General features: G+C 36.9%; 1 protein-coding gene across 1 annotated transcript; it reads left to right on the top strand.

The window, feature by feature from the left end:
• The first annotated feature begins 13,506 nt into the window (after window positions 1-13,506).
• LOC149280155 (E3 ubiquitin-protein ligase MID1-like) lies at window positions 13,507-65,187 on the top strand. The gene is made up of 9 exons (XM_089500777.1): window positions 13,507-14,169; window positions 29,170-29,265; window positions 44,276-44,383; window positions 49,782-49,930; window positions 52,518-52,645; window positions 52,882-53,025; window positions 58,082-58,243; window positions 63,423-63,630; window positions 64,839-65,187. The coding sequence occupies exons 1-9, from the start codon at window positions 13,507-13,509 to the stop codon at window positions 65,185-65,187; spliced, it is 2,007 nt and encodes a 668-aa protein (XP_089356903.1).
• The last annotated feature ends 6,902 nt before the right edge of the window (window positions 65,188-72,089 follow it).

Below are 72,089 nucleotides of genomic sequence, written 5' to 3'. Positions count from 1 at the left end.
AATTAGATAGAAGGTCCCTCTGGAGATTAACTCCGGGACCCTGCTTTTTTGGGAAACAATAGAATAAGAGAAGGATAAGGATAAGTAGGTATGACGACAAATGAAACACATGCTGATATTGTCAGTCATTGAAAACGATGAATGTTTGGAAGCAGAACATTTTATATATTATATTTTTATATTATTTTTGAAGTTATACAAGTAATAAGTTATCTGCGGTACAACTTAACAGGCCATGCTATACAAGGTGCATTATTATTATTCTTTAGATCGCTTTTGCACTAAAATTCTTACTTACTCTTTTTCTGTGCGCTCGGTTATTCTGCAAAATTCTTAGTGTAAAGAAGCTGTAAGGTGTAGAAATCGCAGATGAAGAGATAAAATGAAGACTGAAGATCATGCATACAATTCGAAACGGCTGTATTTACATATCTCACCTAACTGACCTCTGTCTAAAGTCTCTGATGAAGCAAAGCCATATAATTAGATAAAGGTGTAGATTCTTAACACACGGGAAGCAAACACACAGAAGATAAGAACTCTTCTGTCCCTCTTGTCTGCCCCATTTCCTGCCGTAAAGACTCAATAATTAATCGGTCCTCCGGCTCATCTTCCATTCAAAGATAGCCATATGCCTATCTCATGCATGTTTAAATTCTCCATTTCTGCTGGGAGATTATCCCACGTATGTACAACCCTTACATTACAGCTAAGCTTCTGACCCTCTAGTTTAAGGCAACATGGTTAGTGAGCAAAGACAAGAAATGAACATAATATATTAACCAAACATAACAAAGCCTTTTAACAGTTACTTTTTAGTTTTTGTAATTTCACCCATAGTAGTGATTCAACAAGTATTAATGCCAAGAATATTATTTTATGTATTACCTAACCATTAAGTATTAGTAGATTATGAAAGGAGTCATTTTTTGATCTCTGCGACTTTTATTTTAACTTTTTTTATTTTTTTTTACAGCATTTCACTTTCAGTGAAAACATTGTTGGCAGAAATCACCATTTTTAGTGCCAGCGTTATGGCTTTTCTTTGTCTTATAACCCCTGTGCCCTGAGGAATAAGGAAGTTCCCCGAAATCATGTGCAGTTTTTGGATAGTCACCAATACAAACAAATGAGTCACCAGAAATATATCCTGTTTGCAGCGATTTCTTTATTTACAGAGCTAAAAAATAAAAATCTGTGATGTGACCAGTAAGGATGTTCATAAACTGAAAGTATTCCTCCCACCCTGCTGGTTGTAACACTTTTGGAACACGATGTAACATTAGAAACACCATTCATAGGACTGATCAGCTCCGCTGTTAGGTTGGCTTAAGGTTCTTTAGTTATGTAAAATGTTAATCATTTTTGCCGGGAATGCTTTTTTTGCGTCACGTGACCCAAAAGCAGGCAATGATTGGTTGTTGCCACAGAAACCGAAAAAAGCTCCTTTAATGTTTCTCTGCAGTTTTTATGTGACCTTCAGGTCTCCTAAAGCTTATTTATTAGCTTAATAGAGAGAGAACAATGTTTTGTTTAAGTGGAACAGTAGCTTCAAACATTTGATTTCACATGGAGGCTTGCTTTCCCTGGTCTTTACTATGTTCTTTCGGTTCCTTGAACCTAAACTTGAGCTTACAACAAATTACATAATCAGTCCCCCCTTTAGCCTTCGTTATGACCTAATATATCAGGACAAGGAAGGCGAGCGAGACTTGGGTTCTGAATGACAATCAAGCGGAATATAATATCGTCAACAACTGATTGTAGCGTTTTGCATGATTATGTCGGAAACATAGCAACTGTTACAATGAGGGAGACAAACATGACTGTCTAATGACGTTGGCCAGGCGGTTGGCAGCGTGTTAAATATCAGATGTTTAGAAGCTGTGAAATGTGTTTCCGCTGAAGAATTTAAAATGCTGAAATGATGACAGAATCTGTCTTCTGTGGCCTCCCACCTGATAGTTTCTGTTGACTGATACACAGCTTCTTTATGCTCTTTAACCATGTGCGGTTTTAATGAATATGGCAATTTTTTTTAACAAAGCAGTCTTTCATATTTTTATTATCTTATTATTATTATTATTATTATTATTAGTCTTCTAATTTAATACGATAAGGCCTTCTAGTCCAACAGTGCCAGCTTTGGTCTTTAGTAAACATTACTAATTTGGAGTCATTTCCCAGTGACAGCTGATTCATTTCCCATAGACCGATGTAACCTGAGGTCCCAAAGGCCCAGCGTATTTTTGCTGAAATTAGTACAGACATAAGAACAACACTGTGCAAAGTAGACAAGGGTGGTCCATCAGCCTCAGTCATAGATGGTCAGGATTACATGCACACACCATAGATGTCTGGATGGGTACTTATTGCATCTATATACATATCATTCCTTATATGATCAGAGATTTGCTTTGTAGTCAAGTGCCAAAGGTTTAGGGACATCTGTATCTCTGTTTATCATCGACTTATGTTCCTTGGATTGCCCTGTTGGTATTGCACATTCCCAATATATTCTTCCTGGCTGGGTTCGGGATGGAACCTTGGTGCGATGTGTCCAATGCCAATGGGTCATTAAGGCTAATATTCTGTCAACCTAAAACGGGCAGGTTACATGACATGAAGGATAGACCTCTGAGGTCTTGACTGGTTAGATGGCCGCATCTTGTTTTATTCACATTGGTCTATGTAAGGTCCATAAGACCACATCATTTTCTAGTCAACTCCTAGATGTACTTGTAATCTGTTTCTAGCCAAATGATCCATTTCCAGTGTAATTCATTTTTTTCTGCTTGTGTAGCTAAGCAGAAATACTAGTTTGTAAAACTCTGAAATAATGATCTCGGCAACAAAGGGCTTTGCTTAATAGGCAGATCTGTGCTTTTAACCTTGGGTCACAGTGCAAAATTTGCAAATCACTACGTAAGATGCTTGGTGCTTCTGGGGTTTTTTTTCTTCTTTGACACACCTTGATTTAAAATCTGTACCATGTGTGTAAAACTTCCTTTGGCATTGATGCAGATTTCCCATGAATTTAGCTGTTTTGTTATGTCTGAATGCCATTTGTGTGCCTATCGCCTTTCTAGTTTGTTTCTATAGGAATGTTACATTCCGGAGACCAAAGCAACTTGCTGTGCTAGTGAGGCTTAACCACTTCTGGTTGCTTGCCAAGATATTTCATGCTTGCTTGAACATGCCTGGAATGCCTATGTGCGTCCCTATGAATATTTACCTGCTATTAACATATGTTATTCTGGCCCCAAGATATATTCAAATCATGGTGCGTGCGCATGAATATTTATATTTTTTTTATCACTGGTGTTATATAAACAGCAATGTGAGAAAGTTGTAAAAGCTGGTGACAAAGTCGGTGGTGGACCATGTAAGGTTAAATCTACAGAGGTATTAATGAGACGGAGAAGTGAAGCATCCAAGGAGAACCAAGATTGTGGGATTTAAACAATGTGTCAATGACTGCTAAAAAAAAATAAAAATCATTATTGTTATTGGTCTGGATTATATGCCGGCAACACATCCATCGCAAGTAATTGAATAGCAATCCTTGCATATATTGCAATGGAGTTACATTTACTTGCTAGTTGGTGGAGTTCACATCTTCATCCGCCTTGGACAACGTGATACTTGAAGTGAAGTGACAGCATAGATTGCATCACGCACAAATCTTTCTGTAAGACGCTCATCACTACTGGACTGTGTTTAGAATTGCAGTAATACGATTCTAGCAAAAAATGGCAATTCTTTCATTGCTTCCTGTGCTTTGTTCCCATTAATGGAAGGAAACCTGATTAATAGTTTATTTTACGTACTGGTTTCATAGAAATCTAGTATCCCTATGTTTGCTTTTGTGCTGCTCGTTCCCAATCTGGGGGTTGTGGGAAATCCAAAGTGCTGTTGATAGATTACCAGTCACAGGGGTTAGTTTAAGTAACCATTAGCAAATCTATTATTGGGAAAGGCTGCAGTTGGTTTTTAGCATTAGATAATAATACACCACTGCCCTTAACCCTTCTTATGGAACTCATTATGTTGGCCCATTTAAAAGCATAGAGAAGTCAGAGTTAAAATGGACAATTTTTCGCAAACACACCCAAGAAAATTTAACGTGCAGCATTCTTGGATGGTGTAACTATAGACAAAGGACTGTGACTAGATGCTCACATTATAAAGGGACAGTCAGCTTGGCGGCCCCTTTGGTGGGAAAGCAGGGTGTATTCTGGGCCTGCTTGTTGTATTTGACCAAACCTGCCATAGTGAAGGCAAAGTATGTGGCGCAGATCTCCCAGCTTTGATAAAATATGACAATCAACACTGCCCTGTTGGCCCCTTACCACCATCTTGGTGCAGAGAAAATAATGGTATATAAGGTACACACTTTGGTCATGACTCAAAAAGAAAACTAGTTGCTCCACCTTTATAGTTATGGCAGTTGCACTCTCGGTAACGTGCCTTATTTGCAGTCATACTTTTAACTTCTCTTGCACTCTGATTTACCCAGGGTTGTGTCAGCCCACACATGCATTATAACACTCTTGTGGTGCACTATAGACAACTTATTACAGATATAGCACCGCATCCCTGCTAAATGTGGCATGAAGAGGTTGTTACATGGAAGGCCATTCTGGCAGGAGGACGGGCCATCCAATAGATTCCCAGACATGAGGACCCCGTCACATGAAAACAAAGATAAACATATGGGAAGGGGTCCATGATAGTGGTGTGTTTGGCTGAGAGTGGTCTGTATGTTTGTGTGTTTGTTTTGTGTGTTTGTGCATCGTATTGGCTGTAAATAGTTATAAATCACGAGGGTTAAAGGTGGAAGTTGTGGATTTTAATGACTTGTGGACTGAGCAAGTGAGTTTTCCACTCTGACCCTTATATACAAACATATTCTCACATTATTTCTTTACCAACAACAAGCTGGAGAGCATGAACATATGAAACAAATCCTACTGCACAACTTATTTCCCAGAAGGGAAAAATGACATTGTTTACCAAAGCTTTGCTTTTTCAAATGACGTCTGTGTTGGGGAAACCGGTTTATGCCCTTCTGGGACATACTTTGTTTAAGTGGTCTAGAATGTTTCTCTCAAAGTATATCAGGATTCTAGCTTACCTGGCAGATCCTCAGACCATATAGCACTGGTTTAAGTAATGGCCTTCGACTTTCTTCAGACATTTTAAGTAGATAGACCTAAAATCTGTGCTTTCCGCATGAAAAACCTACATTACACATTTCACTGGTTTTATTTTGCTGTGCAGAGAAGAATGTCCCAAAGATTGTTAAAAGGTCTGTTAATATTTCAATGATTGAAGCATAAGCCTCCATTTTCCTTAACCCCACTTGACCAAATTGTTTACACATTAGTGTACCTTCTGCTTGTTCAAGCAATTGGAACTGTAATTGTAACGGGTTCACCAAGAGAGCTGTAGTAACTCCCAGAGATCACCCAGATGTATCCTCCTGTTGTCCCCGGAATCACTTCCAGCACCAGCCAGCATGCGCACCTTGGAACCCTGCTATGTGTACCCAATAAGTAGACACAACTACCTTGAACGGAGCACAGCAGGAATGAACAGTTTATTGATGTAAAACATAGACTCATATATCCAGAAAACCACATTAACATAAATTAACAGATACATGCATTCAACCCAACCTTTAATCCCCAGGCAGCAATCCTAATGATGGGATTAATTAAACAATGGAGTTCCTGACTGTGCTATCTTTGTTTGACAGCCAGGCTGGAGCCATCTTTGAGTACCTTGCGGCCCTGTTAATGTTGGGCTAATGGAGCAAAAAAATGTTTTTTTTTGTTCAAAAAGATTAAAAACATCCATATGGTGAACTTTTCCTAACTGCTATTAGATTTGACTGTAGTGGATGTTCTTGGATTGTCTAGTTTGGAATTAAGTTACCAAATTTAAAATGTAGAAAATTTCTTTAGTCATGGTAGAATGTAAAAACGTGCAATTTTTAAATGGGCAGTTTCTCAACTCAAGTGCCATGTTCGATCTTCTCAAAATGCAGGATATCTCCTATATGCGTAATTTGGGTTGGACAAACCATTAAGTGGCCAGGTTGTGGTGTACCACCTTTATGTAGTATGGCCAAAGCGTGACATTATGATCCATTTACTCATGATATCAGGAACATAATGTTCCTCGATTAATGGATATATTCTATAAAGTTTTGGAAATCTAATTTACATTTGTAATAGCCCATGGAATGTTCCTGCCGACTGGACCATTCCATCAGTTGCTATGGTTACAAAACACATTTGGGATCACTTTTTTTATGCTTAATCCCTAGTCTTTGATTGTATCTGCAAAATTAATCGACAATCTATAGAGTCAAAACTTGTTCAGAAGTAAAAATACGAATGAGAGGCTAATACAACTATTCTTCTTCGTTGCTGCTTGGTTGCCCAACCCATTGCATAGTTTTTTTCCAATTTAACTAATAAAATTCTTGATAAAAACCTAATATATGTACTCAATAGAGAATTTGAACATTATGATTATTATATGTACTTATTTTACTTTTTTAATATATGCTACTATATAAACAGCCCAAGGCTGTGAACGATGACTAATGCATTAGAAATCCTTGTGTATTATGGCTGAAGATACAGTACCTACTTTGCAAAAATGTTGGCAGTGCCAACCATTTCTCCAAACGTGTTCCTGCTTCATGAAAGGAGCATTGTCCGGTAACATTTCAACCAGACGTTGATGCCTGATATTCAGTAACTGCGGTAGGATTTCGCTCATTGTAAAGCATTGTATGGCTCTGGCATCTTCTTTCAATGAACCTTCCTATGTTAGTGTAACTCAATAGGAGACTTGGGACTGCGGAGTAACAAGCAGTGTAAAACCCTTTTAAGTAAAAGTCTCTTAAAGGCAAAGTATTAAAAATGAATATAAAACATCATATGTCAATAACTATTGCACTGTAGTATAAATACATTTTCATTTAAGAGTTTGGCCCCTGTTGGATACGAAACCCCAATGTCAATACCATCCCAAATATCTCTCTTGATGGTCCTGATGACCATCCTTGAACATTCTCTTTCTAGAATCTCTAATTGAAACCAGAATAACTTTCATCTGACCTTTAGAAAATTGAGGGGCGTCATAGGTCTGCTACGTACTGTTTTAAGGGATGTTTAATATTATAAAAATATTCTGTTGCAACGTGATCTTATCGCCATACCAACCAATGAAATGCTTTTGCTGATTGGACAGTTCCATTGATTGCTATGGTAATGAGACTCTTTTTATAATATATAAACCCCAATATATGCCAAAGTTCCATGATTTGTCCCTGTAGAATCTACAGGTACTTTAGAAATACATGACATTAATACTAATATACTGTTAATAATACTAATAAGGGAAAGTGAAGTTTTGACAATTTTTCTTCTTCATAGACTGTATAAGAAAAGCCAGATCCAATGTTTAGTGCAAATATATACACTAAATGTACATGTTGTATTTAAATTCTGAGCGCACTGCACAGCTGTATGCTTTTTAGATCACAAATAAGCAGACGTATTCACAGCTGGATGATTTCGGGTTCTAACATAAACAGCCCTGCCATTTTATTGGTACATGTTTGTTTTATGTTTTATACGTGTGAGAAACATGGATACGTATTACGAAGAGTGTAAAGCAGTCTGCCATTCCCAGGTCAGTTTCCTGTTACAGTCATGGGAACTGGCGATTTCTCATTCAGCCCTTGGATTAATTACAGAGAAATCCCAGTTTATCCTGCTTTGCGGTATCATACCCCCACTTCGCTACGACATGAGCAGGTTATGGACCCTGTATGCACTATTTTATCGTTTACTTATTCTGTAGCGGCTGCGCTGTCGGAGAGAAAGTGAGCTTCTATCTTTAGCCAGCGTGACGGAGAAGGCAGTAAGGAGAACTTTTCATTCTTAAACTCAAGCGGAGGTAATTGGGTGGTGCTGGCTTTCCTGGTATTGTAACATACATTTTCCTGTTGTGAACCAATGTCGGTCGCTTCACATTAACTAAACTAACTTGGATAATGATTCCTGGTATCCCCGTAGCGAATACCATCTGGACCCCTTGACCTGTCAACACTTGGATGGTTCTTCGTTGGTATATTTTGTTGATTTCCCCCCCTTCTTCCTTTGCACGATGATTCAACTAAAAGAAAAGAGACGGAATCCATCGGTGGGTATTCATTCTGATAATGTACACATCAAAGTGATTTGCACCCGCGGCTCATGTAACATGTTTGTCTTGTGTATTCAAAGCATCATTGATCTAGTGCTTGGATTTAATTACAGCAGACATTGTTTTAGATTTCAAGGATAGTTTCGTGTCTATTCAGAGAGCACTTCAGAGGGTTAAAGAGGCGAATAGAACAGGTGGAAAGTTTTCTATGAATATGAAAGAAGTACAGCAGGCTTTAAATAGATCCTTGTGCCAAATGGACGTTTGTAGTGTACATGAAACGCAACATTTGAGCTTTAGGATTAATTCCTCAAGAGTCTTTGAAAACATATATATTTACAATGTTTACAATATATTGATTTGTCTGTCTAAATGAATTGTGTCATACTCCAAGTACCATATAAAGCACTGTATTTATTGTTGGCATAATAATAATTTTAATAGTGGCAAGTATAACAGAGTTTACTTTAGTTATTTTTTCACTTTTATTATTATTGGCTTTTTCTATATTTATTTATTTTTTTTTTTAAATGATCATTAGTTTAGCTCATATTACTTCTGTAATGACAATCATTTGTGGGGGTTTTTAAATAACTGAATATTTTTATTTATAAATAGTTTATTTTTTTTATGGGGTGTAGCTGTGTCTGTAATTTTTTCTTTTTTTAAATAATACACAAATTAGTTGTAAGGCAGACCTTATGACAACTTCTGGCAAATGTTAACAGGTATAAGAAATAAAGGAAAATAACTTTTATATATGCATGTATATATGTGCGTGTGTATATAAAATAAATCACACAGATAATGAACATTGTCCCCTTTGAGAAAAGGGTAGAATGTTTTTTTTTTTTGTTTGGTTTTTCTGCCCAATACAGATATAATCTGTTTCTAATTGGAAGGCAACATTACAAAAGATTAAATAGTTTACTTACAAGCAACTACTTTAAGTAAATTGTACGGCTTTGGGAAATTAGATATACCGGATTTCTAAAATAAATGTCTAATTCAGGAAAAAGCATGGTACTATGTGACAATGGTGACCAGGGATTGCATCATTCATGGTGCCTAGGGTTTCACCTGCAGGAGTCACAAACCGACCGATTAGTGTGTCCAGCAACCGGCTCCATAAAGTGCTTGCTTTTCACTGACATTTGCTGTCGGAAAGCGGGCTTAGTGTGGTCACGTCATGGAATGTCACATGAAGCTGGGGTAGTAGCACAGAAGCTCTTGGTCCTTGGATTTTGTGGCTGGCTTCTGAATTTGTCGAGCCCTGACCTAAGTTGAATCTCTCTTTGTAACAACACGAATACAGTCCAATTAATGGTGTGTTTTATTTACCAATTTCTTCTTGAATAGATTTTTAATGTTGTGTGTTGCCTCGTTATTTGTTAGACACAAAAGAAACTGCCCCTTTTAATGGGGCTTAGGTGGTACGGGGCTTTTGTTAGCAAAATCTTTCTTTGTTAGTCATAAGTTCGTCTGTTTTCAGTTTTACCCTCCGAGTGACTGCTGGGGTGTGAAGCACACAGAAATAAAACAAGGGAGGACAATTAGCAAGTCGGGCCAAGCAAAATACTAGATAATGAGACCAGTAGTGCAGATTCTAGACCCATTCTTCTTTCTTATCAAGCAGACAGGCTGTTTCTCTAAAGATTTTAATGGTAACCAAGAATTGTTTTTGGCGTCCATTCCTTTAAATATATTTCATGTTGGGAAATAAATGATGCTTAATTAAGATTAAAATGTGTCTTGTGTAGTTTCCCATGAAATTTGTGTTTACAGTTATCATTTATTTATGAAGGCCAAAGATATTTTCACTTTATATTGATGTCTCTATAAAAATTGCAACAAAAAAACCCCCTCTGCTTTACCGACTCTATTCCAAGATATTATTATTCTTTTATTTTAATAGGGATAATAATTTACACAGAACTTCTTACAGTACATTCAAGGGTAATGACGAAACTAGAATAGACAGACTAAGACAAACTGATACATTAGGTAAAAAGGCCCTGGTCCCAAATTTACAATCTAGAGATTAAACTTCCGCTTTGTATAAAAGAAACCGAGTTTGATGACAATATAATATATAATATTACCAAAACAATATAGTTTGCCGTCATGAAAACAAAGTAAAACAAATACAGGTTTATAAGTATACCATGAAACTCTCTGGCTCTGACCCAGAAGCACCCGGTATCACAGCTGATTCCCCAGGTCTAGATCTTTGTATGTGTTTGGCGTAGAGGTTGGGTTCTTCCCACTCCTCATCAAGTAATGTCAACTACAAGTGTCCCAGCCCTCTGAGAGAAAGCTGCATCCTCAGCATTGAGATGAGATAGAAGTCAAGCACAGATTATACCTGTGTATAAATTCTTCTTCCCTCTAACCTCCTACTTTCTGTTGGCACCAAGGTTTAATGACCAAATGGTCATTGATTTAATGGCCAGTGGGCACCATAGACATCTTGAATGTATCACTATACAGGACACATAGAACTTAGATGTTGTGCTTCAAAACTACCCTAAAATATGTAACTAAATTCACTAAATCAAATAGGGTTTTTTTTAGTTAATTTATGTGGTTGTTCTTAAAATATAATACAGCATAAGATTACAAAGAAAGAAGCAACATTTTAGAGAGAGGTCACAATCCTCTACTGATTTCTCTTTCTTTTTGTTGCATTAGTATAAAGAAATGCCTTCTGGAGATCAAATAAGATATTTTTAGCTCTGCAGTTTCTGTGGGATTAATCCTTTTTTTTTCTGTTTAAATGCTACATATTTGATCCCCCAGGGAAGCAACATGGATGTCATCCAACCTTAACTTCCATGGACTTTTGGCAAACCATAATATCATCAGTGTATAGCACCGTTATATTATTAAATATATTATTTTAGATTTTGTTCATGATGGATGATGTCTTCAGGCATTTGAAAATATTTTATTTAAATATATTGTTAATAAGTAATAGGCTAAATTCTAAACTAGTTGTCATGGGTCTGTAATATTCTATATTTAATAGTCCTTTAAGATGGATGGACTAGTTAAGATAGGCTTCACAAATCAAGCAGTGCTTTAGGTGTCTAATTATTGAAACTGACTGTCAGACGGTGACCAGAATGTAGACCAAGTGTAAAGTCATTGACAAGTTACCTGCTGAGATAGAATTAAGTGCTGTTTTCTTAATAACCGAGAGGGAAATAAATTGGTTCACTTATTATTGTCATGGTCTACAATGGTGTCTAAGTATAGAAACCTTCTCTCAAATTAGCACCCAAAGCGAGCAAATGACATGTAAGGGACTTTCTGTATCACCTATGTACACAATCTCTACTGGACAGTTGATATAATGAAAAGAGCTGGGATATAAGGGCCTCAGATTGAAATACTTCATAGAACCTTGAATTATTGCAAATTAAACATATATAGACTTTCCTGCTGTAATTTATTATTATGGAGCTTCAGAAACAGACCATCAGTTCCGAGTATCCTTGCCTGAAAAAACTAGCGTTCATTATAAAGTACTGCTGAAGACCAAATAGATGTATACAGTCCAAAGAGATCGGCGCAATCACATCAAACGGGATGCAGACTCTGCAAACAATAGTTTTCAGTACGGCTACTTAAAAACACCTTTCCAAGATAACATTAGATATGTAGTCGCATTATATGGGCATATTTTATTCTGAGCCCACCACTATGCCAAAGTACTCCAATATAGGTGAATCGCTTTTGCTTCCCTTTTAGATTTGTACGTATGTATATATCTATTATGTATGCGTGTGTATGTATATAATATATACAACATAACCGACTTACAATTGCACATTGCACATGAACTACTTGCTACTCTAGATTTAATAGATTTAACACTATATAAATTTCTTTAATTTGCATGTCCCTTTACATTGTGGATTTCCTGTTGCACCAGGATAAATCATCTAAAATTGTTCTAATGACTTATTTCTACTCTTCTTGGTAAATCCTTAGCCAAACTTATGTCAACTGATTACACAGTAAATATGTTGGGATTTACAGCAGAACATTATTTGTTCAATTTTGTGTTCCCTGAAGGTTTGCATCGGCATTGAAAATTGGTTTTTTTTATATTTTATTTTTTTTAAAGTTCCCATCACTACACATACTGCTCTAATTGAATTGCAGTGAAGTCACTGCTTGGATGAGATTTCTTTCCCAAGCCACAGCTAATGAGAGGGAACATTAATGAACTATAGTTTAGAAGGTTCTTGCATTCTTTTTTTTTTTTCTTGCTCATTGAGGTGCAGAGAAGACAAGAGTTATACAAATTGAATAAAGTTTACAGTGCGTAATGTTGCAGCTGTGCTGTCTGTATCTGTCCTTGCCTGTGACTAACAAAGCCCGTGAATATGGCACTCGAAGGGGAACATCCCAACGAGTGAAGCATAGCGCTTGCTTCTGCTCCACTTGCTTGTCTGCTCAAGGTACAGATGAGCCCATGATGAGGCAGGGAGAGCTGCGCGGGTCGACTCCACAAAGCAATTCCACACTCGTAAATAGAAAAAAATAGAGGAGAAGGACGCTTGGCTCCTGTTATTCTCTGGTGAGGGTTGAGAAAACCTTTTTGTAGCATAAGGGACCCTATTTTTTTTATTTATAGTATTCTTGGATTGAAAGCTATCTGGGTGCTCTTGAGTAACCCTCCCTTGTGATTTTCGTGACATGATGAGATTGTTATAGGAGAAGGATCACTTGTCTACTAATGATCACTCTTTGTATTCCAGAGGGGTGAGTACTTTTATTGAATTTTAACAACTCTCTATTGGCATTCATGGAGTTAAGAATGCCAGAGGAACCTTAGCATTTGTACATTTGTATGTACAAGCGTGTTATACATACTTCGTTTTCTTTGCTATATGTATTTTGTGACTATTCTACTACTGCTGAAATTGAACCAAATATCATCTGAATAAAAATAGGACAAGCGGGACCTAATTGCGATTTCAGTCCCCTGGGAGCTCTGTTCTTTTCCAGATTAGCCTTGCACAAATGACTTTGTAAGAACCATACAATAACCAATTAAATTCTTCAAGGATATATGCACGCCGCCATTTCATGTGTTTTTCTTCAGCATGAAAAGTTCATGTTAAAGTCCTGCAAACAAGAAAGTTGACAACCCCCCATGGTTGACCCTGCTTGCTCTCTTGTCTAATCATATTTTATATCGTGTTTCCAGATAGCTGATCAGCTTCCCTGGATTTCGCTGACGACACAGGAAAGCTTTGCCTGAAGATGGAAACACTGGAGTCGGAACTGACCTGCCCTATCTGTCTGGAGTTGTTTGAAGACCCACTGCTACTACCTTGTGCTCACAGCCTCTGTTTCAACTGCGCGCATCGCATCCTAGTCTCCCACTGTGCCAACAACGAATCCGTAGAATCTATTAACGCCTTCCAGTGCCCCACCTGCCGTTATGTCATCACACTCAGCAAGCGTGGCTTAGAAGGACTCAAGCGGAACGTGACTTTGCAGAACATCATCGACAGATTTCAGAAAGCATCCGTGAGCGTGCCCAATTCCCCGAGTGAAAAGCGGAGAGAGAGGGCTTACGACACCAATAACAGCATGACATCCAGCGAGAAAGTCCCTTGCCAGTTCTGTGACCAGGACCAGGCACGGGAGGCCGTAAAAACCTGTGTCACCTGCGAAGTGTCCTATTGTGATGACTGTTTGAAGGCAACGCACCCAAACAAGAAACCATTTACTGGTCATCGTTTAATTGAGCCCATCCCAGACTCGCACATTCGAGGGTTAATGTGTCTGGAGCATGAGGATGAGAAAGTGAACATGTATTGTGTGACAGATGACCAACTAATATGTGCCTTGTGTAAATTGGTTGGACGACACCGAGATCATCAGGTGGCAGCCCTTGCAGACAGATACGACAAACTGAAGGTAAGATAACATCACGGTACTCATAGTGTTCTTAATGTAAAATGTTCATAATGTGCGGGATCTACTTTGCTGTCTCTTAATTCACACACCTCAATTTTTTGCCATAGCTCATGCGCTCTCTCCAGGTCCCCCACTTGCCTGGCTTTTTTTATTTTCTTCTTCTTCTTCTTCTTCTTCTTCTTCTTCTTCAAAGATTGAGATTCTTTCCTCAAATTATTTAGGATTATGTTTTACAAAAACAGTGTCAAATGATAACCTTCCTACTCTACAAGCCCATGTTTCTCTCTGTTCAGCTTTCCTTAAGAGTCACAATATATGCAGTGAATTAATTTCTCGAAGTATGACTGTTCAGGGTAAACCCGTCCTTTGAATTAGCTTTCTGTCATGACAGCAGTGCTCCTTTATGATAAAGCATCTTCACAAAAAACCATCAAAACTTTCACTTTGCAAATATGAAATAGCTTGTATAGACCATTAGACTTGCACCCTTTTCCGGTTTCTATGGTCAAATAACTCAATTACAATTATGACACTTGAGATTATGTGATTGGTTCAAGGTTCCATTGATGGTTTTTGCACAAAAATGTGTGTTTTCAGGTATCTCTATTTCTATATCAGTCCAGGGATTAGAAATATCGTAACCATTTATTTTCTGTGGGAGTTAGTAGCTTTGCCTGTCCGTCATGACCAGTGGTATTCCAACTGCAGAACTTCGGCAAGTTGATAAATCCGTAATAAGTGGTTACCCTGTGGAGGTGCCCCATAGTGTTGGGTCATGTGTGCAGAATACAAAAATTAAATCGGAAGCAATGGTATTTCCTGTTATGCTGAACTTCATTTACTGTGTCACTTCTTATAGATATACCAACCGGATTCCACTAACAAGTACCAGACCCATCTGGTACTTGGTAAGGAACATCAAACAAGTCTTTTTGTTAGGGTGTAGGCACAGCGGTACTTTACTGTTTATTTAAATAATAATGATATATAGACATATATATATATATATATATATATAATGTATTCTTAATCTGTGTATAAAAATGTAATTATATCAAGGATTATGTACACAGATAAAAAACATATATATTCTTAATATAACATAAATGTCTGTTTAGCCATACATGTGTAGAATTTAACCTTTTGGGGATATTTTGATTTCTATTTACTCATGGCCTTACTAATATAAATGTCATCTTTTGGATGAATTTTTCTATCCTTAAAATACATATTTTTTCCCTCTTACTATTCTTCTACATCGAATTGCAATCTTTAGTCCCCCTGGGTTGCTGTCAAAAGAAATTCCTTTATTCCGTTTTTTTATTTAATCTGTCTGGTCTTCTATTTTTTAGGGTGTCAGACTCTCTTAATTACCTACACTCTATCAAAGTAACACTGGTAATTATTTTAATTATAGGCTATACTTCAGTACACAGGGAGCAAATGAGTCCTATATATTCTTTATGTGCAGGAGAAAAGCTTTTCATGTTGAAAAATGTGTTAACTGATCATAACAAGAGGGGAAAATAAAATGAAAAAGTACAAATAATCTACTGTCTAATCCGGCAAAGGCTATTTATACATTTATAATCTAATGTTAACAACAAATGTCTCTAAATTCTAAAAACTGATTTATTAACATTGGCATCTGTAGGCAGGGGCAAGTGGAGACACCCCAAGGGCAATTTGGCATCGTGGGATAGCCGAGGGAAGCAAAGGGAATTATGCGGTATCAAAAAAGCAATAAAAAGTGGGGGCCGATATAATATCAGCTTTGTTTTTACATTGTGTGACCCATAGGAACCTAGCTTATTATATGCTATGGGTACGTAGCAATTCTTACATCGATGATCTTTTTGGACATTTTTACAATAAAAACTTCAACATCCTGTAATAACCAGAATGATTTGGATTACTCAATACATGTTGCCCTAAATAGCAAAAAATGCCACGACTCTCCGCCACCCTTTCATGAGATCCTCTAGATTATAAAGTTGCGAGCAGGGCCCTCTTCGCCTAATGTCTTAGTCTGTCAGTTCTATTTCCGTCATACCCTTTGAATTTATGTACTGTAAGAAGCATTTTGTTGAATGTTAGTTCTTAAAAATGAAAGATAATAATGAGAACTTTAATAACCAGTAAAAGCCTGGGCACCTATTGCTCCAGCAAAGCATGGTATCCGTTTTCATTATATTAATCCGCATAAAATATCTATATATCCCAATGCTCTCTTCCAGGGCCTTTGGGGGGGGGGGGGGGGGGGAAATGTCTCTGAAAAGTTTTTTCATCTTTTAACTGCATAATCCAATAAGAAATGCGAATTACGAAATGCGAAATTATACTAAAGCTCTTTGCCATTAACTGTGATTTGCATAAACCAAGTTTGGTCAGTTGTGGTGCATTCAACCATCAAAGATTTAAATAAATGCTCAAAAGAGATATATTGTTACAATGTCCTTCTAATAGGTTCAGATACACTAATATGGGGCTATAAAGGAAATTTTTTGTGTGTTTATTGTGTGGACTATAAAACCAACACAAAAGTCATGGGGAAATGATGGCCAGATGATTCTGAGCCGTGTCCTTTTGTACCTTCCGTGGTCATTAACTAGAGCTTGAATTATTATTATTTATTGATCTATATAGCACCATCATATTCCACAGTGCTGTACAATGTGGCATCTTTCAACTTGCCTTTAATTGTAAATGTGCAAGGCCCTGCAAAATACACCTGGTTTCATCCATCATACAGGGTCATCTCAGCCCTTGAACCTAAAGCTATTTTTTTTTTTTTTTTGTGCAATTCCAAATGCAGCCACCAGGGTGTGTAGAGTGGCAAGCACTTTCAGAAGCATTTGCATCCTGACTGCACCCTTTCCATGCTTTCTCTACAGATTTTCTGTGCAATCAGTTTCTTTCTAAATGTGTTTTCGAAAGGGGCAACAAGTGCACAGTTGTTCCCCAAATATATTTTGTTGCTTAAAATCAGGAACTTGCACTTTAATGCTTATAGAGAAGAAATGTTTATTTTTGTATGCACTTTACAGATAAATTTCATATCTGCATCTGATTCCTAAATTTAATTTCGGAAATAATTTTGCTCTATGTGATTTTTATTTCGTATTAACTTCACTCTATCATGTATGTCATATTACTGTGTAACAATTATTTGAACTATAAAATATTTTAAATTTTACTTATTTTTAAATCACGTAGAATAAACTATGCACATATTTTTGACCCAGACACCACCTCTCTACATGTCTAAATTCCACATTTCAGTCTTGGACAGACAGCTGGGTGCCTTGTGCCCCAGGGAACAGCTATATTTCTGTGAAACTGAATTGACTTTACATGTGTGGCTTAATCGTGCGCTACTTCCGCTCCCTGGCAGGCTTGTCGAGTGGATATTCATGTAAGTTCTCACTGGGTATTTGTCAGATGGATGGCACAGATGCCCAGAGAGGTGGAAGACATACAGCTTTAACTTGAAGCAGGAGAAAAACAAACAAAGGCTACTTCCCAAAGGACACGCTTTAAAAAAAAAATAAAAAAATAAAAATAAAAAAATTCTAGTTCGCATTTGTTTGTCCTGGCCTATACTAAATATGTTATCAATATGCTTTTCATGTGTTTATTTCATATTTCAACTTAACCAGTTATTATAAAGTAATGAGAACATACAAGTATGTGCTTTTGTATTTAATGAGACATTTGCGATGTTTAGTGTGTGTATGTCTCATGTGCAATAGGAAAATCTAGGTACTTGATTTATTGTCTGACTTATATTCTGATCGTGGGGAAGCTGACATTTCACAAAAAAATAAAATCTTGGATCTTTCTGCTTCAGGTGGTGTATAAAATTACTTGCCCCAAGCAGGTGGCCCACAGGTCACTCTTCCATTTTACTCCACTGGGTCATTACTAACTGTTATTTTTTTTTTATTATTCCTAATTAATATATATATATATATATATATATATATATATATATATATATCTATAACAAGTAGAATATTGTTGGAAAGTCACAGATACCCATGTTAAGAGTCATGTTATTGCTACGTGGACATAATCTCAAAATTTAGGACACTTTCGATAATAGACTTTACACGACTTTTGAGTGACGCAAGCCAACTGAAGCACTGGGACGAGTGAATCTTAAAATATATAAAACTCCAGTAATCCCTAAAACGGGGTGACTTTCCGTATGCCACAAATTTAACAATTTTGATGAAATGTTTGCTTTACGTCACTTGGCGCTGTCAGTTTAATGCGCAGAAAATATTTTTCATGACTAGTAAAAATAACCGCTTAGGTGTGCGGTCAATGGAGTTTGTACCAAGTAATTACAATAAAGAATATATCTATGTAAGAAATAAGCGGTAAATCCTAATGGTGGTGAGCAGTGATTGTCACTTCCTGTTCCAGAGACTTGCATAATCACTGCTCTCTATTAAGTTATTATTTGTCTTTTACTAAAACTGAGCAAATTCAAGAAGGTGAACATATTTTCTTATGCTTGTTTTGTTTTGAGATCCTTTGGTCATATTGTACCTAAAAGCAATTTATTAGTAGCTCTAGAACATTGATTTAATAAAGCTAAAAGTGGGGCCAGCTGCACTTTAATGTGCTGTTCAAATACTCTGTAAAATGTAACATTTATGCAACTACATTCGGTATTAAAATTATAATTAATTGTACCGCGGAATGCACAGATTTGGAGAAGAAATAATCATGTGCAACATTTGCCTCATTTATAATGTTTGCTGGGAACACTTTATTGTCCTGAAACACAAAAGCAGGCACTAGATAGGCTATTGCCATAGAAACAGAAAAGTTGTTTTTATAAAAACTTAATGCCAAGTATGCTTGCTAGAGAGTGTAATTAGTGTGGGACAGCACCTTTTAAATTTGAGATTTTTAGATAATCGCTTGTTTTGGTTTTTTTAACCACGCAAAGGATTCATTTCCTCTAGGATGTCAGGAATAATCTTCCATTGACATTCCAACGCTTCTGGATGTCTTGTCTGTGGGTAAGGCACAGGATTTCCTTGGGAAGAGTAAGGGGAATGATTATTGTATTTTCACAGAATGATTATACAGTTTGTTTCGAAAGTATAAGCAATTTTTCAACGTCCAATTTTGGAGGTTTTTTAAATTCTATTATTTATTATAATTATTTCAGGATATTTTTTGCCTAAATGCCAAAATTTTACTTGGTTCTAAACCAAACAAAATGTTGTAAATAAGGAGCAAAAGGTCATCTCTTGAGAATTGAGGAAACATGTTTTTTTACAGTAAGACATATGAAGATATAGAATTTACTGCCTAGACACTGCGTGCTGTCACATTCAATAGGTATCAACAAGCAAAGGATGCATGACTTCTAGCAAACGGCATACCCATGATTAGAAAACCCAGGTACACGGTTTAATCCAGGGAGACGTTTGCATCTCATAGTGGAAAAAACGAATGTGTTGCCTTTCTCCATCAATGTTATGTTTTTTTGATCTTGGTTTGCCCTGATTTTTTCTGGATAAACACGAGAATTCACGGAAGTATGAACACATATAGTAGTAACACATATATTGTCTTACAATTATTTACAAGAAAACATACATACAAAAAGGTATGAGACTAGAGCTGTGAGGCATCCACCCATCTTGGACATACAATTCTGTCTTTTATGGGCTTCGTTGAGGATGTGTGGTTGGTATGGCATAGTAAGCAAGAAGGCCCACATCTGGACAGATCTTTAGTCTTGGGGAGTCCTCAAGACATTTTTAAGGGGAGAAAACATCTTCAAAAAAGTTATGAGGCAAGCTCAGCTGAGAACAGACAACCCATAAATAACCTGCCCTTCCTGCTTACATTCTTGGCTGAGCTAGTCTTACACCATTTCTGTTTGTGCTTAGAAAAAAAAAAATCAAATTTTATATTCTGATACAGTCTGGTACCTGAAACCAGATTATTACCTAACATTGTAATAGTCTTCCCACTCCTGTGATGGAGGAGAACAAATAATTCCCAGTGGATGGAGGCCGTTGGCATACCTGGGAACATCGCAAGACAGGCTACATAGAGCTCTCCATCTTCTTGTGAGTGGAGGGTGGGCATGACTTAATACTCTTGCCTGCTTAGAGAAGGGGCGCTGGGTCAAACCTGAAGAGTTCCCTGGTATGGTTATCAGAATGAATTCTGTTATGCCAATGTTTGACTTCTATGTACGGGCAAACATAATTTGCCAATGGATGACTAGCAGCGTGTAGAATTGATAGATGAAGCCCAGTTCAATGTCAGGCTAACCTAATCTTGATTTATGGGACTATCATCCTTTCCTGTCTTTATATAGTGAGTTGGGAGTTTCACATTGTCGTGTATCAGAATGCGCATGTGAGCTGAATCCACAGCTTATGAAGTACCAGCTGCCAATCTAAAAATATATAATAAATACAACCAATTAAGCCTGTACTCACAGGTCACTTAAATCCAATGTCAGCTTTGTTGATAAACTATCTTTTAAAAGAACACTTGACATCTCTTAGATGTCTTTGCGGACGCAGCTGATAGCGTACCAGCCCTGTAATCGCCACTATATACTCGCATATTTTGAAAAGGCCATGTCGCTTGATCTGCACCTGTTAATCATAGAGATGCTATTTGATCTGACAAATACAAATTAGTTATAGGCATAGCTCTCCAATGATGATCACTGAACATGAATTATAAAAGAGGCTTTTTTGGCCTGCAGCAGGAATATGTGACTGCGTACACATTGCAGCAGCAGAACGAGGTCTTGAGATTGCCTGCCAGATGATAAGATACTGGCTCGCTTAAGGTCCCTGGTGGATTATGCTTTCCATCAGAACTTCCAGAACTGTTTTTACAATTATTATCCCATAGAATGTTGGTTTTAATTTATTAATTTCCTTGGTATTATTATCATGATGAGGTTTATCTTGCGGCTACAGATTTTTTGAGCTTTTTATTTTTTTTTTCCTGGTATTTTGTCCTCCATCTTAATGTTATTTCTGTGCCAAAACATCATTGGATAGACAAAATGTAACAAAAGATGGGTTATTAATAAAATGATATGTTTACACTTTTGTATATCTTATCTCACATTGATTTCTAAATTTTATTCCAAAAGCATTTTATTGTAGTGTTTGCTTTTTTTCTGTCTTTACACCTACATAGTTTTCATTAAAGTATACTTGCTAAGTAGAAAAAAAAGAGATGCATCAACCAATAGAGCATAGCATCTGTATGTTCTAGAAGCATCTTCTAAAAGTAGCCACCAATGGTAATTATGTAAATTTGGAACTTAACCAATATTTATTTATTTTTTGTTGTTTTTTTAAGAACACACCCAATAACATCCTTTAACCCCTTCAATCCCAGGAGTTTTTGGTACCTCAAAGCCCGGAGCAATTTTGCCATTTTTGCCAGCAAAAATTCTCTTTTCCTGTGAATAGTGTACCCATGTAAACAATATATTTTTTCAAGGAGAGATAGAGCTTTTTTTTATACCATAGTTGGATGATTAGCTGAAAATTTAGAATGAGAAATTTAGTAAAAACTATCGAAAATTAGAAAAAAAACTAATGGGCGTTTTTGGGACGTCCTGGTACATCCATAGGGGATTGAAGGGGTTAAAATGTAAATATACACTACCATTCAAAAGTGTGGGGAAACTCAGCTTCACTTCATAGAACACAGGGACATTCCTAGCTGTGGTAACATAATTTCAAAATGGTTTTCTATTTCTGATGATCAATTAGCATTTTAAATTTTGAATTAGCGAACATGACGTGTCATTGGAACACAGGAGTAATGGTTGCTGATAAAGGGCCTATGAAGATATCCCATTAAAAATCGGCTATTTTCAGCTACAATAGTCATTTACAACATTAACAACGTCTACACTGTATTTCTGATTAGGACTGCATTAACTAATCAATAACAATGATTTTCCTTATCAATTATTAACAATTTTCATTATCGATTAGTTGAATGATCTAGGGCTGCAACTAACGATTATTTTAATAATCGATTAGTTGGCCGATTATTTTTTAGATTAATCGGATAAAAAAAATGTAAAAAATTTTCAATTTAAAATAATGTAATAAAAAACGTACAATTTACACTTTCATCTCTTTATCACAATGGCCTCTCTCTATTCACCTTCTTATTTTACTGACATAATAATAAAAGCTACAAGAACCCAAACACAGTGTTTCTCAAACTAGGTTTTAATACAAAGTTATTAGTAAATATTAATTCATATGTTAACTATTTTTCATATTTAATAAAAACTATGAGAAAAATGCCTTGTTTAAATTTTTTTTTATTTACCAAACTGCCCCCGGTTATGCACATCTGACCCCCAGCTTGCCACTCTGCCCCCATATATGCCTTATACCTCTTATATGCCAGTGATATGCAACTGAGCCCCCTGATATACCTTTTACCCCCAGATATGTTTTATGCCCCCCTGATATGCCTTATACCCCCTATATGCCCTGAAATTCATAATACCCCCCCATACACCACTATAACTCACCCATACACCACTCTGGCTCCTCCCCCTCCCATACACCACTCTGGCTCCTCCCCCTCCCATACACCACTCTGGCTCCTCCCCCTCCCATACTCCACTCTGGCTCCTCCCCCTCCCATACATCACTTTGGCTCCTCCCCCCTCCCATACATCACTTTGCCTCCTCCCCCCTCCCATACATCACTTTGCCTCCTCCCCCCTCCCATACTCCACTCTGCCTCCTCCCCCCTCCCATACTTCACTCTGCCTCCAGCCACGGAGGTTCACAAGACACCAGGGAGTCGGGTAGAGAGGCAGAGTGCCGTATGGGAGGGGGAGGAGCCAGAGTGGTGTATGGGAGGGTGACTCCCATACACCCCTCTGACTCCTCCCCCCTCCCATACACCGCTCTGCCTCTCTACCCGGCTCCGTTACTGACAGGAACTTTCACTGAAGCTTCATAGAAGCCTCAGCTTAAGTGAAGGTGAGTAACGGAGGCTGTCTGTGCGATGCAGACCCCCACCGGCTGACAGAGGATGATTCTCTGTCAGCCGGTGGGGGTCTGTAACGGAGCCGGGTAGAGAGGCAGAGTGATGTATGGAAGGGGGGAGGAGTCAGAGGGGTGTATGGGAGGGGGAGAGAGACGGAAGTAAGAGACCGGCCGACAGTGAGGGGAATCCAGGTCCCCTGCAGCGTTGCGGGGGATCTGGATTCTAGTGTTATAATCGGATCTCTGTTTGAAGTCGGATTATAATTTTTCTAATCGATAAAAATCGTTTCGATTAATCGATAATGAAAATCGTTGACAACGATTTTCATTATCGATTTTATCGATTAGTTGTTTCAGCCCTAGAATGATCCCTTATGGTGGCTCTCCAAAAAAACACTGAACAACAAAGAAATGTTTTCTTTTTAGTGGACCACTTCCTCTATAGCCTCTGTTTATCTTTTGTCTTTTAAGCCCTGAAATGCTAATATTTGTTAGTCTTTTGAGAACTGCTTGATCTGATGAAGAATGTTTGTTCAGTAGTTAATATGAAAGTGGGAATTCAAATAAAAATTTTATCACTAACAAAATGAATATAATAAACTTCTGTTTTATATTTCCAAGTTATTCATGCATTTACATCTGTAACTATAATATTTACATTGTTTTGTTCACATATGCATTTAGAGAGGTAAATGCTAGTGCTTGTATTGTGTTAAAAATAAGTTACAAATTACTGCTATTACTACTAAAATAAAAATAGACACCCTGGCTTCTTATACTGCATTATGGTAAAAAAAAAAAAATGGCTCAGTCCTAATCACCTAACCAGACACTCTGACTACTAAAAGTTTAAAGAGGAAATAATTTCATAAAGAATCAGCTTAATGTAGGGTTTGGCCCGAGAAGGTCCCTCCAAAACCTCACGACTTCACAACAATGGCAGCCTCCAAGACTCCAAGCTCCCTTTATTGGAGCAAAATGAAATAAAAACTGGTTTTGTCAATGCTGGCCTAAATTACTGTAAATAGCAATGTATTTTATGCTCAAAGAGAAATATATATTTTTCCCTATGGGACTTTCGTTGTAAGGGATAATGTTTGCAATTTATCTTGACTATTTGCATTCAGATCTTGAAACTAACACAAGACCAAGGACTGATTAAGGTTTGAGTCCTTTATGTTCTTATCTATGTTTCTTTATGAGAATCCTTATAATTTTGTGGCTAGTTGTTGCTGCTTTGAGGTTGACTGCATGTATCATCATGGTGCTGTAAGGGTTACACATTGTTCTTACAATCCTTATCACACAGATGCTGATTTTAAACCACTACTTGGAGTACTGTAGAGTGATGAAGACCAGCGCTTTGCTAATCCAAAGATTTAATGCCAAGAGAAAATATCCCTTAAGTTCTTTGAATGTTTAAAGGGAATTAAAGTTCTTGTGTTCCATGTGCGTGTATTTGCAAAGTAGTCTTCAATGTTTCCTCCGTGTTCCTTGGAAACTCAACACTTAGAGAAGGTCAAGATTTATAAATCTGATCTGCCAAACCTTAAACCAACTAGACATGAATGACAAATACATGAAACATATTCTAGTTTGCGGTGCCTATTAGGGGTTTAATCTGTACACACTGAATTGTAACTGCTAGGACTAGAAATTCTATAAAACGGTGTTTCATTGCATAAACTAGGACAGCGTTTCGACTACTTCATTTGTAGTAAGCATACCTAAGAACTTCCAGGGAGCCTCCTCTGAGCTCTCCTTCTCACTGAATAGCTTTGTTCATGGAGACAGGCTACCCAAGCTGTCTTTTAATGGGTTGGAAGTAGGTAACAATGGGCAGGGAGTAGGTGGAACCTGGGTCCTGGGCTAGCTGGGCTTAACATGAAGACTCCTAGGTTGAATGCAAAAAGTTCTCGGGTATGGTACTAAGGACCTGAGAAGAGTCCCAACATTTTTCAAGAAGTGTACAACCTTTCTTCCTAAAACTGTCTGCTAGCATCCTCTAGCTAGGACCCTCTTTTCCTTTTGAATCAGTTTATTATTATTATTTGTAAATATTCTACTGACTGTTATAACAGCGCTACGGAATTTGCTGACATTATATAAATGAATGAAATGGCACTTGATTCTAGGTGGGTGTTACTATTAGGTTTAAATTTGCATTCCAGAGAATTTGTGTAATGTTTAATGGGTTCCACAGAATTGTGGCTTTGTGGCTGTGTCCCCTTAGTTAACACCCACATTTATGTTTTATACCTGGGTGTTTGCAGGTGAAACACTGCTTTCCTAATACTAGGAGTCATGGTCTCCAATGTCCGGTGTGTGTGGTTGCACCTGCTTTCCACCCAGGTTTCAGTGGTGGACCTGTTTTGTTAATTACAATTTACGCATAATGTTCTTTTTACAGTTTTTATCCCACTAGTGGAAATTAATATATGGGCATTAGTATTTTTCTTTCATTTTTCTTTATTTTTTTTTTTTTTATTTTTTTTTACTAAAATGTTGAATTATGGCAACAATGAAATATTTAACCACAAATGTCACCTGTGAGCTAACCACATCCTACAAGTAAATGCCTTTAAAGTAAGACATTTTGTCATTTCCAGATAAATCTGTCTGATTCATAACCGGAATTTGTAGCTTTAAGGCAAATTTTCTTGCATCAAAAAAGCTGTTGTAAAACAGCTTAGATCAAATATATTACAGATAATATCTCCCCGCATTGGCAAAAGCCTTTTATATGTATTTGTAGTTTTATATACAATTTACATGTGATGTGATTTCCAATTAAAACACATAATTTAAAGAACAATATGTCATTTATTGCATATTGGCCCATCTATTCACTATAACGAATTTCTCACTTTCTCACTGTGGTATGATATACAATTATCCATTCTAGAATAGCGTAAATATTTTGTGTGTTTTTAATACCGATTAGATAAGATAAACTTAATTGAGTAACATTCATTCAAACTGAATTACATATGACATACCAATGACTTATAAGTAGCTAACTCACTAATTAAGTGTCAAAGATTTCATAAAATGAATAAAGAGTATGAATGAATCGGCTCCAGACTGTGTGAGCCTCACATTTAGCGCCTTCATCCTGAAACCCCAAGATTTGAATGCAAAAACTTTCAGACCCTCCAAGGGTCAATACTTGTTGACCAGGTTTGGTAGTACAGTCTTATTTTGTACAGTCATGGAGTTACCTTGGGTATTTTAAAATAAGTGTTTTTTTAACCTGTTAAGTATGTCTATCTTAAAATCCCCTCTTGGGTAGAGTCCATCATAAAGTGTTGCTTTAACACAGCATCTCTCAAATAATTTTTAAAGTTCCATCTGGATTATTGACCTGGCATTAAGCTACTAAAATGATCAGTATCAGAATATGGATCTGGGATATTGGTTAAAAACCACAGTAGGACTTCCTTTACTTTTGATTTAAATCAAGTAAAGGAAAGGCAAAACTGTTAGAATATCTGTAGATGCCTCTGGCGTAAGGGTGTCCTCTGAAGAGTTAGTTTAATTGCATCAATGGTTCATAGTACAGGAAGCTATTTCTCTGTTGGCCTTCATTGTAATTCAGTAATGTTGTGCCAAGACGGATGAAAGATTTTGAGGATTCCTTGTGAAGAGCAAGTCATTCCACAGGTAACAGGACATCATTATTTTCACACATGAATTCCAACAAGGGCCCCTGTGTCCTCGAAACTAAAGCCCTTGAGTAAAGTTACTGAGCCAAGGTAGACGAACAGAAAGCCTTTGCTTCCCCTCCTCAATCCTCTTTCAGATTTCTGTCCTTAGGATGGCTACATTTTTACTGATCTCTTCAGTTCGTTTGTCCGACTTTAAAACAGTAAGCTTTTTCACCTAACTAGGGAATCGTAGGCTACGTTTTTACTTTGTCTACATCTCCATTGTCCTAGACTTAAACCTTTTATGCAGTGTTCGTTGTCTCTCAATTGCGTATTATTCAAAACAATAGGAAAAATGCATATCTTGGCTGATATGGTGTTTTTATGCTCGTTTGAGCTTGGCAAAAAGTAGGCTTGTTTTCCAGGACAAAAGCTTCTTGCAGAGTGAAATGCAGTCTTTCCGGTTTAATGCTTAAACTGACATTTACATAAATATTGCAGCAGCTTTTGCTAGCCTTAAATTAAGCAAGTAAGATATCCAGAGTGTAAAACACATCACCATCGTTTTTCACATTCTCTGGAAGCTTTGTGTTTGTTGGTGAGAACATGAAAAATGTCAACCCTTTGGAGTTTCAGAGGGAAGCTCAAGAAGTTAGCTGTAAAGATTTGTTAACTGGCACCGGTATGGATGAGCTATTTAATAATATATACAGTGCATCCAGTGTTCAGTTATCTCTTCTGTATGTCCTTTATTAAAATGTTTTTCAAAGGGTATGATAGTTACCTTGAATCTAAGACAAGACTAATGACTAATTAAGCAGACCAAATGGTTCCTAACTGCCTTCACATTCTAAGTAGTATGTGTTTGGAACTGGTTTAAATATTAAAAAAGAAATATAAAACATTTTAGCAATAGGTTCTCTAATATCTAGATTTTCAACGTGGATGGTCAGTTATAACTCAGAAGCTTAGGTTGGGGGTAGATTGTGTTATATGAAGATGCATATTTGTACTTTACAACAATTGTGTATATATCATTCCATAAACCAAAGTGTGGAGGGGGGGATTCTTAATATCCTTTAAACTATACTATGTCTTTGAAGGGGTCATCATTTTCAATATTTTCAAGGTTTGGTGAAGCAGATTGTGTATGCTTCGCTGATCCCTGTCTTTGACGTGTTTAATTTTATAATATCAGCTTCCTTTCTTCAGTCAGACACCAACATTTTTTAATGGTACATGGATAACTTTTTGAACCCAGCTGGGACATGTTCATGCCACTGGCACACTTGCCCGATAAACAGAAACTTTGCAAGGCCAGTGCCGTAATTTATCTCTGTTCACATCCATGTATTCATATTCACACTTTAAGGGGAAAGGTGGTCTTCCTTTGCTGCAGAAGTTACGACATGTGTATATAGTGTACAGCTAAGCAGAAAGTATGGCCAATTGAACACTCTTCTGCCTTTAAATGCCTCTAATTAAAAGTTTTGTTAAAGCAGCGGTGACTTGTGAGTGTCCCGCAGAGTTAAGCTTTCTTCTTAGAGATGCTCCCATTTCAGAAAACTGTTACCATGGATTTCCGAGTAAGCAGGACTAACAACGGTCAGCATGATTTGCAACAGGGTGCATGACAAGCAAACATTACTGCGGTTTATTTCATTCTTTGCTTTGGCTCTTTGTCATTTCAATATTACATATAACCGACCATTTAACTGACTGCAAGTAGATAAATGTTATCGTGCATCAGGACGGAACTCGTGACATCTATTGTATAATTTAAAGGAATGTGGTCATAATAAAGTAGTGTTGGTGCAATAAATCCATAGTCCACAAAGAAGGCCCATTTAGTTATACTTTTAAGTGACATATTTGCCCAAATGCAATGGATTTCTTTCTGTCTAATCTCACATGCCGGGCACTGTGGTGGACACGAGTCGAAGAAACTCTAGGAGCCGAGTGGGTTTGCTGTGGATTTGGTTGGATTTGCGTGGAGAAGCCCTGGAGCTGCCAATATAGTTACTACTATATTGTAGTTAGGATTAATACTGTATGTTAGTATGTCTGCAAATTGTAAAATAATTGTGTTCTTAAATAAAAATTGCTAAGGTCATGACCCTACAACAAATAATGGCATTTCCCCCTTGCCATCTGAATACTTAAACCACTCTGCTATATACAAGTTCTAAATAATAATAATTAACCTTTTATCTAGTACAAAATGTGCAAATAATTGTTATTGGACACAGCTACTCTGTGTTGCTTCACCATTCCTCATCCCAGCAAGTCAAAAAACTCTTCTTCTGCTTTTGTCTTTACAGCAAAGCCTGGAAAGCAATCTAACAAGTCTCATCAAGAGGAACACTGAAATGGAAATGCTGTTGGCCAAGCTTATTCAGACCTGTCAGCATGTGGAGGCGAGTAACTCAAATTACTGCAGATATTTTTGAAAGTAGTGACATGTTTAGCCAAAAATGAGAAAAAAGTGACTAGATGTCTGAGATTTATTCACACCCATTAAGTAGAAACCAGCCTTGGGCATGTATTATGGCAACTGGGCTATATTGTCATGGATGAATACATTGAAGAATTGCCCTACTTATGTATAAATGTATAACAGAAAATACTCAGCCTTATATATATATATTATTGCACACATGTGTGTATATATATAATATACATATGGTACAGCACACCACACCATGGGTCAGGTTTCATTAAAGCTATCCGGAATGGTCCTGGATCATGTACTTGTGTGTCTACATGGATTAAATATACTTCCTCAAACATGCTTCTCTAATTTGATATAAAGTATACAAATTTAGAGATCTAGTGCTTCCTTTTAGAGGATTACTTTCATCAACCGGATTTCGTAATGAATTTTATTCTGTAAAAATAAAAGGCATCTCTTGATTATACCGTTTTTTGGTTTTGGGTACATCTGCTTTTACTTTTCTGACAAACTATCGCAGAAATAAAATTTGAACATCAGGGTATCAGAAAGCAGGTTTTACATATTTTTGGCTTAAAACATTCAGTGAGGGATCACTTTGAAGCTTCAGAAAATTTGACAAAGCTCTGTCTAATTAAAAGCTCAACAGCATCTGATCAAAGGAGAGGCACAAACCACTTATGTTACCTGATATATGTATGTGGAAGCGTTGTCTTTATAAATGAAGATTTGATGAAAAAAACGCAGAAATGGTGGTTATGCATAGAAATGAATTCTAGTACGACGTTTGAAAAGTGGTTCTGCAGAAACACTGATTCACATGGGAGCAGGGGTTGTGTCAAACATTGCACCTGAATTTTTATAGAAAATTCCAAATTATTTATTTTAAGACATTCCAATGTTCAATGCATCCTACCATTAATGTCCTATTCAACAACCATCCATCTTCTGAAGTAGCCTAGTGGTCCCCTGGAGCTCCGTATGTACCGAAATGTTCCCCGAAAATAAGACACTGTCTTATATTTATTTTTCCTCAAGAAGACACACTATGGCTTATCTTCAGGGAATGTCTTATTTTTATTAAGTATAGTACAACAATCTACATTTATTCAAATATACTCATCTTGTCTGGGGGTACAGATACTCAGGCCAGCAAAGCTGATGTGTAAGGGCTGGCTTCTTTATCGGGGATCCAGTGAGAACTGGGTCCAATCTGCACAGTGGAGCTGGGATGACCTCTCTGGGCTCAGTAGCAGACTGCTTGCTGAAGCTTTTCCCCTATCCCCTGGTGTTTGTGTGGGGTGAGAGAGACCCACAGACTGCTGCTGGTCAGTGCTGGGGAGCAGCAGCTTTACTGGTGTTTTGTGGGGGGTGATAGAGACCCACAGACTGTTGCTGGTTGGTGCTGGGGGAGAGAAACCCACAGTGCTGAGTAAAATGGCAGCCACAGCTTTACTTCTTCCCCCTGCTCCTCACTTCACTGAGGAGACTTTTACTTTCACTTTCTATGTCTCCTCCCTCTATGCCTCGCTGCATAGCCACGCCTATCACTATGTCTTATTTTCGGGGTATGGCTTATATGGAGCAAATGCTTAGAAATCCTGCTACGGCTTATTTTATGGGTATGTCTTATTTTTGGGGAAACACGGTAGTATGTCATGCCCTCGTCAAAAACCACAACATAGGAAGCGAGGGAAAACAACTGCAATGTTTTACTAAAAGACCTGAATCCCTTTGTGCAGCTTTTTAGTTACTAGACCACTTTTTTTGAAAAATATACATCTCAATCGTTTTTTAGACATAACCACCAGTGTTCAAGAAATTGCCCATTAACTCATTCTGCATGGACAGCTTAACAGGGGGTTGTCTTTTATAACATGAGTTGAAGTGTTCAACTGGCCTATTCCATGAAGTCACCCAACAATGTAGTCCAAGTCTTGACCTCAATGTAGTAATTGCTATACTGGTTAGTTTATTTCTAGAAATATTTTATTAGGAGCGTTATCTCTTCAACTAGTCATCGCTGGCATATGTATTTGCAATTTATTTGGTTGTGTCATGAAGCTCCTTCCTTAGGGAAGCTGGGGTTCAAGTGTGTGTTTGCACTCTGAAGCAGATTTCGTGGTTTTGCTTTCTCAAGTATGACTATAGTGTGACTACTATTACATAATACATGTTCAGTATTTAAAATTAAATTTTCTGCTTTGCGCATAATGTTGTTTGGCTACATGTGGGTGTTAGAAAGAGAAAAGTCCTTACATGTATACAGCTGCAGTTATTTTATATATTTTCAATTATCGATTATGCCTAAACACCATTTTGACAATGTGGTAAAAGTCGTTTTTCCCACACCTGTGCATAGAGCAAAACAATAAAAGCAAATTCCTGAAAGCAGCCTTTTGCAATTTGTTGTTTTTTCCCCTCAAATGGTCTCTTGGTGCTTTGCCAGAGCACCATGGGCAAAGATGTTGATATTTTAATGGTCTATGTAGGATATCCCAGTTGTGTGTTTCATTGGATCCTTTTTCCTGGGAAAAATGCCAAAAAATGGGGAAAGGAGGTTATTCTGTTGGGGGTTAACTAAGAACTATTCCCATTTCCTTGCCCAAGAGTCTTTTTGAGTTGTTTCTCCATGCCAGGTCAGTGCAAGAACCCAATAAAAGCAATTCTCCATTTTACCTGGGCTGGCTTTATTAGCTTCAGAGATTTAGAAGTAATAGAAACGCCACAAAAATACACACAACAAATTAAGATGGCTTCCGGAGCACAATGCATCAATATGTTGTACCTGTGCTTTATATCACACAGTTATACTGTATAAGATTGCATATTCCTGTTTTCTGAACTGGTGTGCATCCAGTTTCAGATGAAGCGACCTCCCTTGTATAGTTGTAAATGCCTCTTGACCCCTTCAATAATTATCATGTTTACGGGAATGTTCATCTGCCAGAGCAGATTAAATTCAATCAAACATGCCTTGGAGTCATCACATTCATATGAATACTGTATGATGATTGAATTACATGAGACCAGTGAATTAATGTAGTGTTACCTGCAGAACAGTGGTAACAAAGAGGATTTTGTTGAAGATGAAGCCTCATTAAAAAAATAACTAGAACAGACATTATGTCTAAACAGTATTCTTCATTGATGATATTGGTGGTATTAGCGTGATAAAACGTCTTATCACTGTAGGTGTAGTATGGAAATCACGGAAGAACAATCAATCATTAATGTTTTACTACATCCTTGAATTTTGGATTTGAGCTGTCCTGTAATTATTTGTTATGTAAGTAAAATGCTCTCGTCTCTGAGAAGATAGAGGTTCATAGAGTTTTGCATAAATATGATAAATACTTTAGGATCTCTTAAGGGATCCACCTTAAATTGTAGACATGTCAGGGATTCAGGTGCAACAAGGTAGGAGCCCGCATCCGAGATCTCTGACAATTCCACACGTTAATAAAATAAATAACTTGGGCATTACAAAAAAATAAAATAACAGACATCGGTAAAAAGTAAATTTATGCTTGGGGTAAAGCAAGCTGGGCTACCGTTATTCACCACCTCCTTTTCTACTCTAAAAGAAATTACAGCACTTGCCTAGTGGAAAAGCTAACCTTTGAAAAATGCTTAAAGGACCATTCATACGTGGTCCATTTGCCTGCCTCGGCTATTTTTGTGTTCAGGAGGCCGAACACCTCTGTGTGTATGCAATATACCTGCCTCCTGTCGGCTCCAGAGCTGGCTCCACCGCTGTCGGTGGGGATCTGCATAGACCCTCATATGCATGCGTGGAAAGTGCTCTCAATTGACTTTAATGGGAATTCTTTCTTGCCACTGATTGGCAAGTTTAGTTGTACGAAAGAGGAAGAAGACTGCTACATCTAGAGATGCGCTTTCTACGTCAGGAAAGTACTTTGATGTGGACTCTCAAACACGGACATCAAGATAAATAACATACAGACTCAAGCAACATTTTACATATTTTTTCTTATTATATTACATTACGGCGATAAAGTTATCGCTTGGCTCTTTTTTCCCCATGCTTTAATAGGGGTTTAATAGTTTTTGGACACATGCGCGATTAGTAGATAGTCGGAAGATGGCCAAACTTTTATTGTCGCCGTCCATCATATCCTTTCATCACCCCATCATCTCGAAGTCCAGATGCGCAACCAACACACTCAATTCATGATGTTGAGTTGATGGACAAGTTGATGGACAACAAGTGTTATTTGTTCTTGGCAGAAACTGAAAGCCTGTGTTATCAAATTTTTAGACACCAGGGGGTGGGACAGTTATGTCAATTTCCAATTTGATGTTTTTGATTTAGGTTCATGTGAAAATGATTTTCTCTGCTGTACAGAGAATTCTCTACCCAATACTCAGCCATTAGCAAGTCGGAGGAGTTCAAGATCTCTGTTTGATGTTTGAAAACTTTTGCTTAGTCTTATGTTACCGAAATAAACATGTGGGTTTGTTCTGACATGAAACTACCCCAAGGACATTGTCCATTTTGTAGCAATTACCTTAAATCCTGCTTCACAGTCAGCTGCCTTTGATAAGCAAATGGAGGAAAATTGTATACATCAGGGTACCGATCACCATAGTCATTGGTCTGGTTCTACTTAGCATAAGATTTATGTATTTTCTGTGTTGGTGAGTAGTTGCTGTATGTTGGGACTCAAAGTGGTCAAATACATTTGATTTATGGTGGCTTGGTGACCATATATTTAAATTATTCTGAAGTTATTTTCATTTCAGAACAGGTACAGCCGTGCCCAGTGATTGTGTACCATAAACGTGTATCACAGTACCTTCTGGCCTTGTTAGCGGTACTTATAGCATGCCTGACGTTTTAGAGGATATATGTAATAGAATGCATAGTTGTAATATAGAAAGTATGTTGTATGAAGGGTCTATGTGGAGAAACATTGTCTTTACAAGCTGGTGTACACAGTACCTGACAACGTGTACAGTCTTCCTTCTTTTTTTATTTTATTTATTTTTTTATATTTTTTTTAATTAAATAATAAAACATGAATACAAAACAGTAATACAGATAATAGAAATTCTTTAAATAACATAAAAATATATCTATATTCTATCTGTAATATAGTTGTAGTATAGTTTAGCATCTTAACATTTGAAAACACAAAATTTAGCTAGGTCGAGATACTTCACATATTATCTCATGATCTAGCATAACATAACAAAAACATAACATTCATACCTCATCCACACATACTAAAGAGCTCAAATCTTAGTTTATTATAAGTTACAATAGCTAATTGGATATTTATCTGTCCAGAGTTTCCAAATTAAATAAAATGTTTGTAATCTCTGATGTGCTTGATAGTATCCATGTTCCATTAAGCATTGGAGTTTTAATTGATTAACCACCTTCTCTACGTTAATATTTTTTTTTTGTTGCCTATTTCTTGCTATAATTATCTTCATAGCTAAACAACCCTGTATTACCAATGCTCTTTGATTAAAAGATATATTAGTCAGATTCAGATGGAGATGGTGGAATATCTTTTTTAATAAAATCAGAGATTAACATAAACACTTCATACCAGGTTTTACCGCAATCCCACCAGATATGTCTAGATGTTCCATGTACTAAATTACATCGCCATCATATAGGAGATGAGCTCTGTTTAATTTTAGCTAATCTAACAGGGATCAAATACCGTCGGAGCAAAATTTTAAGATGTAATTCTGACATATTAAGGCAATGGGAGACTTTATTTATTTCTATTGCACTATTTATCCATTGTTTTTGGTCTACTTGTATATCCAGATCAGTCTTCCTTCTTCATGTGTGTAACAATCATGATGTACTGCACAGTAATACCAGTATGTGTAGGTTGTAAATACTGTAATTAGGATTTTTTGTGGGTAGTCCGGCTAAGAGACAGCACATGGTAGAGGAGGAGAACTTTGACCTCTGCTATGGCTTACATCATTTTGACGAATGGGACAGCGCCAAATTTTGGCTATGTAGTTAAAATGAACAACTTACGTATTTAGTATGTATTCTAGGGCAGAGGAATGTTATGCCTTTATTAAATTAAACATAAATTTTTGTTGTTTTAACACTTATTATTATCATTATGATAATGATTAAACAAACCTTACCTGTTATGATACTTGTCTATACACACTGCCCCATCCTCACTTTTGATAGGCTCTGATATGCATATGGATATGAAAACTTAAGACATTTGTGTAACAATTGTGCAAAACTAAGTATAGTGAGATCCATAGTGATTTTATATGTATGAACATTTTCTATATTTTTTCCCCCCCATTCTCTTCCTATGACATTCCTAAATGGAGATGTTCTACAACTCCGTAAACGTACATTGAACTACAATATAAATAAAAAAAACTAATGAAAAACATAACCGTAATACAGTTTCTCTGACATACTGATGCGTTCATAGCTAGCTGTGAAAAATGCATTAATCCAAGGTTATCGTGGATTTCAGTGAGTCATAAAAGAAGAAGAAAAAACACTCATCTAGATGGCAACAAAGAACTAAAGAAGTCATGTCATTTTTCAAATAAAAAGTAAAAAAAAAAGGAAAAGAACACTTTGTACCCAAATAGCTGTAGCTTTCAAGTGAGACTTAGATGTACCATATTTGCTCGATTATAAGACGACCCCCCAAACCTGAATATTAATTTAGGAAAAAAAGAAAAAGCCTGAATATAAGACGACCCTATAGGAAAAAAGTTTTACCAGTAAATGTTAATTCATCTAAACTATTTTTTTTTTTAAATAAAAGCTATGATTGAGAAAAATATTTTGGTTTTATTTCCTTCTATTTTCCAACCTGCCCCCCAGTAATGCACATCTGCCCCAGAAATGCCTTATACCCCCTATATCACTGTGCCCCATGATATGCCTTTAAACCCTCTAAATGCCACTGTGCCCCATGATATGCCTTTTAACCCTATATGCCACTGTGCCCCATGATATGCCTTTTGACCCCCTATGTGCCACTCTGCCTCCAGAAATGCCTTATACCCCTATATTCCACTCTAGCATTTAGAGGGTTAAAAGGCATATTATGGGGAAGAGTGGCATATAGGGAGGTTTAAGGCATTCAGGAGGCAGTGGCATATAGAGGGTTAAAAGGCATTTCTGGAGGCAGAATGGCATTAAGGGCGTTAAAAGGCATTTCACAGAGCACTCTGCGTCCAGAAATGCCTTATCCCCCCCCCCCCCCAAACTTACCGGTGCTTCTGACTTCTGACATTTAGTAAATTTGTAGGCGTTTTTAGGCATTTGCCTGCTTTGCCCAATGGCCATCCAGGGACTAGGGGTCAGAGTACAGCTACCGAAAAATAAGTGTTTCTTGAGAAGTCCTTGGTCTCTTGATAGATTTAAAATAGTTATATGCCTATACCGTGCAATTTTAATTCACTTACTTTATTAACCTCCACTGCTTCTGGGTGGTTGTTCCATTTATCTTAACGAAACATCTTTCAATTCACTGAAAAAAAACTTAGTTTCCTCTATTAAAGCAAATCTGGTATAGATGCCTTTTTTTAAAGAAGATCTGTTGCTTTTCTTTCTTTTAAGTTGCTGCTCCTTTTTGCTTGCAGTCCTTGGGAAAATCAGTGCCGGAAATTAATTGGTATGCCGGTTCTGCCATCTTTGGCCACTGATCTTGCCCTCTATTAGGTAAAATAGTATTTAAACATCTGTAAAAAAAAAATAATACAGCAATTGATGAAAAAGAAGCACAATGCTGCAGTGAATTAAGCAAAAGTTTTGACTGTAACAATTCAATTTTTAACACATTACCTGTTACTGTCTGAATTATACTTATAGTACTATGTTCAATAAATGTTCGTTACCAGGCCTGGACCGGCAAACTAGGCAAATGATTGAGCCACACGTATAACTTTACTGCTGCTCTAGGGCTGGTTTGGGTGTGCAGCTGCTGGCGCGATACATGCGGTCTCTCGCTGCGAGTGTGTAACGGCGTCTCCATTTACGGCCCCTGCTTGGCCCTGTTGGATACATGTAAGCTCCTCTTGACTACTTTTGTAGTTAGATATACTGTACTTTATGGTATATTTATCTACTGTCGGTATTTAAAACAAAGAGCTGTTTGGTTAATTTAAAGCGCTATGGGTCATGTACAAGTAATCCGCACACTCAAGGTGATGGGAGACTTAAAAAAACAAAAAAAAAAAAAACTAAAATAGGATGATGTTCCAAGAATCACACCAATTCACTAACACAAACCTGTTAAGACTAATTGCACGATTAGCATGGTTTTTACACACCCTTTTGTCTCCACAGAAGCACATATGAGCCATATTTAGAGTTCCCAGGTTCTCCTGCTTCCTGCCAAATTACCCGGAGCAATGATCGTTAAACTATACACCAGCCGATATGTCAGCTTTCCAGAGCAGCGCAGGTGTTACTCCGTGGGCTGAGCGTTATGGTGGGAACCAGGAAGCTAGTTATTGTCCCCCAGGACAATGAGGGGAACTCATCAAAGTTTTTTTTTTTTAACCATTGCGTTTTACTATAAAATAACTTTACATTAACCCATTACAGAGATGGAAAGGGAGGCTTTCTGCTCTGGCGATAGAATGTCGGCACTATGACTTTGTGCATTAACACTGGCGCATAGCACAATCCGACATCTGCACCTGTTATGTGTGGCTGAACAACTCTGTGACCGTATGTAACGCAAGTGCCATTATAAGATGCCTTCTGCACATGTACAACGCCTATTATTATATGGGAGATCTGCTCTAACTGCAGCACTTGATAAAGCTATTATTGCTGTAAGCGATCCAAGATTCCATGTATTAACAAAGTTGATTGGGATGAGACATTTGGGGTTTCCTTGGCAAATTTGGGTCTAATTTCCCCAAAAACATTAGCAACCTGTAATGGTCATGAATTATTGGCATGAACTCAAGAATTCCTGCAATGGATATTCTCCAAAGACAAATTATTAACGGCCTTGTGGTTTAATTCTGCGGGATGTCTTGGGAAAGTGAATCCACCTTATTTTAGTCTTTACTTCACATGTCTATAGAGGAGCTGCTCTTTTAAGATAACTTCAGTGGGAGAGGAGCCAAGAACAGATTCAGGCTGCACAAAGGTCTTCCTGTCTGCCTGACCACCCCAACTCCTCTATAAATATTTTTTGAACAATTAGATAGAGGAGAAGTATTTCTTTGAATAATAAATGCATGCCGTGCAAAATTCATCCTATGAGGATCTCGCTGTCAAAACAGATATTCTGGAGCTAAAAAGGAACTTTTCCAACAACCACATCCTCACGGTAGCAGAGACATGCCTGTACATGCACAATACATACACGGTGTGTAACTAGCCAAACCTGGACTGGTCTGCCAGGTTACCTGAGAAGTATTTTCAGTTTTCATGTAATACTAGGTTCTCTTTGGTTATAATGTTACTAGTATGAGAGATTTCTGAAAGTATGAAAATCAGGATGCCTATAATCCAGGAAGGATATATAACATATTGATCGATACGGTACAATGCTATTGTTTGATTACCTGCTAATTATTTTATCAGTATGGAGCTGACTTCCTCTTATTCTTCTCTGATTTAATGATATCTGGGCACCCCAATTGGTGCTTTCTTCCATGGTATATCAAGTTGAAAGTAATTAGACCCATTTAGTTACCACCATTACCGAGTCACTACATTAACATCTTGTGTGGTGGACTATTGAAGTTAATATTTGGGTCAGAGTCAAGTTTGTTAATTAGAGAAATCCTCTGACAGGCTTATGGCTCTTGAGTGTGATATGTATTTATTTATATATATATAATATATATATATAATCTTTGTCTAGCTCTTTCTATATTTCATGAAAATGCTGGACTGCCTTCCAATTGGTTTGGTTTCGTCAACAGAGCACAAAGAACTCTGTGTTGTATATGTGCCATATGGATACTTGTGAGAACCGAAATCCTAAACAAGAGGAGGCATTTCAACTCGGTTCACTTTTCTAACTCTCCCTTCAACACATTCTGGGATTAGCCCCATTCTTTGGTTCATTCGTTTTTGCTTGCCATTTTACGTTACTCCTAGAAAAGATGGACTTCAAGGATGAAAACTGGAAGTCATCTAGATCCCAAGGGACATTTGGGCGAGACAGATGCTCATTCACTAGCTGATTATGAAATTCATGAATGTAAATGTAGATGCTTCAATACTTAAGGATTGGGTAAAAATGTGAAAATCTAAATACTAAGCTATGTGATGCAGTTCTTCGCTCCAACCTAAATTGTAGAGTCTTGCAATGTAAGGGAAGGCTCAGGACAAAAGACTAATTTATCTTCTGCAGACACGTATGTTGTCTTACTCGTGAGGTAGGGGTGAATTCTGTTTACATGGAACCTCAAATATTAAAGTTATGCTGACATTGGTTGCCCTTGAGGATTATATTAAACAATCTAAAGGCTTATGTTTAAAAATCTGCCCTGTATTTTTAGCAGCTGGCAGGAAGCCTGTTCATTTTACCTTACAATCTCTTTTTTTTTGCGGCTCACAGCACTGTAAAAATAAAGATACTTTTGGAGGTAACTCCGCAACATAAGGGGCATAAAATATAGTGGATTTCAATTCCTCTCACTTCAGAGTTACTGCCGGCACCAAGAGAGCAGCTGCTATTTGAAATATGGATATTGATGTGATCGTGTCAAGTTCAACCACCTCGTCTTGATGGAGTGGCGGCTACAAGTGAGGGTTTTGCCGCTGTGAGTTTTAAAGGCAGGGAAAGAGATTACAGGGGACCGTGTCAATATACAGAGCTATCGAATTGACTTCCCGTGTAAAAACATTTATGTCAACGCTTCCTTTTCCCTATTAACCAAGCCGTGCTATATGAAAATAAGCGTTCTATACTTCATAAGGGGAAAAATATCGGTGCGGCTCCTTAAAAACATGTTGGTATTTAAAGGGGAAGTAAAGTATGTGTATGCATGTATATTTTTTTATTTACAGTAACAGTAATTTACCGTACGGCTGCAGTCTACAGTCTAATATGTAGCCCTAAGGGTTAGTCACTTTAATGGATCTTGAGCATGGTCCTCTAGGGCAATAAGGCCCAGGAACACTGAATTGCAGCAAAGTGCGAGATCTAGCTAAGCCAGGCTCTGGAAAACCTCCCACAAACCCCTGTGTTCCATTACCACTCAAAGTTTTTATTCAGTGGGTGCAGTTTTCTGTGTCATTAGTAAAGTCATCAATAAATTGGCAGTGATTGATCAGTTCATTTCTGTAAAAGGAATGATCGTGGCTTGGATGGACACGGTCTCATAATGTCATAATAACATGTCAAGCAATAGGCCCGTGTAACAGATGTTATACATTTTGTTTAGATGCATTTTGCACTCTAATGGCCGGACACAGTCCCTGAAGAGAATGTGATTAATTGAAATTGAAGTTGGAAAACATTTTTCTCCTTTCACACTCCCTCACTGTGCAATAAGTTTATAGCGTTCCTTTCTTTGGTGTTTTCCTTATCTTGGATTGTATATTTCACCATGAACTGTCTTGTGTTAGATGAAGCTTACAGAACAGGCCAGCTGCTGGAAGTCACAGATTTAAAGCCTTTCTCTAGATCCAACCTCATATGTATCTCTCCTTTGTGTTCCTTTTCATTCTGTCAGCATCTTGCTTTTCTTTCCCTTGTGCATTCCAGGTCTCACTTCATTAAGGCTTTACGTGCATTTAGAGACCCTTGTGAATCATTTTGGCTTCCCCCAGCTGCCCATATTTGGCAGGCTCATAACTCATCAGCCAAAGGAGATAAGAAACAGATTTTTGTGCCAAACCGGAGATAATCGCATGATGCATTTTAGAACACCTCAGCATTTTGGTAATGGTGTGATCATCGTAAATACGAACAAGGCCCTGTGTAGACTTCATAACATAAAAAGTTAAAAGACAACACTTTGAAAAATATGGTTTTGTAATTGCGGTATGGATAACATCTGTTATTGCTGTGAAGCATCTCAGTATCCTTTTGTCAGAACCAGCACAATGGGAACTGCCTAGGCGTGCTTCATAGCCTGACCGTGGTGGCCCTTTCTTCATCTACTAACTTAATCTGCTTGACATGCAGTTTAAAAGGATGTACATGCCCTACAAGAGCTGACCCATGTGGGCTACGTTTTTTTTTCTTTCTGAAACTGTTCCTAAAGGATTTTTTTATTTTTATGTATGTATGAGGGTATGGTGTGGTATAGAGCCACACACTTCTCTTTACTATCTACTCTCTACCTTTCTGACTTTACAATCAAAACCAGGTTGACTTCAAGCTGTAAAAGTACCAATGCTTTAGAGAATGGTCATCACCTTGGGTTCCTATGTGGATGACTCGTTGTAATGATTAATCTTAATGTGACAGCTTGTGTACTTCAACTTAATGTCCACACACAGCCACTGCTATTTAAAGTAACACAACAGTAAATATTCTGTCGGATCAAAGGGAGAAAATCAGATTCAAATGACTGGTGAATAATAAGCTTTGGGGGAAGTACTACAGAGTAAGTGCAGGCTAATAAATGGAAGTACTCTTGGGATAAAGTAAATAGGGAATTGAAAATACCACATGGGGAAAGGGGTCTCGATTAGGACAATTCAGTTTACTGGCATGCATTTAGATTGCGTTCTTTTGTCTCATTTTCGGTTATTTTCCATGCAGTCAAATGTGTATATTTGATTCAAATGTTATAGCTATGTTTGGCTAATTTTCTGTCACTATTTATCACTGTACGCCAATGTTTAGCAGTGAGAAAGATACAATGAAGCAACCCTGGTGGTAGGAGAGAATAAGAAAAACGAAGAGGAGATTGGCTTATTAAGGGGATAGGAAGTATTGGGTGAATGGAGGAGAGAGAGATGGTCATCATGCAAAGGTTTATTCTTTGGAGATGAAGTAGGGCCAGACATGGTGGAATAAAAGACTGGTAGTGTGTGATTTGGAGGTGAAGTGAAGGAGAAAGAAATAGTGTCTGAAGGGACCTCCTAGGACCTTGCAAGCTTATTCTTTGAATCTACTGCTCCCCTAAAAGCTATTGTAAAGTTCTTACTCTTGATGTAAAAAAGGTTAAATCCCAAAAGATAATTGCAATGAATCTTACTATTTTATTTCAGGTATTTTCTTTATAACAATCACAGTCTCGTATGAGTTTTTTGTATCAGGAGTCAGCAATCTTATTGGTTTAGTGATTTCAGCAAGTTCGATGGTTTTTACGATGCATGTTGGTATTTTAATGAAGAGCGGACGTAATGCTGATTGAAGTTCTTTTTTTAAAAGGATAAATATGTATTGGAGTCTTTTATATAGTTGATTATTTTACTAAAAGAATGTTAACCCATGCCGTTCATGGGACTATGCTAAAAGTATCTATAAAAATGCTTATTCAATTCAAGTGAAAGGATGATGCATTAAGATGGCAAATATGCCAAATACTGCACTTGCAATATAAAAATAAATGGGAACTTTAAATGAAGCTACTCGAAGGTCTACCTGGGTGACTGGCGTTGTGGAGGGCAGGTCTAACCAACCATAGGCAGGGCTAGCCCCAAAATTCATACCTAGGATCTCTCTGGGTTCGATCCAGAATCTCCAGGTGAAGCCTTGCTGTCTTGGGATCTGTAGTAAAAGTAAAATAATTAAGTAGTAGTGAAGGGCATTTAGCATGCATAGCCCCTGTGTGTGTTGTTCTTTTTGCAAGCAGCCTCCTGGCAAATGCTACTGATGCTTTGATGCATTCTTCCTCGGCTTACTGGCCTGTTAATACTGTGGATTCCCAATGTATTTCGCGATTACCGGTACTAACATAATTCCTGTAACCTTTTCTCTTTGGCATTAGCTGCTTTGGGGGAAAGATTGTAGGACGGGTGGAGCACAGGATACACGAAGTAATCTGGAACACAAAACTAGAAACACAGCAAATATCTGAATTTCCTGTTCATGAATCGACCTTCTATCATTATACAAAATATATTATAAATGCTTTAGTATACCCCAAACATATGTGAAATATAGTTTAAGCTCAACATGTACACATGGTTAACTTAGTTTTGCATACACTGCATGGAATATGAATGTGTGAACACAAAGTTACATACCTAAAGACATGGCTGCTTTTCCCCATGCTCCTGCCCTTGCGGGCATTGGGGGGCCACTGTGGTAACAAGTGAAAGGGACTAGAGCCAAGTACAGCATGGGGAAGCAGAATGGGGAGGGCAGCTGATACATTTAGAAAAAAATAAACGGTTGGGTGAAAAAAAGAATCATTGTTCTTTTAAGCTAATTGCCTGCTGTAAGCCCAAAGCATCCCGATTCTGATCCCATCCCTTAGTATTAACATCTGTTAACACAAGCTAAAATAAACACATCTTCATACCCAGAGTCATGCTTACCACAAAGCACCAACAGCATTAATCATGCGTACTTTTACTACATTCTAACAACTGCTAGTAGTGATAACAATGGGACACTCCAGCCATCATATGAATTTTAAGGCGTATGATAGCTATGTCTCCTTTAGATGACCATCGTCTCTCCGTTACTAATACATGGAGGGTTTTAGCAGAAGTTCCCCATACATGGACCTTGGGACTGCAGGAGCTGTGTACAGCCAAACAGAGCTTCACTGTCCATCACAGTCCCACTAAGGAAGAATGCAAATTACAAGTCTCTGTGAATCGTTAGACATCCCTGGTCTAATAAGCCAATAATTTAAGAAAATTAGATGAATGAACGAGACTGTAGAGGCTTTAGTTCGGTCGGATAAATGTAAAATACAATGTACTTGGGATGTGAAAATGCATAGGCAAAATATAGTGTTGCAATTAACGACAACAGAAGAGAGGAAAGTTTTGAATGGTTGGCACAATACAAATAATAATGCTAATAATCAAATGCCTTTTTTCTCTTTAGGTGAATGCGTCCAGACAAGAGGCCAAATTGATGGAAGAGAGCGACCAACTGATTGAAATTATTCAGCAGAGACGTCAGCTTATCGGAACAAAAATTAAAGAAGGAAAGGTAACACAATTTCTGTTTTTATATGTTTTGGAAGTTTCTGTTTGATTTGTTAATATTTTTTTTAAATATGTATGGTTAAAAATTGTTGTCCATTTCAGAACTACAAACATGTAACTCATTGAGATCCTATGACGTATTTGAGCCTAGACCTTGGGACTGAAATATTGATAGTTCTTGGGTAATAAAAAGCTAGTATTGATCACAGATCCTGAGTGCCAGGCTTATCATATTTTCTTTACGCCACTGAGCACTTCATCAGTGCATTAACTAGTTTAAAAATGTGTGTACTTTTTTCCCCCCATATATATCTTCCTCTGTCAATAAAGTTACTTATATTTGGACTTAAACACATGCTCACCCGCATATATAAAACAAGGGAAGAACTGGCAAGGGAGACAGAGCCTGTTTCTTGGATAAATATTCCAAAAGACTAGAACATTGACGTCTGCAGAAAGCAAAACTTGGCTGCTTTGCTTTTTTATATTGTCGGCACATGACAGTGGCATTGACTACAAAGGCATTGCAAGTTGTTCAGCTTTCTTGTAATTCTGACTTCAAGTCAATTAGAGATTGACCTCTTCTGTTACATGGCATCTTGTGTCTTGCTGTGCCCTTCTGGTATGTGGTATTCCTCCAAAGTTAACTCGAAATGTCAAGCCAAGTAGTGGTTTTATGGGAAAACTGCAGCATACAAGCAAAGTCCAGTGCGGTTTTAATGGTTCAATAAGCTGTCATGCTCTTCTAATTAACTTAAGGGGAAAAGCCCTTTTGGCAATAAGTGATGTTAAAGTGTTTGAAGAATCAGATTTCAAGAAGTGGAAATGACAGAAGTAGTTGTGCGTGGCTTTTTAAATACTCTACTTTCTACCTTTTATTTTTTGAATATATATTTTCAGCTGAAAAAATGACTTTTGTAATATCTTTGGGTTTATTTTTTCTGTGCTGCTTCTTGGTACATAATAATTCCACTCAACCGTACCAAAATAATGTTAGTACCATAATACAGTAGTCGGCCATCACTAAATAAAAACAACAAAAAAATAAAGTAAAAAAAGATACATAGATAAAGCTGAAGGCCACCTCTCAAAATTCCATTTGTCTTTACTTAGCTCCAAAAATCTTTAGGTAGGTTATATATTTTCCTTATATGATGATGTGAGGATTTTGATGCTAAGGACCTTAAATGCTTTAACAACCAGCAGAACTTGGAATCAATGTGGTCCGCAACGCCTTTGCAGGTTTTATTAAGTTTTGTAAAGTCAGTTGACTAACTGAAGCCTCATTGCATTAACCTGTAAATGTTTTTCAATCAAACCCATTTTGAGTGAGGCAACTATTTAAAACGGCAAAAATTGCCCCTTTCACCACTTGCTGGACACACCTCTCCTGTTCTTCTACAACTGGTGCTTCCCCTAATAATAGATCTTTCTCACATTCATTAGCTGCTGACCCTAAACATTTGTTGTTGTGGTTTGCAAACTAAAGCTTTTTGGTTTGAGTTTGCAAATCTCTTAACTTTCTTCTGCCTCATAATCCAAATATTTTTTTGCTTTGTCTGCCAAAGGGATCAGCTATTGCTAGTACAGCATTGTCAGTCTTGGCAGCACTGATACTTTAGAGTCCAAGCAAAAGGTTGGGGATGTTAAGAAATGGCTGTGATTACAAATGCAGGGAATTCATGGGAGTGACAGGTATGATTATCTAAATCCTGGTGATTGATTTTGTTTCCTTCCTAGAAGTAAGTAAAATTCTACGTGTCAGCATCAGGAGCTATAAGAAGTCTGTTTTCTCCCACACATAATATGATAATATTTGTTTTTCCCTCTGGGTCACATCAACAGGGAAAGAGTGAGTTGGTCATCACGACTAGACTTGCAGACCATGAAAAAATGTACCTGAGCGTGGTCTCTGCTGTATTACACACACACCAGAATGAGAGTGTTAATCTACTGAATTCTATTTGATAAGCCCTTTTTTAAAGAGGTTTCCTGCTTTGTTACACATAACTACAACTCATTGAACGTTCACAGCCTCTTGGCTACGGTCAAACGATCCTTGATCGTTTGACCTTAAAGAAGCACCAAGAAGCTCCTGCTAAAAGCCCCAAGGTGCACTCAAGCCCGTAGGGAGGTCTGGTCTGCGCCCACTGAATTATTTGTAATAACTGCGTTTTGATGCCGCTGATAAGAGCACAGATGCTCCGCTAAATAAGATATAAGGACGACCCTGCTTAAACGTACTTACAATCTAGAAGGTTTCTCTGAAAAGGCCAGTGAATAATTTTTATTTTATTTTTTGGTGGAATGGAAGGTTGTCCTTTGGGGCTCCTACCTTTCCTTCAACATTTTTATTCTTCCCCTGTTTGGAGGGGAAACAAAAAGATCGAACCCTCCCATTGGCCTTTTTCCTTTGGGTAGTGTGGCGCTAGAATAAAAAATTTTGATCCAGTTAGCCATTGTGCCAATTTCAGAGCACTTTGTTTTCACCCCCTTCTTCCTCAAGAGGAATGGGACTTGCATCGAGGGCTTCAACATTTAATCCATCTGCAAGATGATTGTGGACCATTTGATCCACGGAATGCTGATTGGCCCATAGCTTGTGGGGATAGCAGCTTAACCTGATTTCATGTAAAGCTATAGGAGTGAATCTAAATCGTTTTGGTCCTCTGTCATACTAAAAAACTGAAATATATCTAATATATATTAGCAAAAAATGAGTAGTATGATTCGAGCAGCAGTCCGTTTCCTAGATAATTTCTAGATGATTTTCTATCACCAAAAAAAATAAAGCAACAGGTAGATGCTGGAAATACCATTGTCTATTTTTAAAGCCATCATAGCGTTAAGAGGTCATCTAAAAGCAAGTGTGTAAGGAAGTGACAAGGAGTAGGGAGGGAAACAGACCATCTGTGCTTATTTTGGCTCTCATTGTTCTGTTGTGTGCTTTGTTTCATGATTGTGAAGAAGAATGAATGTACACTGGTCTATTATAATTAGCACATAAATGCTAATTTACCATTGTATACGTGAGAAAGTTCTCAAGGGACTTTTTGTAGTAGGAGAGATTATTTTGTAGTCTCTGTTCCTCTCTTACAAGGAAGTTGACCATTTAGCAGTATGGTAATGTAAGGAAGTTCTGTGTGTGTTCTTAAACGCTACGTCTGAAAACCCCCCGCTCATCTCGGGGTCTCCGGTACTTAAAGCCACCTAGTGCTTAAAGCCCCGTGTGAGTAGTTAACCAGGATTTATCAAACAAATTACCTAATACCGAACAGTTTAGTCATATTTCAGGTACAATTTGTCAGGCCACATTCTCCAGACTGTTTTCATTGCATACAAGAACATTCCATGCTGTCATATTTTTTTGTCTTGATATATTTTAATTGTAAAAAAAGGGAAATAGACCCATTCAAATTTTAAATATTTACATTAAAAACCACTTACTAAGCATAATGTGGTTTTCTGTCTCTTGCCGGTCTACATAATATTCTAGTAGTAGCACAGATCAGCTAAGTATGTGTAACAAGTTTGCTTGGAGTGGTCTTCAACGGTATAGGTCAATGAGTATTTTGACATTTTTAGCATTTAGTGTCTTGAGCTTTAAGTCTGATAGTTTGGATCAAGCCTGTTGACTTTAATGCTGGTCTGTTACATACACTAAAGTTAAAGTTTTTAAAATAGTATTAGAATGGCTTGCTAAGTCATACAGTAACTGTTTTCTGTTTCTATCATTTTCTTTTAAACTAGGATGAAACTCGCAGTCCATCAAGGGGGGGCTGTTAAGTTATCCACAATGACTTTAAAGACTTAAAGTTCAAAAATACTCGGCAAACATATCTAAGACTGTCCTGCAATTTACATTTTTCACAAGTATTCACCACTGGTAGTAACAATGTGACGGATCACCTTTATAAATAAATATTTACTTAAATGCTTAAAAAAGGCAGAAAATAATATTTATTGGGCTACCCTGCTATTTTATTTTTTAAGGAAAGACACTTTTGCACACGCCAGTTATTCTGTATAGAATCCCTGCTGGGCCAGCACGAAAAAAGCAGATGTGCTCAAAATATTTCAACATTTTGAATCCAGTGCTGGCTCCCGAGACCTGTAAGAATATGTATAAATATGTGTATTGTATTTTTTCTTTTCTCTGTGTGCATAACAAAAACAAAAAAAGAAACCCAATTACTTTAGCATACAATGCACAAAATCTGAAAATTCCTAAAGTGTTGAAATTCTTATTTATGGTAGAAACTTTCTGCAATGCAAAATAGTATGTGTGTGTTTTAGTAAATAAATCATTATCAATTAATGATATATACAATTTTAAACCATTCCAATTAAAGTACAATACATACAATAATACATATAAATATAGATGTATAACATTGATTTATTGCTGGCCCACAGAAAATGTTTAATTATAAAAGCACGTTACATAATTCAGTGGTAATTATTTGTTTTGTGATCCTTGGACACTACATACACCAAATCTCTCTACTTATTATTACTCAACTTATTACTTATAAATTGCTTAAGTAAGCGTTTTATAGTATCATTTTTTATTTGTTTAACTCTCCTTAGTAGAATTGAATTTAAGCTCTGATTTTTAATATAAGGATTTTTTTACGATTAAATATGGCTACGCATTCTTCACAGTTCTACTTAGAAGAATGTCAGTGCTTCCTAACTGCAAGCCCCCTCCGCATGGTTTTGGGGGTTGCCGAGGGGCCGCGATCTACACGATGATATGACTAATTTTACTCACGGTGGGATCCATTCACGAAAGCGAGTGTAGTAGCTTCTATACATCATGAAAGCCCAACCCCCATGAGCTGCTGCCCAACCCCCGAAGAGCTTGACTGGCCCTGTATAATATATAGCGAAATCAGTGCAATTTCTCCAAACTCTCCTCATCCATTGAGTTATACGTAATACGGGGCCAATTCAGAGCTTCTTGCTGGAGAAATCTGCTGGTGTTGGACCTTCAAAATGAATTATGAAGTGAAAGAGCTCTGCTCCCAAGTCTCCCAAGAATAGTGAATAGGGGACTGCTTCATTCTTTCTGTGCTCCATCTTAAACGTTCCATGAAATTTCCTTAGCATTATATTACAGTCTGTGTTATATAAAACGTGCTTGTTTTTGGCTTGCTGGGGTAGTTTGTGGCCCGTATACATAGGCAATATGGTAAGGTTGCCCTATGTGCCCAAAGTCCTAAGCTTGTCAAGAGAAGACCAATCCCAGGTCTTATTATATCATGGTGTTATTTCAGGAAACATTTTCATTATTGTGAGGTACAAATTGTGTGTTTGGCCTCTTTTTTTTCTGCATAGTCACAGTTGTTAAAAATCACTGGCTAACAATTTTTTTTCCTCTTTTCCCTTCTTTTTCTAAGGTCGTGAGGTTGAGAAAGTTGGCCCAGCAGATAGCGAACTGCAAGCAGTGCATAGAGCGCTCTACCTCGCTTATTTCGCAGGCCGAGCAATCTTTAAAAGAGAATGATCATGCTCGCTTCCTTCAGTCCGCCAAGAGCATCACAGAGAGGTAAACAGATTTCAGCATAATCTGTCATTTTCTCCTCGGGCAAACCGTGTTCATGCCATGTTACGTAGGCCCACAGAGAGCTCATATTGACAGTGACACATGTCAAGGAGTTTGTTTATTTTTGTTGGATATCAGAAATGGATGTTACCGCTTGAACCAAAGGATCCTTGTTTCTGAATAGAAATAAGAACTAAAACATGTCCCATCTTATCCTTAAAAAATAAATAAATAAATAAAAAAAAAAGGGAAAAAAAGACAAACACATAGCATATAGGGGTATTGCTCATTCGTAGCCATGACTAATTAAGTCCCAACTTTTGAATAATTAGCAAATTGGTCAGTTATATAACTAGGTACCCCCCAAAACGTATACATTATTATTAACCCCTTAATGACATGTACGGCCTCAAAATGCATTGTTTTCAATGGGTTTAGGGACCGCCCATTGTCCTTAAGGGTTAATTAGACAAGGAGAATTGATCAGAGAATCAATAGTTGCTATTATTTTAAAATTAGAACGGAGTTCTTATGCTAATAAGAAAATAGGTTGACTTTAAAATGGTAAATGTATATGCTTATTAAAATGCAGAGCAACACAGAAAAACACATTTCTATTGCATGAAAACGTAATTTGTACTTTAAAACTATACATTCGCATGTGATTGTTTTTATGGGGATCAATCACATTATTCTTTAGCCCAAAATGGGAGCTGGAAAATGTTTTATTTATTTTTTTATATAGATATAGGTATAGATATATACACATATAGATGAAACAAAATTAAATCAACCATAAAACCGCCCACATGGAGACTATATCTTGAGAGCTTCAAGACTTTCTCATATAAACATTTTGTAAATTATTTAAATATTAAATCATTTCCATGTACATCTGTTGCATTTTAATAAGCCATATCAACTTGAAATAGCGTTGTCTTTTTTTTTGTTTAGCCATCTTGACTACAAACAGATAAATGATCCAATGTTCTCAATCACAAGCCCCGCATTAATATGGCAGCATTAAAAGAAACAGAAACTGATTTGTTTTTAGGCACAAAAGTGTCCCAGCCAAAATATTTTGGATAGAAAATCTACATGTGTAGATAATTTATGGAGTAACTTTCCCAGAAACCATAATCTTGGCCGTGGCTTCGCCAGACTTGGCTTACAGACATTCGTTTTGATTGTAACATGTGAAAGAGAGATCAACATGGGAGGAATAGAATATTTTTTTAAATATGGAAAAAACAAGATATTTATGTGCCAGAGTAATTAATATTAATATCTGATCGTTTTTTATATACTGTTTTTGACTGAAGGCAGCGCAAATGGGGATATATATATTTATTATATCAGTATTCTCCCAGTTTGTATAGTTGCATCATAGATTTTATATTTAAAAAAATCCAGGGACACATATACATACTGTAGTCCATTATTTTATTTTGCTGCTAGCCTTGTTGTAAGAGCACTTTATTCATCATTTTATTCTGGTGAAGGACACTGGGAGAAGTCATTGTGATAGATGTCCAATGAATATTATCGGCTTTATAGCAACGGTTTTAACAGATCAGAGATGCTTGTCTTAGTTACCAATTTTCAGACCACATATGAAGTAGCGTGCAGTTTCTTGTTCATGTAACATCATGTCATGCTTTGCCCATGTTAATTGGTAGTAGTGACTTCACCCATCTTTTCCCACGCAAGCTTTGGTCGTAGAGTTTGCAGGACAGTTGTAGTTTCAACTCCTTGACTTAATATACATTATGAAGGGTGAACAATGGGGAACATCTGTAATGCACAGTCAGATCAGTGAGATCTCCTCACTCGTTGGATTAAGCCCTTCTTACCATTGTTGGCTATTCATAAAGAATAGTGAGGTGAGGGAGTTGGAACCACAACTCTTCTACAGCCTCGCCTAGAAGAGTTGAGTTAACCACCACCATTTAGGCTGGCAGGATGTTCCAGTTTCCTTTCCTTCCTTTTATACTCCCTTGGACCTACATGACCCCCTCACTACCCCCTCACTACCTTAACAACCAGATAATGTTACAGAAGTCTTTTAATGACCATAAGAAATTTAAGGCAAAAAAAGTTATGCGCAACTCTCCAAAACTTTTTTTTAAGTGGCTTCAGTTCGTAAAGACATTCTTAATGCCGTAGCTTTGCTGTATTATTTTTTTCTTTTCTTCCGAGGGACCTGTTTTGTTCATTAAGATTCGTATGTCTGGGTAATGTACAAAACAATAAAAACATTTTTAGCATATTGTACCTACAAATTATACTTAATGGCTGTTGAAGACATGTTTTCATCATCTAAATCTCAAATAAAAAATTGGTTTTTAGAACAGTGGCTCGGATATCAGATTCAGAGCTTTTTTCCTGTTTACCATTGCGATTTGTATCGCAGTAAATTTTTTTTCCGTTAAAGAAATTCCCATATGCCCTTGTGCTTGTCAGCAGGTAATAGTGATTTTTCATGTAACAGTGAATTAAAGACATTGGGTGTAGCTGGGAATTGTCTGTCTCCAAAAAGAAAAATGTGAATTAATTTTTATTTCTTTTTTTTCTTTCTTCCTGTTTTCAGAGTATCAATGGCAACCGCATCCTCTCAGGTGCTTATTCCAGAAATCAACCTCAATGATACGTTTGACACTTTTGCATTAGATTTTTCCAGAGAGAAGAAAATGTTAGAATGTCTTGATTATCTAACAGGTAAGGCTATGATTACCAATTATGCCCTAACCCAACCGAGTCCTTTTGTGGAAGTTAACTTTTCATTGTACCATCTTAAAAAAAAAAATAAGGGACCTTTGAGGGCCAGAAATCCTTCTTCATAACATGAGAGTCTGTTTGTAGTTCATTTGTTTTTCAATACAGAAAAGAAATGTAATGTAGAAGTAAAGCTAAAAATTCACATTTTAACATAAATATTTTGTCTGTCTTCGCAGCACCAAGTCCCCCAGTTATAAGGGAGGAACTCTGCACTGCTTCATATGACACCATTACCGTACATTGGACGTCAGACGATGAATTTAGTGTTGTTTCGTATGAACTGCAATATACCATCTTTACCGGACAAGCAAATGTAGTCAGTAAGTTCAACAAAAGGTTTGCTTGTTGACTTATGTTCAGTGGACAAAAAAAAAGTTACGTTAATTACAGGATATGGCAATATAGTGTAGTGTTGAGTAAGTTTGTGCTTTGTTTCTTATTACTAAAGTTGGTTTTGCCAGCTCAATTGAATGTCACCATTGTCCATTATCTTGCAATATACTGGCGCAGTCCCACCTTCTAGTCTGAATTTTTAACACTTTTATAACTAAATTAGGAAACATTAGAAATATCATCCGTAGTGTTGTCAAGCGCCCAAACCCTTCCCAAAACCTTTAATAAACCCTGCTGTTTCCCTGTCTTTAGTTTGATTCTATTTCATCAGAGTTTTTCAAGCTAATTTAGTCGGATATGGCCTTGTTAGTATTAGTGGTCGGCAAACATAGAGTTAAAGAGAGAGATCTTTAGTCATTAATATGTCCAGAATTCAAAAGGGAACATATATTGAAATAATGTGAAATACAGCTTAAAGGAATAGTTATGTTTTTATGCTAATATACGGTTTTCACCGGCACTTTATACTTGGTTTGTGCCGATGGCGCAGCCGATACGTCAGCTGGCAGATTAAGAAAGCAGCTGCCGAGAAAAAAGGAACGAGCAACAATTGTAACAAAAATAGCCCCATTGATCCCTGAAAGAAATACATTGTCGTGACTATCCCTTTAAAACGGCTCTGCTTTTCATATATTGTTTTTAGACGGCCGATATTGATATAGTCCGGAGTCGCTTAGAAATGTAATTGTTTAAAAAAAATAAAAAATGGTGTCCATTAAAATAACAGGAAATGAATCAGAAATACGTTGCAGACCTTGTTCATGTTGTAAATGATTTTTAATGGAATATCCTCAAAATACTTCTGAATGAATATATATGTGTATGTATACTTATTTATATATGTGTGTTTGTGTGGTATGTATGTATATATATATCATTCATACACACAAATGCCAAACAATGAGAGAAACAAATTATTGCTACATTACTTTACATTAAATTAAAAAAGGCATTAACCCTTTAACTGCCTCTTCACTTTTAAAGGGATTATTTCCTGTTGTGATATATATATATATATATATATATATATATATATAGGCATTTTTATATAATCCATTTTGGGGATTTTTTTTTTTAATTTTCCTACAGAATTGAGCCAAACTAATTGCTTAATTATTAGAAGACAGCAGTGTAGACAGGGACTCTTGATACTCAAAATACGCGTTAATAAGATTTACTTGTGATAATTGCTGCGAGGAGTGCACAGCAAGAAGCTGTCGCCCACGGCTCGCAACTTTAATTACAGCTTTGTGTGTCATCGAGGAAAATAAAAGATAATTAACAAGATGGAATGATAATTAAGGCCAATTTGGCATTTATCAATGTAGCTTTTTTGTAATAAACAAATTAAAAAGAGAAAAAGTAATGTACCAGACAGCCTCAAGGAAGAATGCATATTAAAGTACTAAAGCCCAATAGAGGTACCACATAATAACTCGGAGAACATTCAGATTATGTATTAACAATATTGTTGTCCTTGCGACCCGATCATTTGTCCTCTGATATTACTATACATTACGAAGGGCTAATCCCAGCAAGTTTCTCCTGCTCAGGCCCTGTGAATAGTGAATACACACCAAATCCCGTTTTAAAGAAGTTACCCTATGAACCTGTAGTTCAGAATTAAATATTCCATGTTCTTTACCTTTAACTGGAATGGCTTTTCTCTGTTGAGATGACTAAGCTGAAATGATAGACTTTTGGTTTATTTAAAGTCCAAGTATGTCACAGTTACAAGTTACGACCGGCAATTAGAAAAGAAAAGGGAAAAAAATACCGAGTTGAGATCCAACAATTAAACTTACTGACTTTGGCTTCCTGACCGAACGGAAATGGTCAAGCTGGAATGTCTGCAAGGAGAGTCGTTGGTTGTCTTTGAAGGAGAGACAGTGGCAATCCTCAAGTTCCAAATGCTTCCTCATCATTTTTGTTTCTCGGAATTTCTTCCCGATACGAAATTATTTGTACTTTCCACAAATTACCAAGGACGAAATACAATGGAGAATAAGCGTTAATTATATTTTTCCCCCCTTACATCATTATCGTTTCAGCCGTCGTTCTCTCTAGCAATTGAAGTTTACACAATGGCTTTCAAAATATCACCTCAACAGCTGCTTTTGCAGATTTGAGAAAAAAAAACAATTATTCATGTAAAAAATTAAAAAGTATACATGGAGTTGTCTGATGATTTGTGTAATTTCAGTTGTTGAATGTCAAATCAAAATCCCATTGCTAAGCAGCATTCATTTTAAATTTAATGTTTTACAACAATTTTCCCCAGCAGGCATTGGCCTAGCTAATTATACAAAATTAAGAGTCATTAGGTAGGTTCTTTACTTTCAGGCTTATAAATTATACCGTTTTTATTCTTTTTTTTGTTTTTTATTAAATTCTGGAACTACAAATTAATAATATACCTATAGCATCGTATACTATTCTAAACAGTCCGACAAGGTAGTTGTAGGATTACATATAAATGTCTGGCAGAGAAAACCTAAAATATATTTAGAAAAAGACATTTCTAACGAATGATGATGAATCAGTTGTGGATGACTAGGTGACCACAGTTTGATTCTTCGTGTTTATAAAGAGTGATGAACGCAGTGTGGCAGACTGAAAAATTTATGGATAAAAGAGAGAGAAGGCTTTTTATATCGGAGCAATCATCCGGTTTAGTTATTGTCTCTTCTGTAAAAAGGGTTGCGTAAGCCGAGATACTTGAAGAGCATCTAACACTTTTGTGGAATCCTATTTGTTAGTTTTGTACAGTAAATAATAGTTTGTATCTATTTTAATGTAAATTCATTCAGAAACCAGCAAAAAAAAAAAAAAATCACTTACCGTGTGTCCATGACAAAAATTATAAATGGCATAACACAACTCTTCTAGTAATATTGTTTCCAATGCTCCCATATAGCTATATAGTTAAATTCAACAGCATAGCGAGAACAGTAGCTTTAAATATTATAAACTACCTAAAATTTTAATTACCGTATTGGTAATCTTAGTAAAATTACATTAACAATCTCACTTTCCAGTTCTCAGTTTTTTTTGCTTTTTTAATGCCTCTATTTGTTTTTAAGTTTTAGCTGATTATCTTTCCATTATTCCATCGGCTCCTGCACAAAGCTGAGGTCTAGGTTCTGTTCTCTTGGAAATACGCTGGATAGGACTCTGATGTATGTCACACAAACGAGATCAGATGGTACAATTGAACCTGGGGTTTTCCCCCCATCTTAAACGGAGTAGATTAAGAATTTGGGATCGGTCCCATCCGGTATATATAGAACATGTCAGCATAAAACCCAAAGGAAATAACTTTCCACATTTATTACCTCCAGATTGCAGAGGTTGTGCTCTGTTAGCGGAGAACCCTTGCATCCTGTATTACTGTGTATTTTGCAGCTGTGCTACTCCATATTCCATTATATGTGACAGCTTAGAATAGATGCAGCCTGACAACAAGTCTGTATCTGAAAAGTTCCAGGACAATCTCTTTTTCTTGTTTCAAATTATCTTTTATATTAAGAAAAATCAGCATATCAGCAGAAATAGTCAGCTATTTTTAGGACGCAAGGCTCCTCGGATGGAAATCACAATGTTATGTTGCTGTGTCAGTGTGTTGTCTAAAATAGCATCTTACACCTCAAATGAACTACGGGGCTTTCATTCCAGAGGACTCCCCCCATAACTCCTAAAACATGTAAGCTGAAACTATATCTGGTCTGTAATTACATAGTTGTATATGACTCTAATTTAACACTTTATGGTGTTAAGGCTTAGAAGGTGGATACTATTGCATTGTAGGTACTGTACCTTCAATGACTCCAATTTCTATCATAGCATACCCTCAAAGTGCCCGCAAACATCTCTGCATTGAAAACAAAATCCATCAGTCCCTTATTTGTCCCTTGATGTCCTTTTGCTTGGTCTTAGTGTATTATGGTGTTTTACAGCCCTAAAAGTCACAGTAGTGTGAAACTACCTACCTTATTCTTCTTCGTTCTAGTTGAAAAGGTTGGTCTTGTGTTTTACAGCTAATGGGACTTTAAAACATTTTATATAAAAGACATATTGAGTTTTACTTCACCAAGAAGGTGGTACAAAAATGGAAGTGAGGACATTTTACTGAATCTAACACAAGACCAACGACTGATTACGGTCTGAGTCTCTACATCAAGAAAATAAGCATTCTAGATGGACCAAGTGGTTCTTATCTAACCTCAAATTCTTTCAATGTTTAAGAAAATGTTTACATAAAATGCATTAATTTTCTTCTAAATGCCTTAGTCAGAAACAAGTATCAATAGTGCACATGCTGTCATAGAAAGTCTTTGTAAAGCCCTGGCTCTACCCAAACAATAAGTATACCTATTTAAACTTTGAAATGTAGGGAGGTATAGAATAGCCTAAACAAGACTTTTGGATTTCTGACCTATAAATGCTCCCAGATATTAACATCTTCTACCTAGTTGAAAGGCTTGGTGGTATGTTTCACAGCTACTTGGACTTTAAATAATGTTTACATAAAGAGTTATTGATTTTTAAGCTTAGAGTGAATTTATTAAAATTACTTTATTTTCGAACTTAAATTGAACTGAAGTTCATCGGCCGATTATTCAGTTTTAATATGGCAGATACCCGCCTTGCACAAGGTTACCAGGCAAATATCAATACCTCGGTTTGAAGAACCACTTAAAATATGTAACGTGGAACAGGAGTCTTTGCTTTTAAAAGTAATTTCTTCAAATAACTTCAAAGCTGTAATTATTTGAAGTTGACAATGTAAACCTTTTAATAGACGGTCAGGTCTCGAAATGTCAAGTAGCCCTGGAAGAGTTCAGCGCTAATAGAAAAGTAAAGCAAGGCTGACTTGATACACTTAGCAAACGTTTTCTTGGTTCGTTATTTTGATGGCAAGCTAAACATTCTGATATTCTGCTAATGCGTTTTCTAGGACTAATAGATTTCCCTTCTTTGCAGGTTTGTGTAACTCTGCCGACAGCTGGATGATTGTTCCAAATATCAAACAGAACCACTATACCGTGCATGGTCTACAAAGCGGCACCAAGTACATCTTCGTCGTTAAGGCCATTAATCAAGCTGGGAGTCGAAACAGTGAACCTGGCAAGCTGAAGACAAACAGTAAGTGTCAGAGACTACTTGACCATTTCTACCTCACAGGGCTCATTGTTTGATGACCACGTGGACAGGTCAATAATTAAATTACTTACTTTGTAAATGAGAATGAGCCTTCAGAAATTCTTCAGAATGTTTCCCGTTGGTGCCTGGCGCTTAGGTCACAATGATGTATGAGATCTCTCACACTTTCTCATCGGGCATTGAATTCATGGAACACTTGACATGGGCTACCCTAGATTTGAAACTTTATATGATATCTGACGATGATACCAAGAAATAAAGTTAGAAACATAATTTAAATTATCCATCAACCCCCATGAAAATAAAAATCTCAACTGAACTTGAAAATATCTTTTGATTATTTTTGATGGTAAGCTATTTTTATACTATATATTCCTGAATATCTGTATGTCCTATAACATTGTATGCCCAAAAGAATATTCATTAACTTGCCTCTCAAAGCAGGTAGCCAGTCAAAAGGATAGTGTTATAGTAAACGAGGATTTATTTTAATTTATTTCAGCCCGTTATGAGAGCGGAAATTTGCATTTGGCACTCATTATGTCGTTTGTAGAGAAGTTCACTCATATTTAACCTTCAGAGGCTGGGTCTTGTAGCCCTGTTTCCTGTGTAATCTAAAACAATGTAGGGTCTGTTTAACAAAGGCCAGTCGGTGTTAACTGGTAATTGGGCTTAACAATTTTCTAGCTATCTAATCAAGCGTTTGGGGTTGTACTGCTCTCAATGTGAAGATAAATCTGCTGTTCATTTATGCTCAAGCGAGCAATTTTTTTTGTTGTGGAGGAAATTGGAAAGTCATAACATTTTAATGTTTTTCCTTGACATGCACAGGATGCCTACATCATAATCTATGCGGATGGGATTTGCTGATAAGCACATATGGGGGGTGTAGATGGTTTAGTGTTATGTTCTGTGTTGCTTGGTTGAGCATTATCTTGTATTTATATAAGCATGACCTTCTGTATTGCGTGTGGATACCATAGGAGCCCAGTTAAAGTGAATATACATGGTTTTCATATCTAGTGATAGTGTTGGTGTGTATGAATATGTTGAAAAACCTGAATGTACTTGTACAACGGATTACTTTTATAAATAATTAAATGCTAACAAATCCTAAATAGTTTATCTTGGCTACTCAAAGTGTAGACCCCTTTTTTTTTTCCCCCTGGCTTGATGAATGTTTGAATATTAATTTAGAAGGTCTATCAGATACCTTTCATCTAAAAAATGTGGTTGTTGTGATTTTTAGTTTTGGAAAGCAACAAATTTTTGTTATGACCTGAATGGGGAAAAATGTCCTGGCAAGTCTATAAAAGTGCGTGAGGCCTGAAGGCTGCATTGACCCAAGTTCAGCTGTTCTGTAGCCTCAAAAGATTTGTTGAGCACGAGTAAGCAGAACAGGGTCCCAGTTTTATTTTCTTTTGGAGGCATCTGGCTCTGTTTAATGGAAATTTACTAATATTTACAGTTAGTTTTACGGCAATAATATGTACAGCTTGGTTTATTCCGTATTTTTTGGTATTTGAAAGATTATTTTTATACGTTTGTGATTTCAGGGTAGGAGTTTTAACAATCTTTTAAACAATGGAATAGAACCATTATGGTCTCCTTAGTAGCTATTAACATGATACACTTTATTCATTAAGCTAGATGTAGCTTAATTATTTATTGTTACATTTTAATGATATAGCATTAATGTATCCCACTGTACTGTAAAATGAGTTAAAAAAAATCAAAACATTTATTTTTAAAGTAAGGGACTCTTTTACCTTAGGGTAACTGATATTTTTGGCAAAAAAAATGTTCCCCTTTAACTGATATTAACCCTTAAAATCCTTCTGACCCACCAAGGTTATTCTTATTCCTGTTATATCTTTTATAGCTTCATCCAGGGCATGTTTCATTGAGAAACCTTATGCATTTTCCTGAAACCTGTCTCTCTATTAATCTCAACTTTCTCAGGTTCTATAAGCTTATCCCCAGGTAATAATGACTTATGCTGTTTTTATAAGTTTACGCAGCTGCAAAAAGCTGTAGAAACAATAAAAGCTGAAACTAAACTCTCAAAGGAAACCAGCATTATTGGCTTCAATTGCGAAACGTTTCAAGGAGTATGTTTCATTTCCATACAAAAACACTAACATGATGGTAAACGGGTTGGGAGCCAGATAATATCTACACTGACCTGACCCATGCCTTCGCTAAGATCTGGGGTAAGTGGGTTCCTGCATAGTATTCTAACCAGAAAGCAGTCCTAAGTCAGATTTAACAAGTACAAGTCATAAAAAGTCCCCAAAGGAACATTCCATTAAGATTAAAACCATTTTTAAGTCCACAACAGCTGTGCGTTGGAATATAACCTGCTTTCGTGCAATATCGCCTTTCTAAGTCATATCAAAATGTACGTGGTTCCATAAAATGTTGGAAATGGCAAGATTTTATGCTTTTCTGATTTTATTTTTTGGTTGTTGTTGCTTGTATAATGGGGCACTACACTACATAGTATAGTATCCATTATATATCATCTATTAAACCAGACATGTTTTTTCACCTTCTCAATAATAAGAAAAAAATATTTAAAATATTAATAAAATAATATTAATTTGTTAGAAATATGTTAAATTCCACAGAGTAGGTTGTACAGGATCTTTAAATGTGATGGTTTTATTGTCATTATTGTTAAGTGTGCTGTATAGGGATCTTTGTTGGCTGAGAAGTTGTAAACTTAATTCCACCGGTTTTCTTTGCTTACATCTGTTCTCTACCAAAATATTCAGGTAGTGATGTACATTTTCATTTGATCACTTAAACATTTACTTTACCCTTAAACATTAATTTAAACTCGCTAAATTAAAAACCACCACAACGTCCCCTTTGGCACTTCAGCACATTCTGTTATTTTAAAGGGCTAATAACTAAAATATTGCAGTGGATTATTCTCTTATCACATAACAAAATAATTAGCAACTCGATCCAGAACATCTCCCCAATTGTATCTTGCATGTCTAAATGCACTAGATTTGCTTTCACTTAACATGTTCCTTTATTATCCCTGAGCGATATCCAAATGTAATCCCGGATTGAACTTTAAAGTATTAAATACAAAAAAAAAAGAATGTTATTTTGCTATTAACAAGCCCTCTGAGAGTTCTTTTGAGCTACACAAGCTTATGGACGTGTCTCCTTAAAGCCCTTTTAATTTCCTATAACAGTTCGAGATGTAGGATGTCTAGACCTATATTTCTGCCTTTCATATGGAGTTAGTTCTACATAATTCACATCTGTGGTGTAATTTTACTGACGTGCAGGAGGCTGTACATGTTTTAAGAACACTTTAGCGATAGACAGTTACCGTCAGACATTTAGTGGTGATAGGGGCGGTTTTTTTCTTGTCTAACAATTTTGATCTCGGAGCGTCCCTTCATTTCTCCCCCAACATTTTTCTGTCCGTTTTCTGCAGGTGGATATTAACAAAGGTCTTGTTTCATTTCACATATCCATATGGTTAACAAACCAAAACTTGCATGATACTGCTACAATTAGGGAGATGCTTGAAGCCCACAATAGGACTACACAAAGTGCAGAGAGGTAGATTATGGCAAGACAACACAAACTGGAAGGGTTGAGTATTTGGACAAGGCTGCATGAGCTTGGAAGAAGCTAATGATCTAGGTGGGACAACGTAAACTGGGAAGAAATTGAGGATTTTGGTGATATTACATAAACTGGAAACAAGTTGATGATTAAGATGGACTACATAAATTAGGAGGAAGTTGAGGATTAGGTGGCACTATGCAAGTTGGGAAAAAAGGAAGGGGTGGGAGATGACTAAGGCAAAGAAAATTGGGAAATGTCATCAATATTACATAAACATAAATTCAAGGTAAATTTGCATGTTTACACATTCTTGAAAAGAAGATGTTGATCCCAACAACGCATTCTTGAGTATTAGTCGAAATTTAGGAAGGTGTACAGTATATGAATCGTTATACAGGCAAGGATAGGGACAGAACTTCACAAGCAAATGTAAAGAGTTGATTTTTTATGTGGTTTAGATGAGACATAAACAGGAGAAGATTTCACAAGCCTGGAAAAGAAGAGAGATATAGGAGAATTGCCCATGAAGATTAACAATGTAAACTCAATAAAAGACATTGCCTCGGACTAAAGACAAAAAAAAAAAAAAAAAAAGGGGGGGTGATTTCTTAAAATTTTTCTTTTTCTTTCTTATTAAAAGAAAGCTGCGAGAATGCCAAACCATTTTAATCTAGCCTCGCAAGCAAATATGCAGAGTGCTACACAGAGGTTGGTGCAGAATAGATCAACTAACCATGAGGCTCTGCTCCGCAAGCAATTTCCTGTTATTGTACCCGACGTTATTCAAAAGCAACCGGTGCCAACATAAACAGCCACGCTAGTGCTTTTTACACCATCATAATTTTACATGGTTTTAATTCATTTCCGTCATTTTTATTCATGCTAGTAACGTTACGTACGGACATTAGTCCCCTGTTACGGGCTGTTTTAGTACACTTCATAAACGCAAGGAAATTTAAGCAGGTGAACCGGTAAACATTGTAAAGATTGAATAGGAACCGGCTGATGTACAGGGCTTTTTAGCTGGGCAGCAGATTCATCTGTATGGCTTGTTTAAAAATGTGTAAATTTTATAGGCTTAAAATTCTTCCTGTTTCAAGGAATGAGTTGAAGGAAGTATATTTGTGTGTTTCTATGTTTTTAGTTGGCATTATTTGTTGATATATTGCTACCCAACTTATCTTTCACTGAGTTTTTCTTAAAGTGGACCTTATTCTCTATCAAAGTTAGACATTTGCTGATTGGTACGCCTAAAAAAGTGATGGACAAGTATATGTATTAGAATGCCATGTTTTCTATGGAAAATACATTTTACCTTCCTGTTCAAGTGACCGCCAGCATGGCTAACCACCCAATGAAGTTATTGCTTCCCTAGTGTTACATTGTTGATTGTTGTTGAATGGTTAAGGCAGCCTTTGTAAAATGAAAGTAGACCTTTGGGTGACATGAAGGCAGATGACTTCAGAATAGGAAATTACTTAGATATGCATGTATCACAATAGTACATCCTCAGCCCAAATGACGTGATCCATAACATTTTTTTTCTAATTGCATTTTTCTCCAGGTCAGCCATTTAAACTGGATCCCAAATCTGCGCACAGGAAATTGAAAGTATCACATGACAATCTCACAGTAGAAAGGGATGAGACCTCTTCGAAGAAGAGTCACACGCCGGAGCGTTTTACAAGTCAAGGAAGTTATGGTGTGGCTGGCAACGTGTTCCTCGACAGTGGGCGCCACTACTGGGAAGTGGTTATTAGTGGAAGCACCTGGTATGTATTTAATATCTGTTCATCCACCTTGCACTTGATGTGTTGATACTAATTCAATGCAATAGGAATAACATTATATCTGTAAGCAAGTGAGCAATACGGTAGTTATGTGTAGGGTGGAAGATAAGTAGAACAACCTCCCAGCAAAAGTGGAGATTTTAATACAGTGAAAGAATTGAAGAATTTGTGGTATAGGCATATGGCTGTCCAAAATTATACACGAGGCTAAGGGCCAATTAAGTTTTGAGTCTTTAAAGCAGGGGCATCAAGACAGCTAACCAAGGGGGATCCAATTTACACAACCAAGGCTGCTCCAACCCAATTAAATTCTGCTACATATGTTCTTCAACATAATCATTTTATAGTTTTTAAGCCACATAACAGACCCTTCTTCATTCACTGATTCCCCATCCTACATGCAAAAAAGATGGAACTACGGTCTTAAAAATATTGGTTTTCTTTCCTTAAAATATTTTAATGTCTTTTATTCGGGCAGATTTTTTTATTAACATTGTAATAGCATCTTTAAATGCAATGTATTCCTGTAAATCAAGACGAAAGGCGAAATTACACAATTAGCAAGTAATTTCTTGCTTTGTTCAGATTCTCCTGATCAAGCTGCATTATCATGATGTCTCGAGTAACCAATTTACATCAAGAGCTACTGCTACACAGCTTGAGTGAAGATATCCTTCAGTTACACCCAATTAGATGAATTAATTTTGTATGCTAGGCCCCAGCACACATGATCATCATTAGGAATGGCTTTGGATTATGGTTTCCTGGCCTGCTACATTACCAGAAAGCAGCATCGAGACAACCGCTTGCTGAAATGAAGCAAATAAAAATATATGTATATGCAAATATATTGACAGATATTCATTTTTTCTGAATATTAATATTAAATATTTTTTTTTTATTTTATTTACTATATGTTATGGACAGCGGTGGTACCAAATCTGATAATAATTAATATCCAATCACCCAAATGATATCAGATAAATACAATGATTGGATAACCTACAATATTCATCATGGTTACACAATCTAGAATTAGATATTGTAGTTCAACCACAGTTTACAGGAGCCTTACAAAGGTCATCTGAGTCTGGTTTAATTAAAAATTAAATGGAATATTGTATTTTGTACGCTTCAAACGATTTAGTACATATTTATGGGTTGCTCACTACACTCTCCCTTCTTTTTAGGTATGCTGTAGGCATCGCTTACAAATCTGCCCCCAAGCACGAGTGGATTGGCAAGAATTCCGCCTCTTGGGTATTTTGTCGCTGTAACAACAACTGGGTGGTGAGGCACAACAGCAAAGAAATCCCCATAGAGCCCTCTCCGCACCTGCGCCGCATTGGGATTTTGCTAGACTACGATAACGGTTCTCTGGCGTTCTACGACGCGCTGAACTCCATCCACCTTTACACTTTTGACATTGCGTTTGCACAACCCGTGTGCCCTACTCTCACAGTCTGGAATAAGTGTTTAACGATTTTAACTGGCCTTCCCATACCCGACCACTTGGACTGCATGGAGCAAATGGCATAAAAACCACAAGAAATACACAGAAAAAGGAAAAAAAAACTTTTTTTTTTTTTATAAAATTTCTCAGAAGAAACGGCAATCTATTCACCCATCAATTTACAAAAAAATAATCCATTCATATTTCCCATTAGTTTATGAATTTCCAACACCTATTTCCAACCACTTCGATACACTACAGGAAGATTTATGTTATTTATTAATTGCTTTTTTTATAAGAACTTCTTATTTTTTTGCACATTGCTTTATTGATTATGGCTATATATAAACTGTACTTCACACAGCGTGATTTTCACTTTACTAAGAGGGGTGGAATATTATGCTGCAGATGTAGCCAGTTGAGAAAGAATGTATTGGTTTAGAATAATATTCACAGATATGTTGTGTGCAACTTGGCCTCACTACACATGCAAGTCCAATTAATAACAATTAATTAGGGGTGTTTTCTGCAGTGATTTTTTTTTTATTTTATTTTTTTTTTTTGAACGGACGCTCAATTATTTTATTTCATTTCAAGAGAAAAAAAAAGTTTTAAGTATTGGAGCTTTTCATTTGGCATTTCTGCTACAATTTTCAGTTAGAAATGGCAAACAAATACATATTTTGATTTCTACTGTGCCCCCACTGCTAAAGAGGTGCCGTTCAATTTTTTATTTTTTTTTTACTAAGAAATTTAATATTTTAATTAAAGCGGGTAGGGGTGCTGTCAGATCCCAGGATTTCAAGAGCGAAGCATTCGGTATCGGCTTATCCTAGGAGCGGCTTACTGGAGAAGCGAAGGCTAGCTTGACCCCGATTCCAAATTTAACAATCTAAATTGTAAACCTCTGAAGAAACTCTGCCACAAACCGATAAAAGTCTATGCTATAAGCTCACAAGCAACATCATTTTATAATGATTTGAAACCAAGATCTTTTGTTGGAATGGGCTCCTGCTGTTAAGGTCGTTATTGGTAAATGGGTAATCAGTTTCTTTGCGGCTGGGTTTCATTTCCCTCAAAGATACCGACACTGTCAGTGACAAAAATCCTCAGTGTCGATTTTTCAGTGTGCCCAATAAGCCTATGTAATATTAAAAAAATTAGATTTAAATGTTTTCACATATTAGGAACATAAGGATGCAGGAAAATATTATAGGGCTCTATTATTCCGAGCAAAAATGCTCATCCAGCTTGATTATACACAATAATACATTCTCCAGCCAATAAGTTTCCCTAAAATGCTTACTAATGCCATTAATAATGGAGATAGTAACAATTGAATGATTAACTTGCTTGAGAAAGGGTGTTTTATAAAAATATATCTGTTTTTCCAGTCCTTGAGGCTATTAATAAACAGGAATCCAGGCTTGTACAACTTATAGCGACTGCTTTTCATAATCGTCGCAGCTGTTTTCTACGGATCTAGTAGGAAATGCCTGTTTTTATGTGCCATCAACTTTATGATGTCATCGCCACAGTGAGCCTGCACACTGGGCATTAGGGAAATGATGTCATGTGTAATACTGCATGTCTTTGAACACATTTCTAGAGGATTACAAGATTCCAATGGTTAACAAAAGTTTGAATTAACACATTTTCACAAGTTATATTTAGTCTCACACATGAGCTAAAAACTCATTCATACAGAATGTTAAACAAAAAATATATGGTGCTGATGATAGACTTAAAGAAGGCTGACATTACGCTAGCGTTTAAGTACAATGCGTAAAAAAGAAAAAAAAGCTGTATTCCTGTGTAAGCAAGAATACATTACCTGTTTATAGCAACATGGAGGTCTTAAGACCAGTAATTACAATCATCCATAATATAGTTATTAGCAGAGTACTAGACCCGTTACAGTTTAATATGCGTTAAAAGGCCTTTAATCTGCCTTCAAAGCACCTTATAACAGTGCTCATTGTGTATTTGTACAGTCATGCTCCTTGCAAAAGGAATGAAAATCCAATCACATTCTAGACAAGGTCCAGTTTCTTTATTACGTTATAAAATATTTATGCATATGAATATATATGTATAAATTATTCATTCGTGAGTATTTAAAAAAAATATACAAAATCATTGTTCGATTTAAAAAAAATTTTTTTTTTTAATGGGTGTTTTATTATATATATTTTTTTTCTTTTCCATGTTTTATTTTCATGAGCATTACATGAATGCAGGCTTTCTGAAACTGGTTGCCTCGTTTGCAGTATATATTAAATGAGTGTCTTTGAAAAGGGCAGTTTGATGCACTTTTTTTTGTTGTGGTGAAAGGGTAAAGGCTTCACAATTCTTGAGTTAACCCAGGTACAAAATATCTATAGAAACACGTGAAAGGGGCATCATAAACCCTGTGTGTCATATTTTGATGTTATGCCAACAATATCCTTTTGCTATTCTACATTCTCTTTCTCAAAGAAGAAGATTTCATATTTTGTTGATTTTGGGGAGAATTATTATTTCTTAGCATTTTACGGCTTTTGCACATTAGTTTACTGGAAAATAGACACAAAAAGACATTTCCCAACGGATTACGTTTTGTGTGTGTGAGGTTCTAAGAACATAAAACTCAAGGATCAATGGAATTCAGCGGAATATCAGGCTCTCAATGGAACAATAAACAGTTTTAAAAACTCACGGAAACCTTTTGCCACTGTTACACGTGTGAAGAGTGGTCTACCTTGGAATATCTGCCATGTTTGCAATTTTGTGGCATGAACTTGTTGAGTAAAACTTTGTGAATAATCAAATTGCCGATCTTGTGCACTGGTGGATAAATCACTTCGTCAGATGGTGTGGTCTTCGTTTACAACAAATGGTGATGATCCAAGTGCTTCTGGGAAAAAAGAATCTAGGTTTCAAGCCTTTTCACGTTTTGATCTGATTTAAATAACGTAAAGGACTTCAACATGAGTAAAGCTTGGATTCCTGTGGCAAATGTACCCATTTCAGTACCCACTATGTCCTTTAAGGATGATATTATAGAAACTTTTTAGTTCTGCTGACCATCATTTTCTTCCGTAGGCAACTTACGTCCACCTAGGCAGAAAAACATTATTAGTTACCTGATATTGGTATTCATTTTCTTGCCACTCCAGAGAAACAAGGAATATCAGAAATGCCAGACTGTTTTAAATAATACAAACTGATTTCATTTGTTGTTTCTTTTTACAACTCTCTTTTTGCTATTTTGTATTAAAAAAAATTGTGTATATTAAATCAAAAGACTTATTTTAAATCCTAAACCTTGAATTGTTTTGTTGTTTTTTTTATATATATATTAATACAATTCTTCTAGTGAGCATTTGAAACTATAGCAAGGCGATCTGGGCTGAGTCAGTTATTGGGCTACAGTCCAGTTCACTCAGCTATAAATGCCTCCTTCCGAGAATATTGGTCCTCGCAACCATCGATATGGATTCTAGCGAGGATTTTCCTTATGTTTCCTTAGGATGGAGGAGAGCCTAGTTCATTTTTTTATAATACCGTATTTGCTCGATTATAAGACGAGGTTTTTTCAGAGCAAATGCTCTGAAAAATACCCCTCGTCTTCTAATCGGGGTCGTCTTCTAATCAGACCTCAAATAGAGGTCTGATTATGAGACTAAGATCCAGATCCCCCGCACCGCTGCAGGGGACCTGGATCCTCCTGTCTCCCCCCCCCCATTTAACACCCCCCCACACACACTTACCGGTGCTTCCTGCTGTATTGCCGGGGCAGCGGGTTGACGTCTACGCGATCCGCGTAGACAACGTCTGCTGCAGCCGTAAGGAGGTGTGGCTAGCAGCGGGGGTTGTCTGCGTCCGTCGTGGATACCTTCCCCGATTGTCAGAGATCAGAGTTCCCCGCAGCCGGGGAAGGTATCCGCGACGGACACAGACAAACCCCCGCTGCCAACGGCAATACAGCAGGAAGCACCGGTAAGTGTGTGTGTGTGTGTGGGGGGGAGACAGGATATGCCACTCTGCCCCATAATATGCCTTTTAACCCCCTAAATGCCAGAGTGGCATATAGGGGTATAAGGCATTTCTGGAGGCAGAGTGCTTTATACAATGCCTTTTAACTCCCTTAATGCCACTCTGCCTCCCTTATCTAATACCTCCCTATATGCCACTCTGCCCCATAATATGCATTTTAACCCCCTAAATGCCAGAATGGGATATAGGGGTATAAGGCATTTCTGGAGGCAGAGTGGCACATAGGGGGTCAAAAGGCATACCATGGGGCACAGTGCCATATAGAGGGTTAAAAGGCATATCATGGGCCACAGTGCCATATTGGTGTGGCAAGCCTGGGGGCAGATGTGCGTAACTGGGGGACAGGTTGGAAAATACAAGGAAATAAAAACAAAAAAAATATTTTTCTCAATCATAGCTTTTATTTAAAAAAAAATAGTTTACATGAATTAACATTTACTGGTAAAACTTTTTTCCTTTAGGGTCGTCTTATATTCAGGCTTTTTCTTTTTTTCCTAAGTTAATATTCAGATTTTGGGGGGTCGTCTTATAATCAGGGTCGTCTTATAATCGAGCAAATACGGCATATATTTTCAAAGTAACATTTTCTATGTACACAAAGTAATGCTAAAATTAAGCGATTAAGGGTTTGAAAAAATGTAATTGTTGTAACCTACCTGAACCAATAACTATTTTTTGAAATCTAAATAACCCAAATGCTACAAATTGAAAATTACGGTAAAGAAATGAGAAAAAAGTATAAAAACATTCATCTTTCCAGCCATGCGCCTTTCAATGCAAAGTGCCGAAGCATGCGGTGGTCTTAGCGATTGCACGAACATTGTTAATGCTAGATATACAGTTGCATAAACTGCGTATGTGTTTGCTTCTAGACCTTTTCATTAAAATTAACTTCATTGTACGTAGGTTTTGTGAGACTGAACAAATGTTAAACAAAATGGGGAAAAAAAATTTTTTGCTTAATTGTTAAATTATTTCTATAAAAAAAAGCTGCTGCTTTTATTTCATTTTCTCTAATAAGGTTAGACTGAGTGCAATTTAACCATGACCCAATAACACTATAGCAGCAATCCGTCAGCTTTCAACTGAATTCGTGCATGTGGGTTAGATGGGATTTCCAAACTTTTTTTCATGAAACTGAGACTCTCTCTTTAAGGGGCTAATTATGATTATGTTTTGATGTGTATTAATGTTATTGGCAATTCAGTTCAATTGGCCCGTCATTTCAATTCAGACATCGGGAAAGTCCACCCCACTGGAGCTTCTGCAAATTAATATGTCCTGGACAACATGAATGATGGGGTCACCCTGTACAATTCATCGTTAAAATAATTTTAAGAGCCTTTCCCACATCTTGCAGATGAAGCAGTCTTCAGCAAAACATAAAGGCGTGCCACCATAATGATCTGCAGACTAACCTTTCGCTTGTAGGGTTAAGAGTGTAGAACAGGGTTCAAATAAATGTTAACGTCTATTGCAGCATGCGTAAATATGTCTAAAAAAAAAAAAGTTTTTCCATTGAATATTTGGCACAAAAATTTAGACAGACTCTTGCAGACTCCGGTATTCTGTGATGATTGCTAAACCTAACAGGAAAAGCTGGACATAAAAGTACAGGACAACCTGTGTTTAAACAGTCTACATATATGAAAACACAGGGACAATGTTTTAGCGTCATACGTTTTCCACAATTAGTAAAGGAAGGTAACCATTAAGAGTCTCAAGATCATAACGTAAACATGCTAACAAAATCATAAATATTTCCGCAGCGTCATGCAAATGCAGAATATATATTTTTTTCACTAAGTGGTTATTTGCTCAACTTATACAAATGATGGCTAGACACTGGTGCAGAAAAAGAGGGCCCTGCTCTTCAATGTTCTATCTATAAGATCATTTTAATTTCGGAGATATACAGTTTACAAAGATATGTGAATAAAATAAAAATAAATAATATCCCTGAGTTTCTCGCCAGCATTTTTTGCTATAATATATGCCTTCCTCGTTTTGATGGAAGCTTAAATGTTGCGACGTTGGCGATCTTGCACACACACACACACTCTATTTTAAATAATATTGCTATGGGCTAGACTAGACTTGCATTTAGATTCGTATTAATTTTAATTTTGAATTTAAAATTTGACAATTTTGTTAATTCAAGCAAATGTCCGAAAATGAGGATGGATCCTAATGAAATAAGTGAAGGTGCGAGCTCCAAATTTCCATTTGCATTTTTGTTTAAAAAAAAAAAGGTTAAAATAGTGCAAAGTCTATGATAGATTTTGGAAACATAGGGAACTGGTTGTTATTATAAAGAAAGCACCCCATCTGTGCACATGGAAAATGCACAGGAAAATTTTCATGAAGTGCCCTTTGCTGCATGTTATAGCTAGAATACCTTAAAAACATAAAGGGAAATAGCAGGTTTCTTTTATTAGGGTACAAATTGGCATAAAAATGAAAAAATCTGTCCAGCTAGCACTGAACTTGATGAAGCCAATCACAATCCTCATGTAGCGGTCAGTAAAACGTAGCTTTTATTCATCATTTAAAATGCAATAAGATGGTAGCACATCTTTTGATCCTCTCAACCTGCACCTAACGTGTTACGTCCACCATCCATGGACAAAGGGAAGAAGTGGTCCCTCTCCTGGGGATGTGCCTTCATTCAGGAGGCGTGGCTAGCCACACATAGGGGTAAGTTAGCCCAGTTAGACTTCATTGGGCAGGGGTAACATAGGCAATGAGTGGATGTAACAGCCTTACCTGACCTGGAATCCCAGAGAAGCAGAGCTTCACCTAGAGACTCTGGGTCTTACTTCCAAGGAACGCAAATTGGAGACAAGTAAACCAAGTTTAAATTTAAAATACATGGTGGGAAAAACACTAGCCTAGAAATATCTTGTGATTTTTAATTATTATTTTTACTTAATTAAATGTAACAGATTTC

This window comes from Sceloporus occidentalis, unplaced genomic scaffold (genome assembly GCF_023333645.1).
Source record: "Sceloporus occidentalis isolate IW3139 unplaced genomic scaffold, rSceOcc1.0.p SCAF_159, whole genome shotgun sequence".
Taxonomy (NCBI): Eukaryota; Metazoa; Chordata; class Lepidosauria; order Squamata; family Phrynosomatidae; genus Sceloporus; species Sceloporus occidentalis.
Note: the sequence above shows the minus strand (reverse complement) of the source record. Positions and strands in the feature narration are given on the sequence as shown.

Excerpts from the sequence above, each read along its gene's own strand:
- LOC149280155 (XM_089500777.1), top strand. The coding sequence starts at position 13,507 with ATGGAAACACTGGAGTCGGAACTGACCTGCCCTATCTGTCTGGAGTTG. Across the intron at positions 14,170-29,169 it reads ACAGATACGACAAACTGAAG|CAAAGCCTGGAAAGCAATCT; the intron begins GTAAGATAACAT and ends TTGTCTTTACAG. Across the intron at positions 53,026-58,081 it reads CGGACAAGCAAATGTAGTCA|GTTTGTGTAACTCTGCCGAC; the intron begins GTAAGTTCAACA and ends CCTTCTTTGCAG.